At 45.1% G+C, this 72,089-nt stretch overlaps 1 long non-coding RNA gene across 1 annotated transcript; it reads right to left on the minus strand.

Moving 5' to 3' along the window:
• Positions 1-1,924: 1,924 nt before the first annotated feature.
• LOC140709406 (uncharacterized) lies at positions 1,925-48,080 on the minus strand. Its single transcript, XR_012089901.1, has 4 exons — positions 44,336-48,080; positions 41,631-41,773; positions 14,023-14,166; positions 1,925-2,280 (listed from the first exon to the last, which is right to left on the minus strand). It is a non-coding gene; the product is annotated as an uncharacterized lncRNA (long non-coding RNA).
• Positions 48,081-72,089: the final 24,009 nt, after the last annotated feature.

The raw sequence follows: 72,089 nt of genomic DNA on the forward strand, positions 1-72,089 counted from the left end.
GCTGGTTAAGACAAGCAAAAAATTGGGGTCAAAGGCCTTGAACTGCTAAAATAAGCAAGAGTGCAAGCTCCATGACTCTCTGGAACTGCAGACACCCCACAGGGAAGTGGGGATGCCACTGGAGGATCAGAGACTCTACACTGCCTCTTGAAAAGCTGACAAAGTCCATTATATATACATTTTATGCACCTAAACTCAACAATTTAACAATTCATGTTGGTCAACATTTTAAAGAGAAATGCCCAGAAAAAATAGCCATGAAAAAGGGCAGCCAGTGGTACCCAAAAACCCACCTACTGGGTTCATGTGCCCAGAGAGCTTGAGACACACACTCTGCGGTTCTCTGGGTCGCGCTCAGTGGCCCCGCGCTTTCCATGGACGTCGAGAGGAGGTTTTGCTGAGCCATGTCGCTCATGTTTGCAGATTGGTAACCCATGGGCACCACGGCACTGGCATCATGCAGGGCGTGGCACAGGGAACAAAGCAGGGAGCCCTGAACAGCAAGCCGTCATGAGTGACTGGGGGCATCTGCATGGGCTTCAGCCTCCACCCTGTAAGCCAACGGGAGGTCCCAGCTGTAATCCGGACCAACTCTGCTCTGCATGAGAGCAATGCGCTTCCTCAGCATCGTTCACACAGCTCCTTCCTAAGATTCCAGTGCCACACTTGCTGTCTCTTCGTAGCCCTGGTTGCCCTTCTCAGGGAGAGAGCTTACACTGACCTGGGGGCAGTGGTCGAGAGATGATGTATCCACAGCTTGGGTGGGGCAGGGGATCACCATCTTCCTCCAATCGCCACTCTTCCAGCAATGCAGCTCACAATCACCTCAGCCCTAAACCAATCTTACTGAAAGCAAATGCCATCCATGTAAAAGATCAGATGTATACAGTACAAGGTGGCACAAAGCCGTGATTACTAAAACAGAGCATTATCAGGAAATGGCCTGGCATCTTAATTCCTAAGGCACTAATAGAGTTGATCTCATACCTCAAATACATCTGATCTCAAAGCTTTGATAAATCTGAGAACAGAGTTGGGTCTTCGGGAAATAGAGACAGCAGCAGGAAAATCCTGAAATAGCATCAGAGGATCCTTCGAAAAACATAGTAGAGAGAGAGACAGACCCCACCTGTACATGGAAGGCAGCTCAACCAAGACAAGACTCAGGAAGATTCCAGGCTGTGGAAGGTGCATATTGCAGTATCATGCCCCTTCAAGACCCTTTAAGCAATCCATTGTATTTAGCAGAAAACATCAGTCTCATCTGAGGAAAACAAATCCCAGGATAGCCAATCAGTGAATTACAGTCTTAGCAGGCACTCACCAGTGGAGGCTGAGTCCAGTGAAACCCAAGAATCAGCCCACACCAAAATTCTGCAGGGAGTCAAAGGAAAACATACACAAATGCTCACATCAGTGTTAGTCATAATGCCCAGAAAGCAGTCACTGGTGAGCGTATGGAGAAGCCAAATGTGGTCCATCCATAAGGTAATGTGGTCCGTCCATACGGCGGAACACTGTGGAATCCTGAAAGGGAAAGAAGCTGTGATCCCTCCTGCTGCCACACAACAGACCTGAAAACACTGTGCTCGGTGAAAGAAGCCAGACACAAAAGACACACACTATTTGATATAGTTCTGTGAAATGCCCAGTATAGGCTAATCTGCGGAGACAGAAAGCAGATTCCTGATTGCCTGGTGGCAGGGGAGGCGGGACTGGGATGTCACCGCTAGTGGGGTGGGGATTCTTTCTTAAGTTAGACAGTGATGGTCACATAGCATTGTGGATGCACTAAAAGTCACTGTTTCCTACTCTTCAAAATTGTTAAAATAGTGTTACGTTACGTGAATTCTACCTCAACTTTATAAATTCTATTTGGTTAATCCATTTTTTAAAATTCTGCAGTGGCAGCATCTGGCCAGGGCTCCTTTGTCAGCATGCCTTGGGTGAGGTGAGGAAAGTGGCCCCACAACCTGCTTACCGGGGGAGAAAAAATGGCCCACGAGGTGTCAGGAAGCCAGTAGGATCCAGCTAGAATTTACGGATAAACCATAACCTGGTTTTTAAAATATTTCACACAAAGGATCTTAAATCCCAAGAAATAGAAACGTGCTGCCAATTTCTTTCATGGATCCCACCAGAAAGAGGGCATGGAGAGGGCCTGAGATGGGCGAGGGCCTCTCTTGCTCTGTTTTCAGTCAACCTCAACCACGGTTGATGAGTCCTGTGGGGCTCCACACCAGGGAACGGCCTTTCCGATGGCCTTTGTTCTTGAGGCTCCTGTAGGAGAAAAAAAAAAGAAAAAGAAAATCCCGTTCAATCACCATAACCTGTCCCTGCAAGAGCATAAAAATAAGTGATTGTTTATTTGAAACACCTGAACTATCACTGCTGCAGCAACTCAGGAAATCTGATAAGGTGATAATGAAAACTGTGTCATGCATGAATATCCATTTTAAAAACACACTTATGTCAGTCTTTACGTAAAGGTCGAAATTAATGTTATGTTGAAAACATTTTTCAAACCACAATTATCTTGACTCATGAAGCGAACCGAATTCCTATTAGGTTTACAGTCTTGGGTTTAAGCCTCACACATTTCACCAGAAGGGCTTCACCAATTAGAGTAAAAGCTGACTTGAAGAGAGATCACAAGGACTTTCTATCCCTGGAGCTGGCTGCCTTTGTTCAGCCTTCTGGGTCACATCTTGCCCTCCAGGGAGAAGTGGCTGATGAGTCAGAAGGCGCTTGTGAAGCCGTCCTTCTCCCAGTGCATCCCACGGACCCCCAGATGCTCTTTCACACAGGTATGTCTCTTCCCACTGGGTGGCATCTGCGACCTGGAGTCCCTGGCCCAAGAGCCGCCAGTCAGTGCATCACTGGAGCAGCAAGGGACACCCACTGTATCCCCTGCCCACAGGTGAGGAGCAGCCACCAATAGGCTCCAGAGGCTGATGGGGAGCCACTGTGTGGTACATCCCCCCTGCCCAGCAGCCGTTTTGGTGTTTTGGTGGTGCCCGGAAGGTGTACAGTACCATGTGGAAGTGGCTCGATGTATTAGCCATCTGTAGCTGCATAACACCACAAACTTAACAGCTTTAAACAACACCCATTTGCCACCGTGCAGCACGGCAGCTCGGAAGTCCTGACATGCTTGGCTGGGCTCTCTGCCTTTGCTCTCACAAGCTGGAACCAGCGTCAGCTCTGCTGTACTGTAGGTGGAGGCTCCAGGGAAGATCAGCTTATGGTCTCATCCAGGTTGTGGCAAAATTCAGTTCCTTGTGGTTCCAGGACTGAAGTCCCTGTTTTCTTATGTCTATCAGCCAAGGACTAGTCTCAGCCCCTGAAGGCTGCTCTCAGGTCCTGACCCATGACCCCCACCACATCACCATCAGGAAAGGAGCAGCTCCCTGGACAGAGCAGCTCTGTCACCCGAGGGTCCCTCTGACTTCCCCTTCCATCACCAGTTCAAGAATATCCTCTGCTGTAAAGGGTGTGTGGTGAAGCTCAGCCCAGCTGGGTAATCTGCTATTTTAAAGTCAAAGGATTAGGAACTTTCTCCATCCACCTGTGCTGCTGCAACACAATACCTGAGACTGGGGATTCGTAAAGAAGAGAAATTCCTTTCTCACAGTTCTGGAGGCTGGGAAGTCCAAGTCAAGGCACTAGCAGGTTTGGCATCTGAGGAGGGCCTAGTGTCTGCTTCCGAGATGACACCTGTTGCTGTGTCGTCCAGGGGGAATGAATGCTGTGTCCTCACATGGCAGAAGACAAAGGGGTACGAGCCTACGGTGCTCCCCTCAGCCTCTTTTATAAGGATGGGAATCCTATTCATGGGGGTTCTATACTCGTCACTTCATTTCCCCACCTCTTAATACTCTCACTTAGGTAATTAAGTTTCGACATATGAATTTTGGTGGACACACTCAGACCATAGCAGTAACCCTAATTACACTTGCATCAGTGAATCCAATCTTCAAAGTCTTGGGGATTAGAGTAGGAAATCTTGAAGGCCATATTAGAATTTTGCCTCCCACACCTGGTGTGTAAGGAATACTTACCATAAGCTCAAAAGTCAAGCTCTGTTCAAGTATTCTCCACCCTGCATTTGCACACAATTTCCAGGCCTTCTGATTTTACTACTACTAATAATAATAGTGGTGGGTAGCCCTTGATGTTAGCCTCTCTGTTCCACACCTAAAAACTGGTCTCATTTAAAACACACAATCCTCTATGAAGCTAACTCTATTACTAGTTCCATTTTGCAGAGAAGAAGACTGAAGCTCAAAGAGGTGAGGCAATGTGCCCAGGTGACTCAACCAGTGTGTGTGTGGAGCTGTGAAAAGGCAAGACCCAAAGTGACAGCAGGGGCTCCTGAGTCCACACTATGACCCACCATCTCTCCAGCTGTGGGCCCCAAGCCTCACCTCTGTGTCTTCTTCCCTGCCCTCCACTGGCCTATAAGCAAGAATCGTAGAGTTTTTAAATGTTCATCATTTGCTGTTGACTTGTTCCCCTGAGGGCTTGATAGAGCTGACTAGCACACATATGAAAAAGTGTTAATAAAAGATTAAAATGCAAGATCATGGAAGATCCAGATCAGCATAGAAAATCCAGTCTAAGGGTAAGGCTGAAGGCCACACTTTCATGTCTCACCCAGTTCCTAAAGCTGAAACATAAATTTTACTCTGAGCTCCCTAGCAGAAAAAGCAAAAACAAAAACACAGAAAACTAATTGTGCAGAGGTGGAGCTTGCAGTGAGCTGAGATTGCAACACTGCACTCCAGCCTGAGCAACAGACTAAGACTCTGTCTCGAAAAAATTTTAAATAAATAAAAAAGAAAAGAAAATTAACTGTGCAAAAGTAGAATAATCCACCTCCTTTAAAAAAGCAAATTTTTTCCTAACTCACAGAGCAAGACAGCAGTTTGCCTTGTGAACCTCACATAAGGGGCACTGATAATTATGGTAGAAAACCCTTGGCAGCATTTCTAAAGCAAATGCAGGCCTGGGCGGTCTCACAGAATTTCCCTTACAGACCTTACGAGCAATCTGGGCCCGTCATGAGCACCAAGCACAATTCAGAGAGCATAGATTCACAGGTGTCTGGGAAGTGAGACAGATTCCAAATTCCAGAGACTCAGCCCAACACATCCCAAAGAAAGGAGGTTCTGCATGCCCTCCAAAGACCCTGCACAAATGCCTTTCCTCTCAACGAGGGCAAACAACTGATTATTCAGGGTTCTCGTCTCAGATCAGAACCTGGTGGGCAGATATTCCCTCTCTATTGTCAAAAATTAAATAATCTAATCAAACGAGCAAGGTTGAGTGGACAGATTTTTCATGAAAATTTATAAGACTAACCAAGGCCCTTAATAAGACGATCCAACACTGAAGAGAAGTTGGATGGAAGAACTTACATATGAGACAAAGTTTATGCTCACATGCATACACACAGACACAAACATATAATGCATGCATATATATGCACATATATACATATCTATGCAAATGTACACACATATACACAAGTCCATATATGCACACACATACTTATCAACATACACCTACACATATGCACACATGCAATCATATACATGAACACACAAATATATACAAGCATACACATATACACAGGCATATACACATAGGCACAAATATACACTCATATATGCACACATATACACACCTAATAAACACACTCACCCACACATGACAATTCTGATTTCAGCAAACACTCATGCTTATAATTCCTCCAGTTTCTAACATAGCCAAAAAATTTTTAGTCCAGAAACTTTTCAAAGCAAATCGAACCACCACTAATCATGGTTATAGAAAACTCTCAATCATGAAGCAATGCTGATATGTGGTTTAGAGCAACATAGTTTCAGTGACACTATCAGAATAAACTGCTGAAAAAAATCTGATGCTCTCCAAGGGGCCAGGTGAAGTGGCTCACACCTGTAACCCCAGCTACTCAGGAGGCTGAGGCAGGAAGATCTGGACACCAGGACACCAGGAGGCCTGCCTAGACAGCATGGTGAGACCTGCATCTCAAAATAAAATAGAATAAAATAGGGGAACATCACATACCGGGGCCTATCATGGGGAGGGGGGAAGGGGGAGGGATGGCATTGGGAGTTATACCTGATGTAAATGATGAGTTGATGGGTGCTGATGAGTTGATGGGTGCAGCACACCAACATGGCACAAGTATACATATGTAACAAACCTGCACGTTATGCACATGTACCCTAGAACTTAAAGTATAATAATAATAATTTTTTAAAAAATTGTAAAAAAAAAAATAGAATAAAATAAAATATTTTTTTTTAAAAATTCAAAGATCCCAAAGAATTCTGGAGTCCAAGTGAACTGAAGAGGAAAGAGCGAATTGTTCACCTGGGAGAGCTGGAAGGGTGCAGGATGACCTCAGGGCCATCTTGAAGGCCTTGACCTTGTCTTTCTTTTCCTGTACCTCCACATTTTCTTCCCCTCTGTGGGGCCGGAGGAGCACCTTCATCACCTTCCCTCAAAGTGCCTTTGAGTGACCAAGCACCATGTCCCTCCACCTGCACCCTGGTAGCCAATGAGCTTTGCATCACACCTGCCTCGGGCCAGCCATACCTTGGATGATTTCACTGACACTGTTGACTCTCTACTGATTCACCTAAACATTCCCCAACACTAAAGACATTTAATTTGCTTTCACAGTAAAGAATCCACACTTCCATACATTTATAACACTTTTCAGCTGCAACTCTAAACTGAATAATTAAACTGAAGCGACCTTTTCTGTAGACACGTGGTTTTATTTGGTTTTACTCACTTGACAAGTGCTGCTGTGTTGTAAGCATGTGCCTGCATTCACTCTGTTTAACCCTTTAACAACCTGATGAGGTAGACACAGTGATCATGCCTATTTTACCAGTGGGGAAACTGAGCCACAGAGCAGTTAAATAGCTTGTTTGCCCACACGGTCACAAAGCTAGAACATTTTCTCTACAGGGGACCAACAAAATATTTTGAGGAACTGGTAAAATGTAGACTTAGATGTACTATGGAAAGAATTGTGAAACCCAGATTCCACAGAAATGTTCTAAGAGAATTCAAAGAATGTTTAAGATCATCCTTTAAAACACTCCTCATGCCCAGAAAGCTACCTCTGAACTCCACAGTCTTTCTAGTTCTCACTGCTCTCTGCACCCTACCCTGACTGGCACAGAAAACATGCTCTTCTCTCTCCACAGCCATTTCTCTCTGGCCTTCACAGCCAGATTTCAAATTGTGTGGAGGGAAAGAGCCCAGCACTGGGAACTGAAATGGGATGAATTAGAGGACACAGACTGGCCAAGTGGGCAGAACTCTAATGTGACCCCCGACCCAGTGAGCTTCCCCTGGAGATATGAGATGGAGCACCTGTGACCCTGTTAGGTTATATGACAAATAAATTCTCCAACTGGTAGAAGAAATGAAGTCAGCCAGATCCCACACCTTACAGTGCCAACATGGCCTCACCGGCTTTAAAGACACCCTGGCTGAGAGCAGCCCCTGGCTAACACGGGGCCCCGAGTCACCAAGAACTGAGTCCTGCCCAGCACTTAAGTGTGCCTGGGAGGAGAGTCTTCCCCAGGACCCAACAAGAGCCCAGCCCAACTGACACCTTGACTTTCACCTTGTGAGATCAGAGAAGCCCACTGAAGCCACAGACTTCTGTCCTACAGAGCTGTGGGACAGTGAGCAGGTGCTGCTCCAAGCCGCTGTGTCTGTAGCCATTTGTCACGCAGCACAGATGACTGATGAATGCCTGAGGAGTGGGCGTGGGGCCCAGGCGACTCGGGGCCCCAGAGGGAGGAGCAGGGCAGCAGCCTGGCACAGCAAACCTACCTCTGGCAGACTGAGGGGCACGTGCTATGGGGGTGGCTGGGAGGAGGGGCTGGAGCGCGTGGGGCACCGACGGTTAAAACAGACCACGCTGCACCCGCTGAGTCCTGGCTTCACCCCTTGGAACCCATGTAACCTTCGGGAGCTGACCTCCCTAAACCTCAGCTCCATTATCAGTGACCTTCAACCTCGAGGTTGGAGTGTGCCCACCGCGCGGGGTTGCCATAAGGATTAAATCAAAGGCCCCACAGGGAGCCCTGGCCTGTGCTGACACACGGGCAGCATCTGCACACATTGAACACGGAAAGGGATACAGTCTGCCACTTGGTGGCATACAAAACAGTGGCCCCCAAATATACGCACGTCCTAATCCCCAGAACCTGTGAGTATGTTGCCTTACATGGCAAAGAAGGCCTTGCAGATACTGTCAGGTTCAGGATTCTGAGATGGGGACATGATTCAGGTGGGCTCAAGGTCACCACAATGGTCTTCACGAAAGGCAGAGACAGAGGTTGCAGCCTGACCACAGAGGATGCAGAGGGTGCGGACCACACTGCCACGGCAAAGATGGAGGAAGGGGCCAGGAGCTCAGGCATGCAGGAGCCACAGGGGCTGGGACAGGCCAGGACACAGCTTCTCCCCAGAGCCTCCAGAAGGACCAGCCCTGCCAGCACCTTCAGCCCACTGAGGCTGATTTTGAACTTCTGCCCTCCAGAATCGTACAAAAATAAATGTGTTGTTTTAAGTCACTAAATTCGCGGTAATTTGTTACAGCAGCCCCAGGGAAGTAACACACCCTTCCTGAAACCACACCAGACTTAACCTGTGTGTAGGCCCAGGGCAGGGGCAGGGGACACTCAGAGGAACGAAACCTCCCAGCCAGCCTCCATCCTGCTTACTTGCAGGAGGTCACCCAGGGAACCATATTCCCTGCAGCTCCCATGAGGCACAGATTTATGCAAAAAATAAAATTATTAGAAGTAATAGGAGTGCAGTTCTTGGGAATTCCACTTTGAGCATTGCACACAGGAGACTGCCAAGCTTCAGGACCACAAACCAGTGCCAGACACATAAGTGGATATCACAAGTCAAAGACAGCACAGAACCAGAAAGGGGAGAAGAGAGGGAAGGGCCTAGACCACACAAAAACCTTAACGCTGCCCATCGGGATGACGGATGGAATCCTGACAAGCACTGCAAGACCCCCAGATGGTTACACTGGGGCGTGCTGCGTACAATGTGTGTAGATGCATGCATGCACACAGGCACACAGCACACATGTGCTTAGCTGCCAATAAACCATGTAGAGCCTATAGAAGTCATACGGGAGTGCTTGTTCCAGACAAGGCTTTTCGTTACAAGGTGACAGCTCAGAGAAGACTCTCCTGGTGTCCTGACTTCCAGCCTGTGAAGGGTTATCAGAGCCAGACTTCTTGTTTCCCTGAGGAAAGGAGAGGGGACAACACCAGCTTGACTTGTAAGGTCTCAGGGAACTTCATAACCTGTGAAAGACTGTGGAAGTAGATATTACGGTTTAACAAATCCTCATTTGGCACTTACTATTTATTCCAAGGTAGGGTTTTTTTTATCATGTCCATTTTACAGATAGGAAAACTGAGGCCTAGGAAGATCAAGGAACTTGTCTAAGACCCCACTGTCTGCAAGGGGCAGAGGCAGGCTGAACTCAGGCAGTCTAGACCCAGAGGATGTAGAAAATGCATCTGCATCTGCATCAGCATCATGACTGCTATGAACAGAATGGAATGTTTGTGTTCCCCCAGAATTCACATGTTGAAGTCCTAGCCCCTAATGTGATGGTACTGTAGACAGGGCCTTGAGAGGTAATGAGGGTTAGATGAGGTCATGAGGGTGGGGCCCTCGTGGTGGGATTAGTGCCCTCATAAGGAGAGACACCAGAGAACTAACTCTCTCTCTCTCTCCCCTCTACCCCCATCAAGTTCATGTGCAGGTCATGTGAGCAAACTACAAACCAAAGTGAGATGCAGCAGGGACCCCTCTTAGGGACCTGCCAGGCCTCCCAAGCATTGAAATAAAGGAAAATCTTGAGTTCCTTCAAGGAAAATTCCAGGCACCCAGCTAGCCCTGAGAAGTAAACGAGTAACCTGATAAACAAGAAAGTAACAGTGGCTTAAAACAGTGGCCAGGGAAGTCAGGAGATGTTCAGTTCCCCAGAGAAGCTAAAGATAGTATCTTAACAAATGTCTCTCAGCTGTCTTTCAGAAACCCAGACCCCCACCAAGTGGATCTGCTGGTGCTCAGGCCTCAGACAAGGGGGATTTTGGACTGAATCTTGACCTCTGTTCTTTGTTCTAAATTTCTTCCTGAGCAACCTGGGCCCATGGGTCAGACTCTACATTCTTTTCTTCTAATCCTAAATTTCCAAACAAAGCTTTGCCTCTTTAACCAGTTGCAAATCAGAAATTTTTTTAATCCACCTATAACCTGTGGGCCCACTCTTGGAGATGTCCTGCCTCTTTGGGTCAAACCAAAGTACAGCCTCCATGTCTTGATATATAACTTCAGCCATCACCTCTGCGTCCCCTCCTTTCAAAACCCTTACCTTAGGGTAAGCCATGAGAGAAGTCAGGTCTTAAGCATGAGCAGCTGATTCTCCTTGCTTGGTGCCCTGCAATAAATGCCTCACTTTCTCTCACTGCAATAATGATGTCAGTGTTTGGCCACACTCCCAGTTCAGTCTGATAACAAGAGAAGAGCCCTCAGCATAAAACCTACCTTGCTGGCACCTTGATCTTGGACTTCTCAGTGTCTAAAACTGTGAGAAATAAACTTCTGTTGTTTAAGCCACACAGTCTTCTGTATTCTGTTATGGTGGCTTGAACTGACTAACAGGGATTTCAGGTTGCTGAAAACAGGGACCTGGTTTATAGAAGCAAATCTCCACACCATGGTGCATTGTGACTTTCCAGCACACCCCTCTCTGTTCAAAATCGCCGCCTGCAACGAGCAGGGAGGTTTCCGATGAGTTCTTACTGGGTCCTCCCACCTTCGCCACGGCAGGCTGGAGCCCTGGAGCCATGGCATCTGGTTCCTGCACATCAGCACCTGGGAAGCCGAGATGTTCCCAAAAGCTAGACACTGACCACCAGGATCTCCCCTTCTCCTGTCCTGCCCAGCATTCGGGGATAGTGCACCAAAGACAACCTGAACACCGATTGCAAGTAGAGCCTCCAAAATCCTCATCTTTGTTTAGATGAAGACAAAAGAGGCGAGGAAGAAGGACTTGCAGCACAGAGGACATCTGTCATCGTCCACTCGCAATACCCCATCATTCACACCCACTGCCTATTTGTATAGGTGTCAATGTTGCCCTCCGACATGGAATCTCAAGTCCTACACTTCCCAGTCTCCCTTGTTTATGGAGAGCAGACAGGCTGCTGTGGGCTTGGTCACCAGGATGCACCCCTGTGGGACTGTGGCTTGGGACTGCCATGTGGGAAGAGGTTGTCATGGTAACCAGGCACCCTCCCAATGCATTGGGGACCACAGAAGGGGAGGAGTCTGGTCCAAGGCCTGAGGCTCAGGGAGGTGTCCAGGGATGACCTCTCTCCCCTGAACATGAGGCTAACATTTTGATGGCTCCAAGGATGGCCTTGAAAACAGGGTGCCCATTTGTCCTTCGCATCCTCAGGGTGTGCTGGAAACTCTCCTTCAAATCAGTGAGAATGGTGTTGGAACAGGCTCTCCTAAAAGCACATGGCCCAGTCTCAAAAGACAAGTGTAATTTGGTCAAATGAGCCAAAGAACAATGAGAAAGCTACCCAGCACCTAAGATCTAGGAGCCTGAAGATGCAAATCCCAGCTCTGTCTCTGATGCCATGATGCTTACGTGAGGGCACTGAACATTGCTGAGTCTCAGCTTCTCTTCCTTATGGGCCTAAGATCTGGGAGCCTGAAGATGCAAATCCCAGCTCTGTCTCTGATGCCATGATGCTTACGTGAGGGCACTGAACATTGCTGAGTCTCAGCTTCTCTTCCTTATCTGGGGATCCGCCTACTTGCTGGGTGGTTTAGAGGTTTGAATGAAATCATTCAATTCACTTCAGCAAACACCTCTTGAGTACACTGGAGCTCACTGTCTGGACATGACAAGAAAGCAGAATTGTGGCCGAATGCTGTGGTCAGCACCACCAGCAGGCAGAGACGGGGTGCTCTGAGGGGCCCAGAGGGAGCGCTGGCCTCACCTGGAGGAGGGTGGAGCATGAATTCATTGCCAAGCAGGAGAGATAGTGGGAGGACATTCTCAGACTATTGCCGAATAAGTCTGATTCTAAGTTAAGGAAGCAGCAATGAAAAACAGAGAATAAACCCACCTAAGTGAACCAGGGAGAAGTGGGAGACTGAAGAGCTCCTATGATCTTGGAGGCTGCTACACTGATGGCCCCAGGGAGACAAGATTCACCTGGAGATGCCCCAAACCGCATGGGAGACACACATGTGGCCCGGTTCACTGTGGCCTACTGTCAGGGACATTTCTTCACCATCCACGCAAGGAAAATGCCCTGCTCTGCAAAGAACCCAGTTACCTTTCAGCAAAAAGGTAAGTGAGCTCAGAAAGAATGAGCCAGGGTTGTTCCTAACGGTGACGGGTGACTACACAGAGGGGCGGCAAGGCAGAGCACGCAATAACATGTGACTGGGTCAGAGCCTGGCCTTCAATCAGGTCAGCGTGCAGGAAGCAGACAACGGTTCAAAATCCCTGCCTTCTGGCAGGCCTACCACATTTCTTCTGAATGCAGTGATCTAAGCTGTAAAAATGCATAGCGTCTGCTACTTCTGTTCTGTGGATGTGTCTGTTTGAGAATGTGTAAAGGGAAACGTAGCCCGATTGCTCCTGTCACCCTCAGCCCGTGGCCCTGGACTCCAATCTTCCTAACGCAACAAGGGCACTTGGACTCCAATCTTCCTAACGCAACAAGGGCACTTGGCAGCTGCCCTCCCAGATTCTAAAGTCACCATTGCAGACAGTAACATGGTTCAGTTTCACTGGGACCTGGATGGATGGGAAAGGTGCTCTCAGTCCACGTGAAGACCCCGCATGGGCACTGAACTGTGTCACAGTGTATTGGGTCTGCAATGGTGGAGATGGTTAAGAAAAAAAAAATCTGTTTTACCCTGTTAATTTCCAAAATTCAAGTAAAATACAAAAGTAATGGTCCAAAAAACATTTTGGATGGTGAGATTCCCATCCTGAGAGAAGAGCAGCCAGACATAAATTAGGGAGGTGGAAGTGTAAGAGTCCAAATGTGCAGGCCTGGGGACCTTACAACAGAAGGCAAGTGGATTAGAAAAGATGATGCCCAGCACCCTTGGGAGTACTGAGCAATCCAGTCCCAGCTACTCCCCTCACAAGCTGTGTGTCCTTGGATGAGTCACTTAACCTCTCTGTGTGCCAGTTTCCCCATCATGGGGCTGTTGATAAGATTAGATGAGAACACTCAGGTAAATATTCAGTATAATACAAGCCACTTAAATGTTAGTGATGACTGTTCAGCAAAGCCCCACAGAGAGGCAGGGCTCTCACTTTTGAAGCAACATTGTGTACATCAATGTATTCAATAAATATTCCTGAAATGGTGAATACCTGGGTTAGGGAAACCATCACATTTTACTTCAGCTGTGTAATTAAGGTGATTGCGATGAGTCTCTTTTTGAAATCATGAGGTGGCCTTTTGGTACGTGTTTGAATTATAAAATGCATATTTGTACCTGTATTTTATATATACAAAAATGCACCAGATGCATTTGTGTGTCCTTCAGCATTTTTCCAGCTAACACATCTGTTCTGTAGTGAATGTATGGAATTTTCTTCTTCTTGCGATTTCACTAAAATTTACAGGCAGTTCCCCATCCTGTGTCCAAGTGTTCTCATTGTTCAATTCCCACCTATGAGTGAGAACATGCAGTGTTTGGTTTTCTGTCCTTGTGATAGTTCGCTCCTAACGTAAATGACGAGTTAATGGGTACAGCACACCAACATGGCACATGTATACATATGTAACAAACCTGCACATTGTGCACATGTACCATAGAACTTAAAGTATAGTCATAAATAAAAATAAAATTAAATTAAAAATGTACAGGCAGTTACATTCTCACCTAGATGAAAATGTTAGCCTATGAGACTTCTCACGGTAGTTCTAGTTTTAGATGCTTTTCCAGGAGAGACTCTTTTAAGGTAGCTTTTCACTCAGTTTGTGTTTCGGTAGCACCTTCAGAAATCTATGACCAGTGAAGCTTGTCCTTAAGGAAAGAAGAAGATGGAAAATTCATTTACCTTTCTGTTCTTGTTTACCAGTCAGGATCAGATGCACCTGATCAATATCAGAAACCTCACCAGTTCATTTGAGCAGAAAGGGTTTGATACAGGGAATTCAGCAATGGCCAAGTTTCTGGAAGGGCTGGAGGGGCTGGCATAAGCTGGCCACTCCTCCCTCCAGGAATGGCCCAGGAAGATGCACAGAGCTTGCCCAGTGTGAACATCTGCCTCCGCCATGACCAAAGAGTCAAGGAATCCAGAGGCCACTGTCCAAACTGCTGGCTCCGGGACCGGCTCCTTCATCACAATCCAGTGAGACAGGAGAGAGGTTGTGAGGGTTGAACAGAGGTAGGAAAAGGGGCGGGGAGGGCAGGAGATGGGGTTAGGAAGCACTTTTTTGGAAGTGGTATTCCTCCTGGCTGGATTCATTGTAACACACAACATTTTGAAATATTTAGTATTCATTTCCATTGGAGTTGTTCCTCTCTCTCCACTTCTTCACTAAATGTTAAGTTGAACCACGTAAAACTGCCACTTTTGTAAGTCTAAGATGGGATGGGACAATACTGATGATTTTGTGTGGCTCACCTGAAACTATGATCACCTCTAGGCTGGGCAGGGAGGCAGGTAATCATGGCCACACCCAGGCCTCTCCACCGGGGACCTCTGGCTGCTCCCTGAGCGAGATCATGACGTCTCCTGGCTCAGCAGACACATGTTCTCCAGCATTATTCTCCAGAAATGTCCACTGAGTTCCCCTCCAATTAATCTATTCTAAGTTGTCTTAAGATACGGACAAAATGTCCCCTGAGCAGTTTTCCAGGATGATAAATGATTGCATTAACCTTTCCCTGACAGGTGGCTTTCTCTGTGATTGGCTGTTTGTTTTTGTCCAGCTGGGCTCAAATGGCCAACGGGTTAGAACAGGGGCATGTCTTGTCCAGCACAGTGCATGCCACATGCCTATATGCCACATGCCTACCCTCCGCACCTACATACCACACACCTACTCACTATGTGCCTACACCCCGTGTGTCTAACCCCCACATGCCTACCCTCCGCACCTACATACCACGTACCTACTCACTATGTGCCTACACCCCGTGTGTCTAACCCCCACATGTCTACCCTCCGCACCTACATACCACACACCTACTCACTATGTGCCTACACCCCGTGTGTCTAACCCCCACATGTCTACCCTCCGCACCTACATACCACGTACCTACTCACTATGTGCCTACACCCCGTGTGTCTAACCCCCACATGCCTACCCTCCGCACCTACATACCACACACCTACTCACTATGTGCCTACACCCCGTGTGTCTAACCCCCACATGTCTACCCTCCGCACCTACATACCACACACCTACTCACTATGTGCCTACACCCCGTGTGTCTAACCCCCACATGTCTACCCTCCGCACCTACATACCACGTACCTACTCACTATGTGCCTACACCCCGTGTGTCTAACCCCCACATGCCTACCCTCCGCACCTACATACCACACACCTACTCACTATGTGCCTACACCCCGTGTGTCTAACCCCCACATGCCTACCCTCCGCACCTACATACCACACACCTACTCACTATGTGCCTACACCCCGTGTGTCTAACCCCCACATGCCTACCCTCCGCACCTACATACCACACACCTACTCACTATGTGCCTACACCCCGTGTGTCTAACCCCCACATGCCTACCCTCCGCACCTACATACCACACACCTACTCACTATGTGCCTACACCCCGTGTGTCTAACCCCCACATGCCTACCCTCCGCACCTACATACCACACACCTACTCACTATGTGCCTACACCCCGTGTGTCTAACCCCCACATGCCTACCCTCCGCACCTACATACCACACACCTACTCACTATGTGCCTACACCCCGTGTGTCTAACCCCCACATGCCTACCCTCCGCACCTACATACCACGTACCTACTCACTATGTGCCTACACCCCATGTGTCTAACCCCCACATGCCTACCCTCCGCACCTACATACCACGTACCTACTCACTATGTGCCTACACCCCGTGTGTCTAACCCCCACATGTCTACCCTCCGCACCTACATACCACGTACCTACTCACTATGTGCCTACACCCCGTGTGTCTAACCCCCACATGTCTACCCTCCACACCTACATACCACGTACCTACTCACTATGTGCCTACACCCCGTGTGTCTAACCCCCACATGTCTACCCTCCGCACCTACATACCACACACCTACTCACTATGTGCCTACACCCCGTGTGTCTAACCCCCACATGCCTACCCTCCGCACCTACATACCACACACCTACTCACTATGTGCCTACACCCCGTGTGTCTAACCCCCACATGTCTACCCTCCGCACCTACATACCACGTACCTACTCACTATGTGCCTACACCCCGTGTGTCTAACCCCCACATGCCTACCCTCCGCACCTACATACCACACACCTACTCACTATGTGCCTACACCCCGTGTGTCTAACCCCCACATGCCTACCCTCCGCACCTACATACCACACACCTACTCACTATGTGCCTACACCCCGTGTGTCTAACCCCCACATGCCTACCCTCCGCACCTACATACCACGTACCTACTCACTATGTGCCTACACCCCATGTGTCTAACCCCCACATGCCTACCCTCCGCACCTACATACCACGTACCTACTCACTATGTGCCTACACCCCGTGTGTCTAACCCCCACATGTCTACCCTCCGCACCTACATACCACGTACCTACTCACTATGTGCCTACACCCCGTGTGTCTAACCCCCACATGTCTACCCTCCACACCTACATACCACGTACCTACTCACTATGTGCCTACACCCCGTGTGTCTAACCCCCACATGTCTACCCTCCGCACCTACATACCACACACCTACTCACTATGTGCCTACACCCCGTGTGTCTAACCCCCACATGCCTACCCTCCGCACCTACATACCACACACCTACTCACTATGTGCCTACACCCCGTGTGTCTAACCCCCACATGCCTACCCTCCGCACCTACATACCACGTACCTACTCACTATGTGCCTACACCCCGTGTGTCTAACCCCCACATGTCTACCCTCCGCACCTACATACCACACACCTACTCACTATGTGCCTACACCCCGTGTGTCTAACCCCCACATGTCTACCCTCCGCACCTACATACCACGTACCTACTCACTATGTGCCTACACCCCGTGTGTCTAACCCCCACATGCCTACCCTCCGCACCTACATACCACACACCTACTCACTATGTGCCTACACCCCGTGTGTCTAACCCCCACATGTCTACCCTCCGCACCTACATACCACACACCTACTCACTATGTGCCTACACCCCGTGTGTCTAACCCCCACATGCCTACCCTCCGCACCTACATACCACACACCTACTCACTATGTGCCTACACCCCGTGTGTCTAACCCCCACATGCCTACCCTCCGCACCTACATACCACACACCTACTCACTATGTGCCTACACCCCGTGTGTCTAACCCCCACATGCCTACCCTCCGCACCTACATACCACACACCTACTCACTATGTGCCTACACCCCGTGTGTCTAACCCCCACATGCCTACCCTCCGCACCTACATACCACACACCTACTCACTATGTGCCTACACCCCGTGTGTCTAACCCCCACATGCCTACCCTCCGCACCTACATACCACACACCTACTCACTATGTGCCTACACCCCGTGTGTCTAACCCCCACATGCCTACCCTCCGCACCTACATACCACACACCTACTCACTATGTGCCTACACCCCGTGTGTCTAACCCCCACATGCCTACCCTCCGCACCTACATACCACGTACCTACTCACTATGTGCCTACACCCCATGTGTCTAACCCCCACATGCCTACCCTCCGCACCTACATACCACGTACCTACTCACTATGTGCCTACACCCCGTGTGTCTAACCCCCACATGCCTACCCTCCGCACCTACATACCACGTACCTACTCACTATGTGCCTACACCCCGTGTGTCTAACCCCCACATGCCTACCCTCCGCACCTACATACCACACACCTACTCACTATGTGCCTACACCCCGTGTGTCTAACCCCCACATGCCTACCCTCCGCACCTACATACCACGTACCTACTCACTATGTGCCTACACCCCGTGTGTCTAACCCCCACGTCTACCCTCCGCACCTACATACCACACACCTACTCACTATGTGCCTACACCCCGTGTGTCTAACCCCCACATGCCTACCCTCCGCACACCCACCCTCCACGTGCCTACCCTCCACACACCCACCCTCCACGTGCCTACCCTCCGCACACCCACCCTCCACGTGCCTACCCGCCGCACACCCACCCTCCACGTGCCTACCCGCCGCACACCCACCCTCCACGTGCCTACCCGCCGCACACCCACCCTCCACGTGCCTACCCGCCGCATACCTACCCACCGCATGCCTACCCTCCATGTGCCTAAAACCACCTGTCTAAAACCAAGTGCCTACACACCAGGAACCTATACACCACCCACCCACACACCACATGCCAACTTCAGTACTGTAAACTGCAACAAGCACAGGATACTCAGAATCCCTTAGCTCTGCAAGTGACCTTGGAAAGTCCATGCAGCAAAGGAAGCTTCTTCCTTGTTAATAGAGCCATGATTTTATTTGGGTCCCCACTTCATCCTCAGCTGCAGAGGTAACTTCTGATGGACCACATGGATCTTGTGATCCCATTCCCCTCGATTTAGCCTGTTTCTAACTAATGAGACAGAAGAGAAAGTCTGCTGAGAGTCTGGGAATGGTCTCTTGCTCCTAAAATGTTAACACTGGTATATTAATCCGTTTTCACATTGCTATAAAGAAATACCTGAGAGTGGGTAATTTATAAAGATTTAATTGGCTCACATTTCTGCAGGCTGTACAGGGGGCTTCTGGGAGGGCTCAGGAAACTTTCAATCACGTCACAAGGCAAAGGAGAAGCAAGCACGTCTTACATGACCAGAGCAGAAGGTGGGGAGTGGCGGGGTGCCACATACTTTAAACAACCAGATCTCACGAGCACTCACTCACCATCACGAGAAGCAGCACAGAGAGGGAAATCTGCCCACGTGATCCAGTCACCTCCCACCAGACCCACCTCCAACCCTGGGGATGACAATGTGACAGGAGATTTGTGTGGGGACACAGATTCAAGCCCTATCAACTGGGAATGAGCATTCCTTCTCTTTCTCTGGTGTTTGCCATGCACGGACACTGACATCTGCAGCCCAGGAAGGGTCTGCCTGGAGCCAAGAGCCCATCACTCAAGTGCAGGTCAGAGACATTCGGGTCCTTGGCAGCACAGTCAAGCCCCAGGGCAAGGAGAGGTTAATGTAATCACTTCCCTTCCAGACAAAAGACAGAGTGGCTTTTCTTTTGCTTTACCTTAAGAAAAATTAAGATAGTTTTAATTAGGACTAACTGGGAAAAGCAAGAGGAAAGTCAACAGTTTAATGACAATTTCTGGAATCTGGACTACTGACTTCTTTTCATGTGAGACAATAAATTATTTTCCCATTTAAGCCAACTTGAATTAACATTTTTAGTTAATTTGCACCCAAGTCATTCTGATTGAGGGTCAACTAATCTACCTCCTATTGTTAGGCAGAAGTTCCTCATCTCATCCCAGACAATGGAGACCTGCCTTCCCTTTAGAAGTCACTTTAAAATGGAACTACACAGTCGCTTTTTTAAAGTGATTTAAAACTGATTCTAGTATTTAGTAAAACAACAGAAAGGAACTCCTCTTCACACGTAGCCCGTCTGCTGTTTAAAGCTCCCTTATTTCCTAATGTTAAGGTTCCCAGAGACAAGCGTGCGTTCCCTCTTCTGGCAGATTCTCCTACAGCTCGGAAGCCCATTTGGCTCAGCCGTAAAACCCACCCTTGCTGCCAAGAGGATGAGACTTTCCTTTGCTTATCCATCAGGTTTGTGAAATTAAATAATTAAAACCTAAAGTTGTTGGAACTTTAGATTATTCTGATCCCTGACAGGAATGTGGCTTTGTGGCCTGAGTCACGCAGCACGCAGCTGTGACTCTGGCTTTTTCCTGTGAGTGATTTGGAAAGACCTTGTAGCGCCAGAGCTAAGACCTCCTCAGATGGTCAACCCTGCTCATGGAATGTTAAAGCAATATTCCTTAGAATGTAGTAAGCCGCCACTGATCAAATCACTACAACACATGCACAGGCCTTGCATGGAAGATGCTGGAATCCCCTAAACTTCTCTGTCTCTATGTAAGTGAACCCTAACTCCCAACTTGTGGAGCATTGACCCTGTTGCTTTGGAGTCTGTGTTTCCCAGGTGGCTAACCCTAAGCTTCCTGCTCAAATGAACTCAGCACTTAATCATGATTTCTGAATCTCATGATCTAAGGTTGACAGGTTGGTGCATTCTACCATTACGTGCTGTCATTGTTTTCAAGGAAATCTGCCTCTGCAACTATCACGCTTCATTGAATTGAAGACACCGTTGATATAAGACCACTACTTTATATACTGCAAACAACAGAAATCCTCTGGCAGGAGAGCTGTGACATGCCATGAATTCTGCAATGTACTCCAATCTTGGAGAAGTTAAGATGTGTTTTTCTAAATGTGTATGTCTTAGAATCATTGAAAAAATGGTATTTTATTTTTGCACAGCAGTTGCAAAAATATCACAAAGGAAGAACATCAATGTTGGCAGCCTTTCCAATGGGCAAGGAAGCATTTCTCTGTGCAGCATCCCAGGAAACACACAAACATAGCTGAGGGAGATAACTCTGTGCTTGGAACCTCCTAGAATGTCTCCTCTCCTGGATTCCAGAAGGAGGTACAGGGTGATTCATACCACATGGACTCTGGTTGTCTTCCTGAAGAAGGCTGGTTCTGCACAAGGGCACTGCCTTGGGATACGCCCCATCTTTTCATCCACAGTCACATGGACTCCTGCTGTCTTCCTGAAGAAGCCTGGCTCTGCACAAGGGCACTGCCTTGGGTAATGCCCCATCTTTTTCATCCACAGCCACTGCCCCATTGCCAACCATCTGCCTGAGGCCTGGTCAGGTGAATGGGCCCTACTGGGGACCTTTGGCTACTGAAGGTTTTAGAATGCCTCTTTGACATATTCTTCTCTGTGATTCTGTGTGTGAGGACATCCAGGAGCCAAGGTGGAGAACACTGGATGACCTTACAAGATGGCTATCTAGTTGTACGTTCCCCGCACTGGCCTCCCCTGAAACCTTGCCTGTACCACCAACCCGCCCCTCCATCCATGGTGTGTGCATGTGTGCACAGGCCCATGGTGAGCCAACAGCCCTGCCCCAGACATTGTCGGGTTCTTTGGGAGACCGAAGCCACAAGAGGTAACATGTGCAGCATTCAGTGGACAAGTTTCCTGCCACATGGAGAAAACTGGCTTCGGTGAGGCTGAAGAACAGAGCCAACATTAAAATAGAATGAGAAGACACACACAGAGAAAGAGAGCCAATGGCATTTCCGTTTCAGTTTCCAGTTTTGATTCATTTAGTTGAAAGCCTAGCCACATTCTCACACTTGGATTCTGTAATACATTCCAGGATTCTAATAATAAAACCTGTGTTTTATTTCACTGGCTTCAATTAGGATGCCATCTCCCACAGCAAAAACGTCTAATAAGTATATGGACCATATTCCTGACTGAGCAATGTAGAGAGCACACTGATGATAACGATGCCAGCTTTAGGACCACGTGGAAAAAGCAGAGCAGGTATTTCAAGGGTTGGGGATAAATAAAGGCAAAAAGTTCAAAAAGAGAGATATAAAGCAGAATTTGATTTAGGGAAAGTTTAGGAAAAAGACAAAACTCTGTAGTCAGGAAGAGTCTTGAGAGACACAGCCCTGGGCCACGTAACATGGCTAAGCCCCAGGACCCAGGAGCACCAGACTCAGAGCCCACTCAGGCCACTCTTGCAGGTCATCCTGCAGCCAGTACAGGGGTCTGACCTCCCCCTTCAAGGGAACTGACCATGTTTCAATCAAATAATTGGTTTAGTAGAGAAAAGCCAAGACTAGTGTTGATGAGGCCCAGGTTATCGACTCCCTGGAGAACCCACAGTGATCTGGCTGAGCCGCTTTCTGCCCCTGTTCCTGAGCTGTTAAGTGAGAAGATTCAATGAGCTCTAAGGTACTTAACAGAAAAGTGTTTTCAGTCCAACCCAGCACATACAAATGTCAACATAGCTTATCTATTGTAATAGACCTAGAAATCATAAAACAGGAATATTTCCTATGTAAACTGCCTGCAGTGAACGCTCTAGTTGGGACATGCTTGGGGCCCAGTGCAAACCCTCCCCAGACCCACCCCAACCCATCATCCTTGGCCTCTCCTTTGGCACTTCTGTAAAGTATTAGGGCCCAGGGAACATGTAGAAATGCCTGAGCCAGATGATCTTCCTAGCGGTTTCTTTCTGTCACATAAACTCCGGGCATGTGGACTCCATCCATAGCCTCCCCATCTATCATTCTATCCTCACCCCAGACACATTCCTCTTTTTCTTTGGAAATGTGTCTCTCACTGGCCTTGCTGGAATGAGATGACCTGAAACATGTGCAGAATCAAAAGTTAATAATAAAATCCTGCTTGTTAGGCACTCAGCCCTGGTTCCTGGGACCACAGAAACAATTGTTGATTTTTCCCTTTTGAAATCACACAGGAGGCCAAGGTGAGCCACTCACCGACTCACAAGTGATCTCAATCATCTAATGCCGCCTGGCCCCAGAGCTTCCCGGGGTACATGGAGCTCTCTGCATTGTCAAGGTCTTGCCTGAGTCTAGCAGGGAGAAGCAAAAATGAGGCTCCGTGGGAGAAATTGTCCTGCTGGTTTTGTTTACGAGTAAGTGTGCTTGTTAGTTGGGGTTGGCTTAGCGGGCGATGGAGGATCCCCGGTTTTATTAATATTAAAGTTCCATCTACCTAAATTTTTGTGCCTATTGTTTATTTTCTCCAAGTATCAAAATACAAGAATTAATAAATTAAAATCACGGTGAGATACCATCTCACACCAGTGAGAATGGCTATTATTAACAAGTCAAAAAACAAAAGATGCCAGTGAGGTTGTGGAGAAAAGGGAGTGCCTATATGCTGTTGGTGGGAATGTAAATTAGTTCAGCCCCTGTGAAGAGCAATTGGAGATTTCTTAAAGAACATGAAACCCAACTACTGTTCGACTCAGCAATCCCATTACTGAGTATATATCCAAAAGAAAACAAATCATTCTACCAAAAAGACAAATGGATTCACATGTTCATCCCAGCACTATTCACAAAAGCAAAGACATGGAATCCACCCAGATGACCATCAATGGTGAACTGAATAAATAAAATGTGATACATATACACCATAGAATACTACACAGTCATAAAAAATGAACAAAATTTTGTCATTTGCAGCTAGAGGCCATTAGTCCAAGTGAATTAGTGCAAGAACAGAAAACAAATACCACATGTTCTCACTTATAAATGGGAGCTAAACATTGGGTACCCATGGACATAAAGATGGCAACAATAAGCACTGGGGACTGGTAGAGGAGGGAGGGAATTAGGGGAGCAAGAACTGAAAAACTAGCTTTTGGATACTATGCTCAGTACCTGGGTGATGGAATCAATCGTACCCCAAACCTCAGGATCATGCACCATTCCCAGTAACAAACCTGCACACATACCACCTGAATTTAAAAGTTAAAATTATGGTTTTTAAAATATATATATATTTATATATATAATATATATAAATGCATATATATATTTATATATAATATATATAAATGCGTGCATTTATATATAATATATATAAATGCTTATATATATTTACATATATATAAATGCTTTTATATATATATACACACACACACACACACACACATATATATATAAATATTAATCAACTTAGCCTTGAGAACCATTCTTGTGATTGGGCATTAACTTGTGTCAATTAACAAATGAGAAGGAAGGATGATCATTAAAAAAGAGATCATGGCAACCCCTCCTAGGAACCCTTCTCTTTATTCTCTTCCAAATAATCATAAACCTTTACTGTTAACTTACATGCTATGTTGTGACATATTTTACTTCCTCAACTTGATGCTGATGTACTTGACAAGTGACACATTTCTTTCAAATGTAAGTTTTCTACTATGCCGAAAGTAATACCTTGCATACCATAAATATTTTTAAATTTATAAATGAAAAGACTGTGTGTATATGTAACCGTATTCTGTAAATTAACAGAGTTATTACTGATATTGGCTAATTTTGAATAAGAGTAGGGTTTATTTATTAAAAAAAGAAAGAAAAAAGATGCCCATCTGGGCATCTGATCTTGTGGCCCCCACCCAGGAACTGACTCAGCGCAAGACGACAGCTTCAGTTCCCTGTGATTTCATGTCCTACCTGACCAATCAGCACTCGTGGCCCACTGGCTTCTTCACACCCACCAAGGCGTCCTTAAAAACTCTGATCCTCAAATGCTCAGGGGGACTGATTTGAGTAATAATAAAACTCCTGTCTCCCACGTAGACAGCTCTGTGTGAGTTACTCTTTCTCTATTGCAATTCCCCTGTCTTGATAAATCGGCTCTGTCTAGGCAGCAAACAAGGTGAACCCACTGGGCAGTTACAGTGTAAAGTCAGGAGGGACAGCGCTGGGAATCCAACCTCGCCTTCCCTTGTTGCCCGGTGCGTGGCAGGCCCTCTGCTCCTCCTTCCCATGCAGGGAGGGGTCCCTCCTTATTTCAATCACAGGCCTTCAATTTCTTCATCGTTTCCACATCTCCACAAGTTCACACATGACTCTGTGAAGCACAGAAATGTGAAAAGCCTGTTTCTACTGAGCAGCGAAGAAGACACAGCAGGAACAGACACTTCTGCGATAAGAAGAGGAGGTGGAAGGAGTCCCTGTGGCATTCCCGGCAGGGCACGGTCCTGGGACACTAAGCCATTAAACCTAGCCGCAGAATGGAGACCTGTAACAGAGGCAGGGCCAGCTGGCAGCCGCAGCACAGCCTGAGAGATGCGCAGCATCAGTGGCCCTCCGCAAGAGTAGGGGCGGAAACCCAGGTGAGCACAGCCTGCCAGATACGCAGTGTCAGTGGCCCTCCGCCAGAGTAGGGGCGGAAACCCAGGTGAGGTGAGGCACAGGGAGGAAAACAGATTCATAGAGGGTGCTTCTCAGGTCATCCAGACAGGGTCACGTTTTCCTGCCACCACCCTCCCTGCAACTGGCACCTGAGGTGGGGGTGGCATTGTGAAAATGAGCCCTTAACCTGGGGGATCTGCCCTGACTCGGGTTGGTTTCAGAAGTGAGTAAAATTGGAGAATACCAGCTGGTATTGGAGAATTGGTCAAGAAAGCCCACACATCTGGTGTCAGAAGTGAAGAATCGAGAATAATAGTGGAGTACTGCAGAAAGTAGTGTGTTTTTCCTATTCGCTCCCTCATAAGAGAGTGGCAGAGACCACAGACACTATTTATGCTGAGTTTGCCAGACCTCATCACCACCAGCTAATAACAATGTAGCCAGTTCCTCTTTTTGGGACACTGCCTTTCTTTCAAGTGTTCTATAAACAAAGCTGCAATGACAACTACAATAGTCGAGTCATTCTGCTCACCGTTAGGTATTTCCTGAAGGCACATTACTTGAAGTGGAAAACTTTCTCATGCAAGTTGCAAAATTGCCCCCAGGAGGGGTCTTTCAAGTTGTTACATCCAAGAGAGTAGAAAATGCTTCAAATCTGTACAACACTATGTGTGTCTGTGTATGTATGTGCATGTGTGTATATATGTGTGCCTGTATGTATATGTGCATGTGTGTATATGTGTCTGTGTATGCGTATATATATGTATTATGTGTGTCTGTGTATGTGCATGTGTGTATATATGTGTGCCTGTATGTGCATGTGGGCATATGTGTCTGTGTGTGTATGCATGTATATATGTATTATGTGTGTGTGTCTCTGTATGCATATGTTTGTGTATGTGTGTGTGTACTTGTTTATGGAGCTTTGCAATTGTTAATTTTAAAATACTACATTATTGTGGCCTCTACTTTTTTATCAACAATAAATATTTTTCAATATGAACTGACCCTTTGTTTGAATCTGTATGTATGCATTACCTGTGTGTGGCTTTATTGCATTTTCTATCCTGGTTCTCACTTGTTTTAGTTTCAATAGCCTCCTGCCACTCTATATACTACAGTTATTAACAATTTTTAGGATAATAGCGTAATTTATTGTCTAAATCAGGGCATTTGAGAGTAGAAGTGTTACAGTCAATAATTATGCACAAAAACAGGCATAAACCAGGACTCTCTGGAGCAAATCAGAATCACAAGACATGTAATCATCGCCCCCCATTGCAAATGTTTTTTCTGAGTTGCCATTTGCCTTTCAATTTTTCTTAAGATTTGATGGGCAGAGATTTGAATGTTTGTAGAATCAAATCTTCTCTCTTAATAGCTTCTCCTTTTTATATTTTATTTATTTATTTATTTATTTATTTATTTATTTATTTATTTTACTTTAAGTTCTGGGATACATGTGCAGAACGTGCAGGTTTGTTACATAGGTATACATGTGTCATGGTGGTTTGCTGCACCTATCAACCTGTCATCTAGGTTTTAAGTCCTGCATGCATTAGGTATTTGTCCTAATGCTCTCCCTTCCCTTGCCCCCCACCCCAACAAGCTCTGGTGTGTGTTCTTCCCCTCCCTGTGTCCATGTGTTCTCACTGTTCAACTCCCACTTATGAGTGAGAACATGTGGTATTTGGTTTTCTGTTCCTGTGTGTGTTTGCTGAGGACCATGGCTTCCAGCTTCATCCATGTCCCTGCAAAGGACATATTCTCATTCTTTTTTTGTTTTGTTTTATTTTGTTTTTTTGAGACAGAATCTCACTCTGTCACCCAGGCTGGTGTGCAGTGACGTGATCTCCACTCACACAAGCTTCACTTCCAGGGTTCATGCCATTCTCCTGCCTCAGCCTCCCAAGTAGCTGGGACTACAGGCGCCCCCCACCACGCCAGGCTAATTTTTTGTATTTTTAGTAGAGATGGGGTTTCACTGTGTTAGCCAGAATGGTCTTGATCTCCTGACCTCGTGAGCCGCCCGCCTTGGCCTCCCAAGATCTCATTCTTTTTTGTTGGCTAGATAGTATTCCATGATGTATATGTACCACATTTTCTTTATCCAGTCAGTCATTAATGGGCACTTGTATTGGTTCCATGTCTTTGCTATTGTAAATAGTGCTGCAATAAACATATGTGTGCATGTCTCTTTATAGTAGAATGATTTATATTGCTTTGGGTATAAATCCAGTAATGGGATTGCTGAGTCAAATGTTCTTTCTGGTTCTAGATCCCTGAGGAATCGCCACACTGTTTTCCACAATGGTTGAACTAATTTACGTTCCCACCAACAGTGTAAAAGCGTTCCTATTTCTCCATAGCCTCACCAGCATGTATTCTTTCTTGACTTTTTCATAATCACCATTCTGACTGGTGTGAGATGATAGATAGATATCTCATTGTGGTTTTGATTTGCATTTCTCTGATGATTAGTGACGGTTGGAGATTTTTTTCATACGTTTTTTGGCTGCATAAAATGTCTTCTTTTGAAAGTGTCTGTTCATATCCATTGCCCATTTTTGATGGGGTTGTTTTTTTCTTATAAATTTGTTTAAGCTCCTTGTAGATTCCGGATATTAGACCTTTGTCAGATGGGTAGATTGCAAAACTTTTCTCCCATTCTGTAGGCTGTCTGTTCATTTTGATGGCAGTTTCTTTTGCTATGCAGAAGTTCTTTAGTTTATTTAGATCCCATTTGTCAATTTTGGCTTTTGTTGCAGTTGCTTTTGGCATTTTTGTCATGAAGTCTTTCTCCATGCCTATGTCCTGAATAGTATTGCCCAGGTTTTATTCTAGGGTTTTTATGGTTTTGGGTTTTACATTTAAGTCTTTAATCTATCTTGAGTTAATTTTTATATAAAGTATAAGGGAGGGGTCCAGTTTCAGTTTTCGGCATATAACTAGCCAGTTTTCCCAGCATCATTTATTAAATACGGAATCCTTTTCCCCATTGCTTGTTTTCATCAGGTTTGTCAAAGATCAGATGGTTGTAGATGTGTGGTATTATTTCTGAGGTCTTCGTTCTGTTCCATTGGTATATATGTCTGTTTTGGTACCAGTAACACACTGTTTTGGTTACTGTAGCCTTGTAGTATAGTTTGAAGTCAGGTACTGTGATGCCTCCAGCTTTGTTCTTTTTGCTTAGGATTGTCTTGGTTATACAAGCTCTTTTTTTTGTTCCATATGAAATTTAAAGTAGTTTTTATCTAATTCTGCAAATAATGTCAGTGGAAGTTTGATGGATTAGCATTGAATCTATAAATTACTTTGGGCAATATGACAATTTTCACACTGTTGATTCTTCCTATTCATGAGGATGGAATGCTTTTCCATTTGTTTATGTCTTCTCTTATTTCCTTGAGCGGTGGTTTCTAGTTCTTGAAGAGGTCCTTCATGTATCTTGTTAGCTGTATTTCCAGGCATTTTATTCTCTTCGTAGCAATTGTGAATGGAAGTTCATACATGATTTGGCTCTCTGCTTGTCAATTGTTGGTATATAGGAATGCTTGTGATTTTTGCACGTTTATTTTGTATCCTGAGACTTTGCTGAAGTTGCTTATCAGCTTAAAGAGTTTTGGGGCAGAGATGATAGGGTTTTCTAAATGTAGAATCACGTCATCTGCAAACACAGACAATTTGACTTCCTCTCTTCCTATTTGAATACCATTTCTTCTCTTACTTGATTGCCCTGGCCAGAACTTCCAATACTATGTTAAATAGGAGTGGTGAGAGAAGGCATCCTTGCCTTGTGCCAGTTTTCAAAGGGAATGCATACAGCTTTTGCCCATTCAGTAAGATTATGGGTTTGTCATAAATAGCTCTTATTATTTTGAAATATGTTCCATCAAAACCTAGTTTATTGAGAGTTTTTAGCATGAAAGGCTGTTGAATTTTGTCAAAGGCCTTTTCTGCATCTATTGAGGGATTCATGTGGTTTTTGTCAATGGTTCTGTTCATGTGATGGATTACGTTTATTGATTTGCACATATTGAACCAGCCTTGCATCCCAGGGATGAAGCCAACTTGATCGTGATGCATAAGCTTTTTGATGTGCTGCTGGATTTGGTTTGCCAGTATTTTATTGAGGATTTTCACATCGATGTTTATCAGGGATATTGGCCTGAAGTTTTCTTTTTTTGTTCTGTCTCTATCAGGTTTTGGTGTTAGGATGATGCTGGCTTCATAAAATGAGTTAGGGAGGAGTCCCTCCTTTTCAGTTGTTTAGAATCATTTCAGAAGAAATGGTACCAGCTCCTCTTTGTGTCTGTTTGTGTAGAATTTGACTGTGAATTCGTCTGGTCCTGGGCTTTTTGTGGTTAGTAGGCTATTAATTAGTGCCTCAATTTCAGAACTTGTTATTGGTCTATTCAGGGATTCAGCTTCTTCCTGTGTTAGTCTTGGGAGGGTGTTTGTGTCCAGGAATTCATCTATTTCCTCTAGATTTTCTAGTTTATTTGTGTAGAGGTGTTTACAGTATTCTCTGGTGGTAGTTTGTATTTCTGTGGGGTCAGCAGAGACATCCCCTTTATCATTTTTTATTGAATCTATTTGATTCTTCTCTTTTTTCTTCTTTATTAGTTTAGCTAGTGGTCTATTTTGTTAATTTAAAAAAAAACTACTGTATTCATTGACTTTTTGAAGGGTTTTTCTTGTCTCTGTCTCTTTCAGTTCTACTCTGATCTTAGTTATTTGTCTTCTGCTAGCTTTGGGGTTAAACTGTTTGCTCTTGTTTTTCTAGTTCTTTTAATTGTGATGTTAGGATGTCAATTTGAGATCTTTCCAGCTTTCTGATGTGGGCATTTAGTGCTATAAATTTTCCTCTTAATGCTGCTTTAGCTGTGTCCCAGAGATGCTGATACGTTGCCTCTTTGTTCTCATTGGTTTCAAAGAGCTTCTTGATTTCTGCCTTAATTTCATTATTTACCCAGGAGTCTTTCAGGATGAGGTTGTTCAATTTCCATGTAAGTGTGTGGTTTTGAGTGAGTTTCTTAATTCTGAGTTCTAATTTGATTGCACTGTGGTCTGAGAGACTGTTATGATTTCAGTTCTTTTGCACTTGCTGAGGAATGTTTTACTTCCAATTATGTGGTCAATTTTAGAATTAGTGCCATATGGCATTGAGAAGAATGTATATTGTGTTGATTTGGGATGGAAAGTTCTGTAGATGTCTATTAGGTCCACTTGATCCAGAGCTGAGTTCAAGTTCTGAATATCCTTGTTAATTTTCTGTCTCATTGATCTGTCTAATATTGACAGTGGGATGTTAAAGTCTCCCACTATTATTGTGTAGGAGTCTAAGTCTCTTTGTAGGTCTCTAAGAACTTGTTTTATAAATCTGAGTACTCCTGTATTGTGTGCATATATGTTTAGGATAGTTAGCTCTTCTCAAATTGGTCCCTTTAGCATTATGTAATGCCCTTCTTTGTCATTTTTGATCTTTGTTGGCTTAAAGTCTGTTTTATCAGAGACTAGGATTGCAACACCTGCTTTTTTTTTTTTTTTTTTTTTTTATTTGCTTGGTAAATTTTCCTCTATTCCTTTCTTTTTAGCCTGTGTGTGTCTTTGCACTTGAGATGGGTCTCCTGAATACACACACCGATGGATCTTGACTCTTTATCCAATTTGCCACTCTGTGTCTTTTAACTGGGGCATTTAGCCCATTTACATTTAAGGTTAATATTGTTATGCGTGTATTTCATCCTGTCATCATGACGCTAGCTGGTAATTTTGTACATTAGTTGATGCAGTTTCTTCATATGTCATTGGTCTTTATATTTTCTTGTGTTTTTGCAGTGACTGGTACCGGTTTTTCCTTTACATATTTAGTGCTTCCTTCAGGAGCTCTTGCAAGGCAAGGCTGGTGCTGATGAAATCCCTTAGGATTTGCTTGTTTGAAAAGGATTTTATTTCTCCTTTGCTGATGAAGCTTAGTTTGACTGGATATGAAGTTCTGGATTGAAAATTCTTTTCTTTAAGAATGTTGAATGTTGGCCCCCGCTCTCTTCTGGCTTGTAGGGTTTCTGCTGAGAGATCTGGTGTTAGTCTGATGGACTTGCCTTTGTAGGTGACCTGACCTTTCTGTCTGGCTGCCCTTAATATTTTTTCCTTTGTTTCAACCTTGAAGAATCTGACAATTATGTGTCTTGGGGTTGCTCTTCTCCAGGAGAATCTTAGTGGCGGTCTCCATATTTCCTGAATTTGAACGTTGACCTGTCTTGCTAGGTTGGGTAAATTCTGCTGGATAACATCCTGAAGTATGTTTTCCAACTTGGTTCCATTCTCCCTGTCATTTTCATGTACTCCAATCAATTGTAGGTTCGGTCTTTTTACATATTCCCATATTTCTCAGAGGTTTTGTTCATTCCTTTTCATTCTTTTTGCTCTAATCTTGACTGCATGCCTTATTTCAGAGGCCTTCAAACTCTGATATCCTTTCTTCTGTTTGATCAATTTGGCTACTGATACTTGTGTATGCTTCACAAAGTTCTCATGCTGTGTTTTTCAGCTCCATCAGGTCATTAATGTTTCTCTCTACACTGATTATTCTAGTTAGCAACTCCTGTAACTTTTTATCAATATTCTTAGCTTCTTTCTATTGGGTTAGAACATGCTCCTTTAACTCAATGGAGTTTGTTATTACCCACCTTCTGAAGCCTACTTCTGTCAATTCATCCATCTCATTCTATGTCCAATTCTGTGCCCTTGCTGGAGAGGTGCTGCAATCATTTAGAGGAAAAGAGGCATTCTGGCATTTGGAATTTTCTGCATTTTTGTGCTGGTTTTTCCTCATCTTTGTGGATTTATCTACTTTTGATCTTTGAGGCTGATGACCTTTTGACGGGGTTTTTTTCGGGGGGGGGTATTTTTGTTGATGTTGTTGTTGTTTTCTGTTTGTTAGCTTTTTTTTCTAACAGTCAGGCCCTCTTCTGCAGGTCTGCTGCAGTTTGCTCCATGCATCAACCTGCTCCATGAGACATACCTGGATTATTTTCCCAGTACTGACACTGGTGCCCACAATACCACCTGCAAGTCAGCAGAGCAGAGCTCAGTAGGACAAACGTCAGCTTTCCTGTAGGACTGTCTACACCTGGAGTAGAAACCACAGCCATTGACATGCTGGTCCATAGGTCTGGCCAACTGAGCTTGCAGTTGTGCCATTTGCTGACCAGGCTCAGTGCCCCAACGTGCTCTCCCACACAGGAAGCTCTGGATCCTCAGAAAAGGCTTGAAAATAACTGAAAGGTGTTCCTCTGGGATGTCATTCAAGTCAAGTGCATCAGCAGCCCAGAAGGATCTCCTTCCTCACTACAGACCCCTGGCTAATTACACAAGGTTTTAACAAGATGAATTATTGATTTACTGTCCACTGCCTCAAACCAGTGTCTTGGAAATGAACACCAGAGCCTGAGAGCAGGAGGGCTCATTCTATGAATATGTGCAGGTGAAACTCTGCCTTGCAGCTCATGGAAACTCTAATCTCCCACCGATTTTATGGCAGGGAGAAGCACATGGAGCATCTCTTCCCCTTGGTTCAAATCCTGCAGAGACCACAGCTCTCCAGGGTCTTCCCCAGCACCAAGCCCATGGCCACACCAGGAACTGTTCCAAACAGAGCTTCTTGCCATGGGGCAGGGTACCACAGTCCTTCTCCCCCTAGGCTAGGGTACTCCTGGTTTCTGCTCAGGGAGTTGCAGGGGGAGTCAGGCTACAGATTCCCCACTCAAAAGCTTCTCATCTGCTTTGCATTCATCTCTTCTAGTCAGTGATGTCTTCGGTGTGCTTAACATTCAGAGCAGAGCAGTTTTTAAAACCCACCTCTTCTATATGACAAAATTATTTTCAGTAATAAGCAACTACAAATCTACAAAAATAAAAACAGTATAGTATTGGCACAGATCATCATATATATCAGTGGAACAAAATTTTCCAGAAAAAGACTATGCATATACGATTAATTGATTTTTTTTTTTTTTTTGAGATGGAGTTTTGCTCTTGTTGTCCAGGCTAGAGTGCAGTGGCATGATCTCGGCTCACCGCAACTTCCGCCTCCCAGGTTCAAGCGATTCTCCTACCTCAGCCTCCTGAGTAGCTGGGATTACAGGCATGCGCCACCAAGCCCGGCTAATTATTTGTATTTTTAGTAGAGACAGGGTTTCTCCATGATGGTCACACTGTCTCAAACTCCTGACCTCAGGTGGCCCCCCTGCCTCAGCCTCCCAAAGTGCTGGGATTATAGGCATGAGCCACCACATCCAGCGATTAAGTGATTTTTACAAAGGTGCCAAGGTAATCCAGTAGGGAAAAGATAGTCTCTTCAAATGGTGCTGGAACAAGTGAACAATCATACGCATAAAATAACTTCAACCATTACCTTCCACCATACACAAAAATTAACTCAAAATGAATCATAAACTAAATGCAGAAGCTAAAACTACAAAATTTCCAGAAGAAACATGAGGAAAAAATTTTGTGACCTTGGTTTGAAAAGTAAGTTGTTGCTAGAATACCAAAAATGACTCATAAAAGAAAAAAACGATTAACTGAACTTGATAAAAATGAAAACCTTTTGTTTTTCAAAGAGACACTACTATGAAAATCAAAACCCACACACTGAGAGAAAATATTTACTGATAAAGGCCTGCATACCTGATAAAGGAATTGTGTCTGAATGTATATAAAGAACTCTCATAACTCAATAATAAGAAAACAAACAGTCTAACTTAAAAAGATGGGAAAGATTTGAGGAGACACTCCATTGAGGAGAGCTATGGATGGTCAGAGGTTCCACATCACTAGGCAAGAAGGAAATGCAAATGAGCCCTCGTCTCACACTAAAATGATTAAAATTAAGAGTACTGACAACGAGCTGGGGGCAGAGGCTCACGCCTGTAATCCCAACTCTTTGGGAGACTGAGGCAGGATGATTGCTTGAGCACAGAAGTTCAAGACCAGCCTAGGAAACATAGCAAGACTTCATCTCTAACAAAATTTTTAAAATTTAAAAAAATTAGCCAGGTATGGTATTGCATGACTTTAGTCTCAGCTACTCAGGAGGCTGAAGTGGGAGGGTCGCTAAGAGGTTGAGGCTGCAGTGAGCTATATATATATAAAATTTAAACTGAAGAATACGGACAATGACACATGATGGTGAGGTATGAAGCGACTGGAAATTTCATACTTGGCTTGTGGGACTGTAAGTAGCACCACATTTTGAAGAAGAGCTTGGCAGTTTCTAATAAAGTTAAGTATATGTAATTGTCCAATGGGTTCTTCCTGCCCATTACACAGACAAAATCAATTTGCTGAGACCATGCCATTGCAGTAAATAAAGAGTTTAATTAACGCAAGGCCAGCCATGCAGGATAACTCAAGTTATCACTCAATCAGTCTCCTAGAAGGGTCAGAGGTTATGGTTTTTTAAGCACTGTTTGGTGGGCCAGGGTCTAGGGAATGGGTGCTGCTGCCTGGCTGGGGATATAATCATACGGGTGTGGAAAACAGTTCTTGTGTGCTGAGTCCAACTCTTTGGAGTTGGGGGCCTGGGACCAATTGAGTCACAAGCCTCAAGTCTAGGTAGCATCACCTAGTCATCAGAAATGCAGAAGTTTGGGGGAGAAAAAGTCTCAAAAGGCCAATCTTGGGTTCTACAAAAAGAATGCCATCTACAGGAGAAACTGGAGAAGTTGCACATCTTGTGATTTCTGGAAAAATGGCTAGTATTGGTTAACTAGACCTGCATCTTAGCAGAATTCAGTCCCTCTCAAAATCCTAAGCTTGTGGCCTTTCATTAGTTTTACCAACGTGTCTTAGTTTTGGGGAAGAACTATTATCATCTTTGCTTTAAGGTTAAACTGTAAACTAAATTTCTCCCAAAGTTACCTTGGCCTATGCCAAGGAATGATCAAAGAGAGCTTGGAGTTAGAAGCAAGATGGAGTCGACTCTGTCAGATTTCTCTCACTGTCATACTTTTGCAAAGGCAGTTTCACACGTATTTACCATGCAACCCCATAGTCAGACTCACAGGTTGTAACCCAAGAGAAATCATCAAATTGTGCACCTAAAAAGGGTGAGTTTTAATCTGTGCAAATTACACCTCAATAAACTTTAAAAGTAAACAGCCAAGTGATAATCACTAATAATCATTATTTTCTTGGTTCTTTAGATTTAAAATGGTTAACAATTTTAATGGAAGCAGAAATTTCTGCTCATGTTATTAATCAAAGTATTTCCTGCGAGAAAACAAAAGAACTTTTGTCTGAGAAATGCAAGTCCTTTTAAATTGTCAGATCCAGAGAGAGATTAAATGAGACAGCAATCGCATCCTACCCCACTTTGAACTATGTGAACATCTCCTGAAACTGCTTCCTAATGACACAAGTAGCTGTAAATTAACTGAATAATGCCATATCAGACACCATTACCCACACCCTAACAATGTATGGCCCATCACTAATCAATGTTATTTCTGTAAACCAGTGAGAATCCCTGACAAACAACTTTGTATCAGCCCCAGAATCCCTCACAAACAACTTTGCATCAGCCCCTTCCCTGTCCCCTGCTACTTTTTTTTGCCTTTAAAAACCTGCTTGTAACAAATGGAGCTCAGAGCCATGGTTACTTGAGTCTGAGTCTTTCAGGCAGCTCTCCTCACCTTGACTCAAGTACATTCTTTAAATTATATTTTGTGTTTCAGTCTCCTCCTTTTAGCTTGACATAAGAATCAAAATTTGCTCTTACCAAAAAAAAAAAAAAAAGGAAAAGAAACCTCAAAAGTCATTCTCTATTTCACTGTTTTAAATTTTAATCAGAAATTAAAACTGAATGGTCACATAGAATGACAGACTTGATAACTCAAGTTCTCTTCATTGCCTTTACAGACACATTGCAATCATGTTTTATTTAGAACTCAAACCACCTCTGCAAAGATTATGACAGTGACAGAAATCTAGCATGGCCAACTCCATCTTGCTTCTAGCCTCACAGGCTGGCTATCTTCACTCATTCCTGGGTATGGGCCAAGATAACCATGAGAGGAATTTGGTTTATGGTTTAACTTGGAGGCAAGGATAAAAGTCCCTCCCCAAAACTAACTCCATCCTGGCTCAGGGACTGAAACTAATAAAAGGCAGTGAGATGAGCATTACAGGAGAGGCCTGAATTCTGCTCAGATGTCAGCATAGTTCCTATAATCCCTTACTGCTCAGGAGTCATGTGGCCAGAGGTCACAAGATTTGTGATTTCCCCAATTGCTCCTATAGGTAACATTACTATTGTAAAGCCTAAGGTTGGCCTTTTGAGATGTTTTTCAGATATTTTCATTCTGGTCACTGACTGATCCCATCTGAACCCATGACTCAACCTGTCCTGTGGCCCCACCCAGAGGCAGACTCAGTGCATGAAGACCATTTTCCACATCCCTATTAATTAATCCCCAGCTAGTCAGCAGTACTCATTCCCTAGTCCCCTACCTACCAAGTTATCCATAAAAACCCTAGCCTCTGAGTTCTCAGGGAGTCTGAATGGAGTGATGACTCCAGTCCTCCCTCTCAGAGGCTTTGCATCAATTAAACTCTTTCTCTACTGCAATACCATGGCCTCAGTGAATTGGTTTTGTCTGTGCAGTAGGCAGGAAGAACCCATTGGGTGATTACAGAACCAACAGTGTAAACACAGGAATGTGGAGGACCATGGGGTTTGAAGCCATCAACTGCAAAGACACACCGGAGTCAAGCTCAGATAATCCTGCATTGCTGTGAGTGGACCCTCAAAACAAAATCAGATGGCTAAATCTAGGTGTGTGACAGGCTGCCTCTGTAGGTGAGAGTTCTCCAATTAATTGTTCTGTAGAAAATACTTTTTTAAAGAATAAATAATAAATGCCTGCTAATTTGAAGCTTATATATAATATACAAACTGACAACCAAAATGAGTGATTGTGGCATAAGTCTCAAATCATCAAGGCTTTTGAGCCAGCTGGAGGATGTGCCCAGGAGAAAGTCAAGTCACAGAGGCATCTGTGGCTCTTTTATCCAAATAAGTTTCTTTTATCCAAATAGTTTCCAAATAAGGAAGGGAACAGCAGTGAGAGAAATGATTACATATTTGTGAGATTTGAGTTAACACCAAGTAAATCTACATTTTACGTAAGATAAGGTGAACATTTGAAGAAAAAGGGAATGGAGGAAGCAGAGGTCTTGGGGAGGGGTGAAGGAATGATGAGCTTAATCTCATGCTTTGTCTTTGCTCTGTACCTGGGACGGTCAGCTAGCAGTCTTTTGAAAGGCCTAGTTTCTGTTTAACTCTTAGGGAAGAAAACCTAATGGCTGTTCACAAGGGAGGGGTCAGTGAGGTTATATCTGATCTCCCGTCTCATCATGGCCATGAATTCAGCTTCCAGGGTTCCCCTGGGGTTCCATTGGCCAAGAGGGGATCCATTCAGTCAGTTGAGGGAGCTTGGAATTTCTTTATTGCTCAACACAATAAAGGAATTTTTTCAGGAAGCAATATTTTATTACTGACACTGTTTAGTATTGCCAGTGCATAGTCATAATAACAAGCAGAGAGATGTCAGACAGTTTTATTATTGTTGTAAAATTCTCTATAGGCAAGGCCTTCACTGCCTGCACTGGAGATCCCTCCTTGGGGCACCTGTGTCAGTTTCACTGTGACCTACAGCATGGGCACTGACTTTCCCCGCTGCCAAAACCCCAGCCCCCAGCTTGTTGGATGCTCCCTGCTTCTGCCAAGAACCCTCCCCTCTTCCTAGCACTGATGCCCCCATCTCTCTTTGCACCACTTGTTGGGTGAATGTAGCAAGACCAAGTCACAGAGCCCTCAACATCCTTCTGTGGTAACCTGTCAATGAGAGGTACAACACAGACATGTCTGTTGGTTAGTCCAGTAACAGATCTCTCTGATGAAAGGATTTTAGAAGCCAACAGAGCTCCAGTGGGTGGTCTGCCTATGTGGGGGTTCCTCACAGTTTTTCAGTGCCACAAGCACCCACATGTGCATCCACCCTGTAAAACTGATGTGGCGGCTTTCACTTATTAGCTAGGAAGGCACAAGACAGGGAGTCAGAAAGCTGGCCTGGTCACTGTGCCCTTTGAATAAGGCACGGATCCTTTGGACAAATCACATCCCATCTCTGGGTCTCAGTTTCCTCATCTGTAAAATCAGGGGAGCAGACCAGGAGGTCTTTAAGACACTTCCACGCCCCAGGGTTAAATGTCTTGCCATATCTGTTACTCTGAGTTACCTAAGGCAAAATCACTGAGTGAAAATAGGGGAAATTGCCCTGTAGCTAACTTATCTGCTCATTTTTTATCTCAAATGATTGTTTTTACTCAACTGACTGAAGGGACTTGCTGCCTGGTGTTTTTAAATCATGACAATTTTAGAAATAATGAAATTATCTTTGCAAAATTTTGACAGTGAGAGAAATCTGACATAGTTGACACCATCTTGCTTCTAACTCCAAGCTGTCCTTGGTCATTCCTTGGCATAGGCCAAGCTAAGTTTGGAAGGAATTTAGCTTATAGTTTAACCTTAAAACAAGGATGATAATCGTCCTTCCCAAAACTAAACCACCTTTGTAAAACTAATGAAAGGCCACAGTTAGGGTTATAAGGGGGATTAAGATATAGGTGTAGTTAACTAATACCAGTCATTGTTCTAGAGGTCACAAGATTTGCAACTTAATCAATTGCTGCTGCAGATGACATCACTACTGTAGAACTTAAGATTGGTCTTTTGAGATAATTTTCAGATTTTTGCATTCTGGCAACTGACTGACCCCACCCGGAGGTGAACTCATGACTCATGACCCAATCAGTCCTGTGGTCCCCATCCAGAGGCAGACTCCATGAAGGAGGACCATTTTCCACACTCCTGTGATTGCATCCCAGCCAATCAGCAGCACTCATTCCCTAGCCCTCTGCCTCCCAGACTATTCTTGAAAACCCCTGACTCTGAGCCTTCAGAGAGACCTGAGTAAAACCTTCACCTTCCATATGGCTGGCCTGGCATTCATTAAGCTCTTCTTTTCTTCAATACCCTGGTCTCAGTGAGCTGATCTGGTTTGTGCTGTGGCAGGAAGCACCTGTCCGGTGATTACAGTAATACACGAAAGAGGAGAGCCCGGCCTCTGAAGGATGAGATGCTTGAGATTGTTATGCTAATGGATCAAAAATTAAGGAGAATGAGCTCCAGAACAGCTCTGAAGCACCATCCCTGGGCTCTCTGAGCCACCTACTCTATATCCGCTCCCTTCCCACATCTGGTCTTTAAACACCTGCAGGGCAAGTGCCACCCTCTGTGGCCTCCTGAGTTCTGTGAAGACCTCTCCAGAGTCCATCCTTGCCTGCTACCCGGGGCCAGACGTCCCTAAAGAGCCTACTGCCCAGCGCTCAGGGCTGTGAAGATGGTGACCGAGGAGGGGCAGTCCCACCCTGAGGACTGGGAGTGAGTGGGTGTCATCTTCAGGCTTGTCGCGGGTAGCGGGCTGCCATTATCACACCGTCACCTTCGGACGGAAGATAAAGGAGGCGCCCCCAACACAAGGGGTGAGGCAGGCCCTGCAGCCATGGACGCTGAATCCTTCTCCAGGGCACAGAGCAGGATGAGGTGAAGGATGCTGCAGAGGTGCAGAGGTCCCAGGGAAGAAGGCGGAGGAGCAGACGGGGGCGTCTCTCACACTTCCTTCTGTCTGGGTGTGGCCTGAACTCCACATCTCACCTGCCCAGTGACTCGGGGCAGAGGATACGTGGTTTGTGCCCATTTACAGCTTTTCAACCTGCTAATCCTCCATCGGGAAATATTGCTTGTCCACAGAAAGTTGTCTTGCCTCTCGCGAATGTGAAAGACAAGCCACATCAGCTCTGGCACCATTGTGCCACTACAGGTCCCTGCACTGCTCTCTCCTCCGGAGCCCTCAGAGTCAGCTAAGCGCACGCGCGATGCCTGCTCTCCACACCAGGCGGCGCCACCCTCCAACGCAGCCCCGCGCCCCACATGCAGTTCCTCTAAAGATTGACCTACCCGTTTTTGGAAATCTGATGTTTAAGAAATGTGCAATTAAAGATTTCTAACTAGGTACACAATTGTCCATTCTTTCACAAATAACGAAGAGATGACTTTGCGATTTGGGTTTCCACAGCGCCCCACATAGAGAGGGGACTTTCCCGCCCCTCCACGCTCTTGTCCTGAAGGAAATGGGCAGTGCATGTTCTTCTAACTTCCAAATCTGTCAAATGACTGGAAGAGGGACCAAAACCACGAGTTAGATCGGGTGCATGGAGGCTAGCTGGCAGTGCACCAACTAGGGGCTGTTAGGACAAAAGGAAGGCCCTGCTACCAGCATCCTGGTGCCCAAGGGGGAGCGCTAGGAGGTCCCGAGATACCGAAAGGCGGGTTCACAGGGGTATAGACCACTCCCAAAGGAAACTCCCCAGCGCTTAGTCCCTGCACCCCTGAGGGAAGCCGCCCCCAGGCCCTGTTCTAGTCAAAGTTGATCGGCAGCCTATAGGCTGACCCTCGCAGGACGCACCACAGGGAGGGACACAGACAGACCCTCACGGGACCCACCTCGCGGAACCCACCACGCGGGAGGGGCACAGGGCTGGGAGGCAAGGCCCATCTATTGACAGCAAATCAGAGAGGCCCTGGTAGGCTAGCATTGGGCCAAAAATCATCTGATGTGAGATCCTGCATTTGACCTCAAACATCAATTATCCAGAAATGATATGGAAGAGATTCAAATTATCAGCAGTTCCTGTGGAAATGCAGAATACTTTTAACTCCTCAGAAGCTTCCATATGAACCAACATTGACTTGGCTATTAGAACTGTTAGTGGCTATTAGAACTGTTGGCTATTAGAACTGGGGCATCTGCAGAGGCTCCAAGGAATTCTGTGGCTGCCACCAGTCACCTCCCTGCCTCTGCCTCTATCACCTTCACATCGCTAGTATCCATTCCGTCTTCATCTTGCAGTTCATACCTGAGTTTCAAACATGTTTCAACTACCTGCAAGGCCTTTCTGCCTAAGCATCTCACAGACACCTAAAAGTGAACATGGCACCCACTGTCCACCTGCCACAATCATGCCATGACCGTTCCTGTCAAGCCAGCAGCCCAATTCCCATGGCTCCAGATGGCCCCAGCACCAGCACAGCTCCCAGCCTAGATGCTTGAGCGTTGTCTCAAATCTGTCCCTGTTCCTCTTCCTCACTCTCTGCCAACTCCACTTACCATATGGCATCCTCTGCTGACCAGTGACTGCCCGCCCTGGCTCTGGCCTCCAGCATCTCCTGCCATAGCACCCCCTGCCTGGACCACAGCAACAGCCTCCCATTTGGTCTCTTTTCTTCATTTCACTTCCTCTGGTCCATTCACTGAAGAACAAGCAGAATTATTTTTAAAAATGCAATTCCAATTGTTGTCACACCTCTTCTCCACATTCCTCATCTCCTGCAGAGTCAACCCAAATCCTGCAGCAAGGCTTCCACAGACCCTCGCGACCCAGTGCCTGCACTCTCTCCCAACCTGCCTGCCACTCCCAGTCCATGAATGCTGTACATTTGTCCCTACCACGCTGTCAGTAGGCACTATCAATAGGCACTCCCATTTCAGCCCAACCCAGCCCCTTGGTAAGTCTCCACCCCCTCCTAGCAAATGTCAATTCTGTGAGGAGCTCCCCACTCCAAAAGCAATCTTCTCCCCTCCTCTTAAGGTTCTCCAGTGATGGCACTCATCACACTATATATTAATTTCTGCTTACATGTCAGTCTCAGACACAAGACTGAGCAACTTGAGGGCAAGACGATGTCTTGTTTCTGTAACCCCAGCAACAGGCTCAGAGTCTTCAAATGCTTACTAAAGAAGAGTTAGTTAGCTAGTAGTTAGTTAGTTAATGCCTAAATAAATGGTTGGATGGATGGAGGGAGGTTTGGGTAGATGGAGGTTTCAGTGGAGGGAGCTAGGGGAGGGAGTTTTGGGTGGAAGCAGGTTTGCAGGGAGGGAACTGTGGGTGGGTGGGTGGGTGGATGGATGGATGGATGGATGGATGGATGGATGGATGGGTGGATGGATGGATGGGTGGGTGGATGGATGGATGGACGGACGAGTGAGTGGGGTCTACCCTCCATTCCTTTGTATACTACATTGCCCCCTCCTGCTGCACTAACTACGTCTCCATCAGGCATCTTCTCCTGGTGGCTTTTATAGCAGCAGGTGCTGTCTTTCCAAAGCCAGCCCAGGGACCACCAGAGTGCAAACATGCATATGGCAGGCATCTCTAATAAGACCCCAAAGGCAGAGGGAGCTCTGGGGCACAGCAGAGTGCCGCCTCTTGAGCTGCTTATGGGAGCTGTGACCCCAGCTGCTGGAAGAAGAAGGGGGCCTTTCCAGATGGGTATGTGAGCCGCAGAGGAGTCCCTAAAGGAAGTCCTCAGGACCAGAGGAATCATCGTATCACTGTCTCCAGTTGGAAATTACCCTTGGAGGAAATGGGATAGAGGGAATGACACCCAGAAGAGGACAGGCAAAGCAACTTCCCTGAACTTTTCATAGCCTGCAACTGCCAAGCAACCAGTGACACTGGAAGCCATGCTGAATAATGAGCAGGGAGCAGTGACTGTGTGCAGATCTATTATATTGAAAAATGGAAGGGAATTTTATTGACTACTAATTAAAATTTTATCCCCTTTCAGAGCATCTGGCAATACAGCACAAGCACTCATTACACGTACAGGACTCAAAATATATGGACAATCAGTGTATATTTATCCTTTGAGAAATACTCAAAGGACATAATGCCCAGGTCTTGGGAAGCTTCCAGTGATTGGAAGACATTCTAGTGGTGTTTAAATGCCAATATCCAGAACGCCTTCAAAGGTCTGCACTTTTGTAGGTTGTCATTTTGTGCAGTACTATTTACTTATCTCTCATGACTTAAAAGCAAGAGTTACTTGAATTCTGGTTGAAGCTTTATTACAACAGCTATCAAGAGATATTTTTACATTAAGGCCCTTCATTTTGTTGCCTGTTATCTTGAAAAATCAGAAAGGCAATAAGATGCCAGGATAATAGATCTAAAGATGAAATATTTTCTAAGGAACCATTATGATATTATAAGTCAAGTTCCATCTAATTTAATATATGGTTCCGGTTTCTATTGGCCTTGGTTTAATAGTCACTCAAAGTGAAGGAAAATGGATAGAAAGAACAGACAAAGAGAGAAGAAATAGCTGCCATCAGGGTACTAACATGTGGCCATTTTACAGACATAGAAACCAAGATTCGGAGAAATTTTTAAACGGTAGCCCAAGGTCACACAGCTATTGAGTTGTAAGGCCAGAATGCGAGCCTAGACTTACCATATCTCCAAAGTGGGTGAGGAGGAGGATTTGCAAGAAGAAAGCAGTTGCAAAGCCCCCACAGAGCAGCATGGGCCCTGGGGTCTGGCTGAAGCAGAAGGGGTTGTGGGGGCAAGAAGCTTGTCTAACACTACAACCTGCCAGAGAACAAGGCCAGAGGCTCTGCCGTACAGCAGGTGAAACTGACACAGCTCTGACGCTGAAAGGAGACCTTGGAGCTTTGAAAGAGAAAGGCCTCCCTGCCGAGAAGACAACACCTCTGTGGTCTGGGGCTGGAAGTCCCATTGCCTCTGTGGTGGAAAAGTACAAACTGAAAATCCAGGTTAAAGTAGACCTAGATCTGCAGTCTCCAGGCACCTGATAAACACAAACTTACATCCTGCCTGGAGGTATTTTCAACACAAACCACAAAGAATCCCCACAGATAAACTTGAAACACTGGCATCCCAGGTGATGCTGGCACTGCTGGTCAAAGACCACACCAACAGGCACAGCTGACATCACCTCCGAGAGCCTGCTGTGTGCCATACATCATGTGAATTAATTAACAAGTGGGCGTTCACTTAGCCGAGTCCTTACCAGAACTTCAAAGCAGATGATACTCTTCCCACCAGGATATGCTGCCTTAGAGAAGACAGTGTGGTTTGCCATAGCAGGATAAACACAGGCCCTGGAGCCAGAGATCCCAGGGGCGTGTGCAGGCCACTCAGCAGGCAGAGAGTGCTCCACGCCACTCTCTCCAGGTTCTCAAGTGAGCATCTGGCATGAAGGTCATCAGTAAATGTTTAGGGAAGGAAATTAGCCAAATAATTAATGCAAGAATAACATATAACAGACACATATGTAACGTAAGGCTACAGAGACTTGAAACTAAAATGATAAGAAAAACCTATTGTGGCAATGCTAATATCAGACAAGAAGCAGTAATACAGATAAGGGACATTCTAGAATGACAGAAGGTGACAACCAAACAGAAATGCAATGTTCTAAACTTGTGGCATGAAATCACGTGCATCCTAAGCAAAACCTGGCAGAACCAAAAGGAGCAGTAGACAAGTCCATGACCATAGTGGTAGATTCAAACCTCTCTCTATATATAACTGACAGAACAAGAAGGGAAAAATCAGCAGAGATCTAGGAGAAACAACACAATGACTCAGCTTGACCTGAATCCCAACAACTGCAGAGTGTGCATTGCTTCCAAGAGCACTTGGAGCATTCGCAACACTCAACAAAGTTCAAAGGACCAAAGTCATACAGAGGACATACACCATGGAACTAAGCTAGAAATCATTTAAAAATAACTAGAAAATCCCCATATGTTTGGATATTATGCAATACACTTCTAAATAACATGAGTCGATACATCTTTTCAGCCAAATTTCTCTTGTAAGCATTTGTACTAACCTCAACTCTCATGTTTAAGAAATTCCATTTCCCCACATCTCTGTCACTGCTTGATATGGTTTGGCTCAGTGGCCTCACCAAAATGTCATCTCAAATTGTAATCCCTGCTTGTTGAGGGATGGACCTGCTGTTCTGGTGATAGTGAGTGAGTTCTCACAAGATCTGATGGTTTAAAAGTGTGGGATTTTCTCGCTCTCTCTCTTGCCACCTTGTGAAGAAAGTGCCTGCTTCCTCTTTGCCTTCAACTATGACTGTAAGTTTTCTGAGGCTTCCCCAGCCATGCAGAACTGTGAGTCAATTAAACCTCTTTTCTTTATAAATTACCCAGTCTCAGGTATTCCTTATAGCAGTGTGAAAATGGTCTAATACAGGAAATTGGTACCAAAAGTGGGGCACTACTATAAAGATAACCTGAAAATGTGGAAGCAACTTTAGAACTGGGTAATGGGCAGAGGTTGGAATAGTTTGGAGGGCTCAGAAGAAGACAGAATGATGTGGGAAAATTTGGAACTTTCTAGAGACTTGTTTGGACCAAACTGTTGATAGTGATAGGGACAATGAAGTCCAGGCTGAGGTGGTCGCAGGTGGAGATGAGAAACTTATTGGAAACTGGAGCAAAGTTCATTCTTTCTATGCTTTAGTAAAGAGACTGGCAGCATTTTGCTGCTACCCTAGAGATCTGTGGAACTTTGAACTTGAGAGAGAAGATTTAGGGTATATGGCAGAAAACATTTCTAAGCAGCAAAGCATTCAATAAGGGACCTGGCTGATTCTGAAAGCATTTAGTCATACACATTCACACAAAGATGGTTTGAAATTGGAACTTACACTTAAAAGGGAAGCAGAGCCTAAAAGTTTAGAAAATTTGCAGCCTGACCACGTGGTAGAAAAAAAAAAAAAAGAAAAAAAAAAAACATTTTCTGGGTAGAAATTCAAGCTGGCTGCAGAAATTTGCCTAAGTAACAAGGACCTGAATGTTAATAGCCAAGACAATGGGGAAAATGTCTCCAGGGCATTTCAAAGTTCTTCATAGCAGCCCCTCTCATCACAGGCCTGGAGGCCTAGAAGGAAAAAATGGTTTGTGGACAGGCCCCAGGCCCTGCTAATCTGTGCAGCCTTGGGACATGGCATCCCAAGTCCCAGCTGCTCCAGCTCTAGCCATGGCTAAAAGGGGCCAAGGTACACATTGGGCCATGGTTTCAAAAAGTGCAAGCCCGAAGCCTTGGAAACTTCCATGTGGTGTTGGACCTGCAGGTGCACAGAAGACAAGAGTTGAGATTTGGAGCCTCTGCCTATGTTTCAGAGGGTGTACAGAAATGCCTAGATGTCCAGACAGAAGTCTGCTGCAGGGGTGGAGCCCTCATGGAGCACTTCTGCTAGGGCAGTATGGAAGGGAAATTTGGGGTTGGAGCCCCCACAAGGAGTCCCCACTTGAGCACTGCCTAGTGGAGCTGTGAGAAGAGATCTGATGGTTTTATAAGGGGATCCCTACTTCGTTCACTCACTCTTGGCTGTCACCATGTAAGATGTGCCTTTGTTTCTTCTTCAACTTCTGCCATGATTGTAAGTTTCCTGAGGCCTTCCCAGCCATTTGGAACTGTGAGTCAATTAAACCTCTTTTCTTTATAAATGATCTAGTCTTAAGCACACAGTTCTGGAGACTGGGAAGCCATGGCACTGGCATCTTGTGCGGATCTCCCTGCTACAGTTTCACATAGCAGAGGGCATCATGTGGAGACAGTACAAGATTGTGCCAGATCAGGTCTTTCTTCCTTTTCTTATAAAGCCACTGGTCCCATCATGGGGTCCCCACCCAAATGACCTTTTATAACCACAATCACCTCCCAAAGACCCTACCTCCAATAAACATAAGGATTTGGGGACTAAGTTTCCAACACCTGAAGTTTGGGGAACATATTCAAACCATAGCAGTCCCATATCCTGAAAGACTCCTTCTGGCCCAAGTCTCAGGTGTGTGAGTACAGCCAGCCCTGCAGGTGTGAGAAGTTGTTTCCCTGACCCATAATATGGGAAACCCAGGCATGGATGCATGTGTGGTGTCAGGTGAGCTCTACAGGGTCAGATGTAGGAGGGGGTTTTGCTGTGGTGTGTGAGGGCATGTGACATCTCCACAGTGGGATAACCAGATATGGAGTCACAGATGTTCATGTCCCTGGCCCAGCTCCTACCCTCAGGAAACACAGAGTGGGAAGGGAGACAGAAATCACACAGGAAAGGCGATAACAAGGTAGAAGACAGGTGTCCTTAAAGTGTAGGCACAGAGAAGGGTCTAGGGTCATCCATAGGAGAGTTTCTCCCTCTGAAAGAATCAAGGGCATCTGGTAGAGAAGCTGAGCCTCAAAAGGCGTTGGTCAGGAACATGGGGATAGAAGGGAGCAGAAGGCGTGGATGGAGGGAGCATGTGTGCATAGGTGTACAGGTGGGCACACATTAGCATATGTGCTGGTTATCTCCTGCTACAAAATAGATTACCCCAAGCCTATTGGCTTAGCACTCCAAGCATGTACTATCTCACACAGCATCTGAGGGCAGGGGTTGGGTGTGGCTTAGTTGGGTGTTGAGTTTCTGACTTGGGGTCTCTCACAGGTTGGTGGTCAAGGTGCAGCTGGGACTGTGGTCATGGAAGGCTTGACTGAGCAGGAGAACCCACATCCATGGCGACTCACTCACAGAGCTATAGACAGATAATCTCAGCGCCTTGCCTCTTGGACCTCTCTGTACAGTGGTGGATCAGATGGGAACTGATCAGCACATGCTGCAAGGAAGCCTCCTGGCATGGGAAGGAAGGGCTGGAAAGGGAGACAGGGAGTTGTCGTCACTCCCACTCCGAGCCAGAAGTGGTGTCAGCTCCCACCAGCCACACTGGGCACTGAGGAGAGTCCCTGAAGAATCTGGCCCCATTTGTGGAAACATCAGCCCTCAGCTAAAGGCCTCTCTTACTTGTTCCACTAACAATGTTTAAAAGTCAGACCCAAATGGATCCAACCATTTCCAAATAACTTCATTGCATCCCAGAACAAAGCTAAAAAATATTTTAGAAATACATAAGTGCCCAGCACCCAACAAGGTAAAATTCCCAATCTATGACTGCCAATCAAAAATTACCAAGCACATAAAGAAACAGGAAAATATGACCTATAACAAACATCAAAAACTACAAAATACTTAGTGATAAATCTGGGGGAAAAAAGGTGGCGATGACCCATTGATTCTCCTCCCAGGTGTTCTGAGGAAACACACAGGGATGTTCTTCAGGTGTTGTGATAGCATTCAAGACAACCCGCATGCCACCATCTGAAGGAGCGAGTAACTGAATGTCAAAGGCACATAAAAACACTAACAGCTGACTGGGAACAATGGCTCATGCCTGTAATCCCAGCACTTTGGGAAGCTGAGGCAGGTGGATTGCCTGTGCTCAGGAGTTTGAGACCACCCAGGGCAACATGGTGAAACCCCGTCTCTACTAAAAATACAAAAAGATTAACCAGATGTGGTGGCACACACCTGTAGTCCAGCTACTTGGGAGGCTGAGGCAGGAGATCACTTGAGCCCCAAAGGTAAAGGTTGCAGTGAGCCGAGATTGTGCCACTGCACTCCAGCTTGGGTTACAGGAGAAAAAAAGAAAAAAGACTAACAGCTACACAAAGCAATGCCAGAGGCCCAGGAAGGACCGTGGTTAATCCAAAGAGCATCAGGCTGAGAGCAGAGGTAAGAAATAGGAGATGGGTAGTACACTTGCATTCGTTGAAAACACACAGACAGATCCTCACATCTCACAGAGTTTCAGAGTGGAAATGTGTGGGGTGGGCTGGGGATGGTGACGTGGGAGGAGTGGAGCTGGGGGCAGACAGACTCCATGGAGCAATGACACAGAGGCACTGCCAGCTCTGCAATGCCCAGCAGGCTCCACACCCCCGGGGTCCCTCTCCACATGCACAAGGTCACTGACGATCCATCTTGAGGGTCCTCTGACCCTCAAGGGATGAGAAGATGGCAAGAGATACTGACAGGTGAGTTTATAAATGTGTTTTGGTCTGAACAATGAGAACACTAGGACACAGGAAGGGGAACATCACAGGAAGTGCCTGGTGTGGGGTGAGGGGAGGAGTGAGGAGGAATAGCATTAGGAGATATACCTAATGTAAATGATGAGTTAATGGATGCAGCACACCAACATGGCACATGTATACATATGTAACAAACCGGCATGTTGTGCACATCTACCCTAGAACTTAAAGTATAATAAAATAAATAAATAAATAAATGTGTTTTGGTCACAATAGCTAAATTTTAAATAACGCAGAATTATTGACACATAACAGACCTCGGACTCTCTGTGCCTCCCAGGAGGAGACGAAGGTCAGTCTTTATCAGCTCTGTCCTGTGCATGCACACACCACACCTGCCTGCAGAAAAAGCATCTAGAAGAGGTTGAGGCTCTCCACCTTCCACGCTTCTTCATGCCACAAGCATTGCCGGGCACTTCCTGTGTGCACAGCACCCCTTCCAGATCCATCCCCCTTCAGTCTGGCTACAGAGAATGGCTCAGGATCTTGTGAGGGCTATAAGGGATCCACCATGGAAGCCCCGGGGGAAGGCTCCCCTCTCACGCACTCCTCCACGTAGCTGGTTTGAGTCCACGTGTGTCAGACGCTGAGCTTGATGCCCACTCGGTGAGGAACAAGATAACCCAGACATGCTTTATGTCTGGCAGCCTGTGAAGGATGCTTTGGACAACGCTGTAGATTGAGCCACAGTGGGCAAAAACCAGTCAGCTGAGCTCCAAGATGTCCCTTGGGCCATGGGCAGATTAGCACTGCCTGGGAGTACCTTCCCCAGACCCCTCGGGCACAGAGATACCAACTCAGGCTGCTTCTGCTGGTACCCTATTTGCCAGCCTGCCCATGCCAGTGTCACTCATGGAGTCTCTCTCTGAGGCATCAAGTCCTCCCAGTGCCAGAGCCAGGTCTGTCCAGAGCAGGAGGTGGATCAGCTACCTCTGCCCACCAGGCAGGAGCCAGAGGATAGACTTCGAGTGGGAGTTTCAGCTACCCCAAAACTCAGCCACTTAAATTAACGGTCACTTTATTTGCCAGGATTCTGCAAGCAGGGCTGGGCTCTGCTGGGGACATCTCCTGCTGGCCTGGCCAGCAGCCAGGCACATGCTGCATGGAGCCGAAGGGTCAGTGGGGCCAGGCTCAGCTGGGAGGCTGGGGCAGCTGCACCTCACTTTCTCCACAAGTCTTGGGGTTCAGCACACTATGTGGCAGCTCAGGCTCCCCCAGTGCAAAAGCAGAAGCTTAGGCCTCCTCGAGCTTAGGCCTGGAACTGGCACACTTCCCTGTCACTCCCTCTTGCTTCATTGGTTACAGTGAGTCACAGGACAGGGCACCCCGAAGCAGAGATACCAGGAGCCTTGCTTGCTGGTGACCAAAAAGTGACAAACTCCAGCAGAACATGCCCCTAAACTTGGAGCATCCCTGCTCCCTCCTACCTGCCCCTGCTCCCCCACTGTGGCTGCATCCTGGTCCCCCAGCAGAATCCCATTCCCCTTTGGGCAGAACCTCTGCCCTAAACTTCAGGCCACTCCCTAATGGTCCACCAGGTCTTGCCAACCCTCTCCTCCCAGGGGATGGTGGCTGTGGCCAGACTGAGTCTCAGAGCGGCTTGGTTCCTCCCGGCCTGAAAATGCCTGAGTCTCACTACTGCTAAACCCCTGTTCCCCGCCGTGCCCACACACCCTGCCCCCCAACACACACAGAGGAGGAAGTGCTGATGCGGTTGGCCAGGGTCAGGTATTCATGAGGTCCATGTGACTAGTGGGCAGGGCTCCCATGCCTTCAAACTCACCATCCTGTCATGACTCTAAGGTTCCACTTTTGCTTCTCGGTCATCGCGTCTTCATTCCGCCCACCCACCAAGCTGAGAAAACCTGTCCTGAGATTCGCATTGGGTTTGAGGTAGATCCTGCTTGGGCCTCCAGTGTCAGCTACGTTTCCAACTTATCCGCCTCCAGTGGCCCTGCGTGAGGAAACAGTGGGGGTGTCTGCAACCCTTTCTTACCACCATGCCCTGAAGAACCTCTCCTGAAGAAAGGTGCTTGACATTTAATACTCAGAGTTCACAGAAAGTACATATCTCTCAGCTGATTATTTTAAATGCAATCATGCACTGCATGACGACCTTTTGGTCAACAACAGACCACACATAGGATGGTGGTCCCATAGATTATAATATGGTATTTCTACTGTACCTTTTCTATGTTCAGATATGCCTAGATACACAAATACTGACCATTTTGTTACAGTTACCCACAAGAATCAGTACAGGGACATGCTGTACAGATTTGCAGCGTGGGAGCAATAGGTCGTACCATACAGCCTAGGTGTGCAGTAGGCTCTGCCATCCAGGTTTGTGTAAGTAACTTCAATGTTCATACAATAACAAAATCACCTAAGGACACATTTCTCAGAACATATCTGTCATTGAGTGATTTATGTCTGTACTTTTTTTCTGAAACAATTTTTATTAAGACATAATTCACATACTGTGGAATTCACCCTTTCAAAGTATAAAATTCAGTCGGTCTTAGTATATTTACAAGGTTGTACAACTATCTAATTCTAGAACATTTTCATGAAAGAAATCCCATCCTCATTAGCAGTCACTCCTCCGTCTCCAGCCCTGGTGACCAGCAATCCACTGTCGGTATCTATGGATTTGCATATCAGAAGAATTCCACAATAACTAAGCCTTTTGCATCAGGCTTACTTATCTTAGCATCAAGAGTTATTCATGCTGGTGCATAAGTCAGTACTTTGTTCCATTTTATGGCTGGGTATTTCCTCCTATGGCTATTACACATGCTGTTGATCCATTCACCAGATGAACACCTGAGTCGGAGCTGTCCCACCTCTTGGTTACTATGAACAATGCTGCTATGAACGTTCACGTACAAGGTTTTGTGTGAATGCACATTTTCCATTCTCTTAGATGCATACGTAGAAGTGGACTTGCTGGATGGGCTTAACTTCTTGGGGAACCGCCAAACTCTTTTCCAAAGTGGCTGCACCACTCTCATTCCCAGCAGCAGTGTCCAAGGGCCCTGATTGTCCTACATCCTCAGCAATGCTTGTTACCATCCATCTTTCATATCATAGTTCTCCTAGCAGGCCTCACGGAATTACAGGGAACATTTTATTTTTACATCCCAAAAATTCAGTACACAAGTTTTAACAAAATTATGGGCAAAAAAAGTCTAAAGCCACTTTCCAAGTACAATTAGTAGAATATGTGAATCACATGTGATGTTTACTACGACATGATTTCTCTACCCCGCAAACTGTTCTCCAACGCGGCCCTGACACTGCTCCACTGAGAGGGCCCTCCTCCCTGGACCTACCGACCAATGGACAGAGGTGACGTGATGTGACTTTGAGACACATCCTAAGGCGAGGCAGCTCCACCTGTTCTCTGCAGCCCTCACTCCTGGAGCCCTGGCCATGTCAGAAGTCCCGCTGTGATGAGCTGCCACACACAGAGCCCCCGAGAGGGTGCTGGGGGATGACGTGGCCTCCCGCTACCAGACTTGGGCTCTCCCAGCTGAGGCCCCAACACTGTGGAGCAAAGTCCAGCCGGCCCCTGTGCCCTCCCCAGCCCAGACTCACAGAAGCTGTGAGCACAACAAAATGGCCATCCTGGGCCCCTCGGTGTGGAGTCAGCCTTCACACAGTGACACTACGCAGCCGCAGTGCTGATTGCCCTGCACAGGGCTGCTCCAAGGGCAGAGCAGTCACCCCTTGTGGCCCTTGCACAGCTGTGCTGAAGTCATGTGCTGGTGACCACGTGCCAAACATGGGACATCACAGCCCCACAGATTCTCCCTCACCAGGAGGCACAATCTCGCATTTCAGTTACGTTTGGGGGACTTGTTCAGGGATCTTAATTATAAATAAGCACTTTATCGTGTCTTAGATACATTTTGGGGACTTGCATGGAGGGTTTGGGGCAACAAGCAATGCATTATCATTTTTCCCATTTAAAGTAATGGGAGCAGGCTCCCAGTTTGTGCTGTCAGACGGGAAGTCTCATTTTAGAAGCAAATTGTCAGCATCAAGCAAGCCATGCCTGGACTGGCCTCTGCCCAACCTGTGTGAGTGACACCGTCAGGACCCCACATGGAGGCACACCGTCAGCATCGAGCTGTCCTCAGCCCAGGATCTTACGTCCTCTGACCCCATCAGACAACATCAAAAATCCCCTCGAGGCACCACCCTTCTGCTGGAGGGAGCCCCCGCTCCTGCCCCAGGCACAGGGTGCTTCGAGAATCTGCCTGCTAAGCCTGAACATTCCACAGCCATGGGCATGCCCCAGGCCAGTTCCTCCTGCTTCCACCCTCCTCCCTACCCCTCCTGGAGTCCGGGCTCCCCAGCTGCCCCTCATGACCCAAGTGTCCATGAGGAGATGCCAGAGGGTAGGGAGTGTGGCCGGATGTGCAGCAAGGGCAGGTAGACCAGAGGGTGTCAGTGGCTCCTAACTCCCATTCATTGCCTGTCCTTGCCAAGCCCTCCTTCCAGAGGCTCCTGCTGTGAACAGAAGGAGAAGAAGCGGGGTACAGGAGAGGAGCCGGGAGGTGGGATGGGGGAGGCACAGCGAGGCTCTGAGATATTTCTCAGGGGAGCAAGTGCAGCCCTAAGCAAGGCAGGTCATTCTGGGCTGGGGCAGGTCACACTGGAATCAATGAGATAAATGGGAGGCCTTTCACCAGGAGCCCTTGGCACATAGCAGCTACAGGGTTCCTCTCATGATGCAGCAGGGGAGCAGAGTGGGGCTCTCCATCAGCCCCTGCAACTAACGGCTCTCTTGGATACTTAGAGAAGAGCGAGCAGAACCAGGCTGAGCCCATGTAAGTCCACTCCACCCTGAAACACACACACGCACCCCCACAGTGGCCCTGGAAACCACCGACACATTCGTCACCTGGTCACTCACCTACAGCCCTCGTTCCTCCAGCAGGACACAGCAGTCGGGCATTAAGGCCATCTGAGGTCAGGAGAGGCAGCTCGTGTTGGAAGGAAAGGGAGGTGGCCCCTCATTAGGCATGGGCAGTGTGGAGCCAGGACACTTGGTGGGAAGCAAAGCTGGGATATCTCTCCCTGAAGTGCCCAGGCAGCAGTGGGGCTAGGGCCCTTGGGTCTGCTCCCTATGGTCTGGAAACATAATTGCTTTTTCCCCATAGTGACTACCAGCAGCATCCCCAAGAGAAGGGGGAGGGTGGCAATCAGCTCCCACCATGGGGACCAGGAAGAGGAGAGGCTTCTGCTGCCACCTGGTGCCCTCCAGCTTGGCCTGTGCACCCTGTGAGGAGGGATGGGGGGTCCTGACTCCATTTCCTCTCCTACTTCTCACTCTTTAGAGCTAGGGAGCAGCTGGTTGGGGGCCAGGGCACTCAGGCTCTGAGGTCAGGCTGCCCAGGCGGTGCGGGTGCCCAGGGCCTGAGCCTGCTGGGAGGTGGCAGGGGGGTGGTGTATGGGAACAAGGCTCAGCAGAGCCTGTGTTCAGCACACACAGGCTTCCTCCCTCAAAGTGGGGTAAGACAGCAGCTTCTGAGGGAGGCCAAGCACCCTGGTTCCCATGCTGGGGACTGTGTGTAAAACCATCCAGGCTGGAGGTGCTGCTGCACCTGTGCAATGCCTGTGCAACACCAGGACAGTGCTTGTGGGCAAGGGCTGTGCCCAGGGCGTGGAACCGCTGTCCTCGCTGCCCCCACTGACTGACACACGATAGATGAAACAAAAACAGTGCTCACTGGAGCGTGCTGGGCGAGTCACCCCTGAGCGAGGCAAAGCAGACACACAGAGATGGTGACCTGATCACTGGGGTTGCAGGGAGAGCCTCGGCCCCCAGACTCAGGGACCAGACAGCTCCACCGGCTGGGCATGTGAACCCTACAGGCTGTGGGGAAGGAGGCCAGCCTCTGTGGAGGTGCTCCTCCTGGGGTCAGGCTGCCGTGTCTTCTTTGCTGTCCTCTGGAGGGACAGCTGAGCAGGAAGGAAGAGTGCAAGGAGACAGGGACTGCTGGGGCCACCGCCATTGCTGGGTGTCCTGATCCTACTTCTTCCTGACACCCCTGGCCCTGTCTGGTCATGGCAGGAAGGCCTGGTCCAAGGGAGCATATCCCCGACCCCAGGGGTACTAAGGCTGCCTTGCCCTCTGCTCAATGACTTCAGCACACTAGCTCCATCGGAATGTCTCTGTTGGAGGAAGGGACGCCTGACTGTTCAAGTCTCCAAATGAGAAAGAAAACATTGCTGTAGGAGGCCACCACGGCCAATCATTTCCTTTCCAAAGGAAGCCAAAAACACATACAAAGCCACAGCCTCCCCATGCCCACCGTGTCTGGCACCACCCGGACCCCGCCCTCTCTTCAGGGCCCTGTCTCATGCCGCACCCTGGGTCAGCTCCCCCCACTCAAACCTTCGCCTACACCATGTGCCCTCACCCCAGGAGGGGTTACGCAAGGGAGGGCAGAGGGTGGAGAACAGTTACGCACCCCCAATTCCTGAGCCAGGGACTGCCCAGACAGGGGTTCACATGGCCGCTCAGAGACTTTCTCCTCACTACTGCCCAGCATGCCACAGGGAAGAGCAAGACAGCATCGAAGCCTTCACAAGTGGGGGTTCCCGAAAGTTTGCCCAGGCCTTTGAGAAGGATCCTAAGCCTGAGTGTGAGAATGCGGCACGAGAACGGTTTCCTTTTGTGTTCTTGAATAAATGGCTCGGGTGAAAGCTTTCTGTCTGATATCCACCTGTTAGAGTTCAAAACCTCTTGCTTTCTACCTGATAAAATCAGTTTATGCATACGTTTGGGGCCTGGCAGTGAGAAAGGAGAATGTCCTGCTATCTGGGCACAAGGACCCCAGAGCACCCTCTAGACTCCCTGCTGCAGCCTACCCCAAAAGGCCTCACAGAGAAGAAAGCAAGCCTGGGTCTCCAATTCAAGGTCAGTGTGGGGTCACTGCTTTTGCATCTGGTGCCACCCTTGCACCCGCTGCTCTTCCTTCTTCCTGCTCGCCCTGGGCCTCAATACCCTCAATCTCCTAGAAGCCCCCTGGACACAGGTGGAGGCCTCCCATTCAAACATGACAGGCCTTCTCCAGCAACCTGTGCTTCAGACGCCTATTTCAGAGAAAGGCCACTGGCATCATTTGTGCTGGAATGTAAATGACTGACTCGCTCCCTGATGCGTGGCTGCTTTCTAAGAGGAGGGCACTCCAGTCTGTGGCTCAGCACGTACTTGTCTCTCTTCCCTCCCAGGCCAGCAAATGAGTTCTAAAGGGAATGAACCTCTTGCCACAAAAAGGACTGGAAGCAGGTGGTCAGCAAGCCAGCACAAGATTACAATCAATTTCTGGAAGGCAGAATCAGATGGAAACGTGTTGGTAAGGAAACAGGGCGGCAGCTGCATCCCAAAATACAGGCAGGTGGGCAAGTCTGCCTGGAAGGACCCAGAGAGGCCTGGGCTCAACCACAGGGAGGGGACATTTGGGAAGCATCATTGGGAAACAGCAGCAGGACACACCAAGGAAGGCGGACCCACCTCCTGCCCCTTAAGCAGGAAAGTCAAGGAGACTGGCCTGTCTCATCAGGCCCCAACAGACAGCATGTTCCTTCCTGCTCAGAGCAGCTCCTGGACCTGGGGCAACCAAAAGCAAAGTGAGACCTTCCCAAGTCCAGGCGAGGACTCTCTCTCCCTCACCTGGCTCTCCCTCGCTGTGACTGCTGACCAGCAAAACGGGTTACGCCAGAAAGAGCCCCACCCAGCCAAGGCTCAGAGCTCAGGCCTCCTGCTTCACCTGCCCAGGAGGGACCAGCCAGCCTGGCCCAACCTTCAGCTGCCCCATGTCCAGAGCATGCCTGGGATGTGACCAGAACACAACTGATGTCATGGGAAACAAAGAGCACCCCATGCGTAAGGGGTCCCAGCACTGACGGTATGACGCAAGCAAATAAAGTCAATGGATGACACAGCACCCTGCAGGAACATGAGCTTCCTGCATCCTCAGCTCCTCCTCCTCCATCCCCAAGACACACACCTGGGGCCTGGAAATCCTGGTGAGGAGGAATCTCTTAGGTGGGAATTTCTATACCCCAGCCTGATTCAGAGCTGAATCCATTTAATCCTCATTCCAACTCTATGCAGTAGGGATCATCACCCTCCTTTTACAGACGTGGGAACCAAGGCACACAGCTAAGAAGTGAAGGGGCCAGGACTCGAACCCAGGGGTCTTCCCTGAGAGGGAGCACTCACCCTGCTCAGTACTGCCTGGAAACAGCACACTGTTCATGCTTTAGTTATTTCCTAAATGTATAGACAGTAAACATCATTGTTTGGGGTTACAGTTCTAAGGGTTTTGAGGACTGTATGCAGTCACACAACCACCACCACAATCAAGATTCATAACGGTCTCATCACCCCAAAACAATCCCTCATGCCGTTCCTCTGTGGTCCGCCTCACCCCCATCCCAGTGCCTGGCTGCTGCTGTTCTGTTCTGTGTGCAAATATCAACAACACATTTGTTTGGTTGTTTTGTTGTTTGTTTTTTGAGACAGGGTCTTGCTCTGTTACCCAGGCTAGAGTGCAGTGGTGTGATCTTGATTCACTGCAGCCTCAACCTCCCAGGCTCAAATGATCCTCCTACCTCAGCCTCCTGAGGAGCTGGGACTACAGGTGCATGCCACTATCCCTGGCTAATTTGTGTTTTCTATTTTTTGTAGAGACTGAATCTCACTTTGTTGCCCAGGCTGCTCTTGAAATCCTGGCCTCAAGTGATCCTCCCAACTCAGCCTCCCAAAGTACTGGGATTACAGGTGTAAGCAACCACACCCCACCAACAACACATTTTTAAAGACAAGTCTGTTGGTGTCCAGGACTTCACCCCTCTCCCAAAGCCATGCCCCCTAGAATTCAGGGGCAATGTGAATTAAGACTGAAAACATGTGAGTGACCAAACCTTAGAAACATTTATGACATGTCTCCCACATAACTGGAGTCAAAAGGTACCCGGCCAAGCCTGGCTTGAATAGAAAAGCTTCACAAAGATTCAATAAACCCCAAATCACATGACTTTCTGAGTCTTCTCATTCCTAGTTGTAAAAGTTAACAGTAACCACAACCTGACATGGTAGTCACATGTAAAAAATGAAGTTGTGCCCTACCTCACACCATGTACAAAAAATTAACTCAAAGTGGGTCAAAGACCTAAACATAAGAGAGAAAACTATATAGCTCATAGAGGAAAACAGGAAAAGGTTCATGACATTAGACTCAGCAATGATTTCTTGGATATGACAACAAAAGTGTAAGCAACAAAAGGAAAATGCACAACTTGGACTTCATGAGAATTAAAACCTTTTGTGCAACAAAGAATACTATCAACAAAGTAAAAGGGCAACCCATGGAGTGGGAGGAAATATTCGCAAATCACGTATCTGGTAGGGGATTAATATCCAGAACATATAAAGAACTCCTAAGACTCAACAACAATAAAACAAACAATTCCATTTTTAAATGGGCAAAGGACTTAATAGACATTTCTTCAAAGAAGACATAAACATGGTCACTAATTGCATGAGGCCAGGTGTGGTGGCTCATGCCTATAATCCTATCATTGTGGGAAGCCAAGGTGGGCAGATCACTTAAGGCCAGGAGTTCGAGACCAGCGTGGGCAATAGGGAAACACCCCCATGTCTACTAAAAAATTTTTAAATTTTTTAAATAAGTGCATGAAAGCATGCTCGACATGACAGATCATTAGGGAAGTGCAAATCAAAACCACAATGAGATACTACCTCACACCAAGTAGGATATCCAAAATACAGAGAAAGAGAGAGCATAACAAATATTAGTGAGAACGTGGGGAAATTGGAAGACTTGTGCACTGCTGGTGGGAATATAAAATGGTGCAGCTACTGGGAAGCTCCTCAAAAGTATGGTAGCTCCTCAAAAACTTAAACATAGAATTACCTTATGGCCCAGCAATTTCATATCTGGGTATGTAGTCAAAATAATTGAAAGCAAGGTTTCGAAGAGATATTTGTATACCTACATTCATAGCAGCATTATTCACAATAGCCAAAAGATGAAAACAACTCAAGTGCCCATTGACAGATGGGTGGATAAACAAAGCACGGTGTGCACACGCAATGGAATGTTATTCAGCCATAAAAAGGAATGAAGGTGCAATACATCCTACAACGTGGACAAACCTCAAAAGCGTTATGCTAAATGGAATAAGCCAGATATAAAATGATAAATAATGTATGATTACACTTACATGATGTACCTAGAATAGGCAAATTCAGAGACACAGAAAGTAGAATAGTGGTTACCAGCGGCTGGAAGGAGGAAATGCGGGCACTTACTGGTTAATGATTACAAAGTTTCTATTTGGAGTGATGAAAGAGTTTTGGAAATGAATAGCAGTAACCACAACACTATGAATGTAATTAATGCCACTGAATTGTCCACTTAAAAATGGTTAAAATGACAAATTTTATGTTATGTATATTTTACCCAATTTTAAAATTAATAATATAATACAAAAGCCACTGAATTAAATACTTTAAGAGAGTGAATTGCATAATATATGAACTATATCTCAATAAAACTTTAAAAAGAGAAAAAAATATTAGTGGTAGCCACCACCTGGCATGAGGAACTGGGGAAGGCTTGTGCCCTTGGCCTTTGGTGCTGGGACAGTTAGTATTTTGTGGTTGTTAGCGTCTGCCTGTAAGCCACAAGACAGACCAGAAATTTCAAAATTCCAATTCTTTTGTGCCAGATTTAAAAAAAAAAAAAAAAAACACAAAAAAACGGGTAAACCTGGGGACCCAGGGACTGCCCTGGACCTGCCTGGAGCTGCAAAGCCCCCACATGGGACACACTAGGGAAGGTTGTGGCTGGTCTCAAATTCTCTACCCTGCTCCTCACCAGCTCTATTTTATGTTAGACCTCATAAAAATGGTTAGCATTATAATTCAAAGTACACATGCAAACTATTGACTTCATTATGTTGTTATCAATCTACTGGAGACATTATAAATGATTTATTGATTCTTTAAAGAGGAAGAACACCTCATTTCTTTATATGCACATTCTCTTCTGAACATTAGCAGCACTGCATATGCACAGATGTCAAATCAGGTGAGAAATTCAGACTGGAGAGAATAGGCTAGGATCCATTGTGGGCTCTTCATCAGGAGAGTTGCTGGAGGGAAGCAAAAATTGGGGATTACTCTGAAGGCCTGATGCAGTGCTGGACAAGACAGGCTGGCCCAGACCTCACCAACTAGAGTCTGACATGACAAATTGTCATTACCACGTGCAGGACTCTTGTCCACAGTGGGCCCTGGAGCTACCAGGAGCAATAAGAACCATTAACTGGACTGGTTCTCCATGCCAGACACAGCTGCCTCGGGCCATGCCTGAGAAAACTGAGCCTTCGTGAGACTGAGAATCCCTAAGCGACACAGAGTGGAAGCAGCAAAGCCAAGTGCCAAGACGAAGCCACCTCCTTGCCTAAGCCCCACATCCTGATTCCTCAGTGATGGCCAATGGGCTCAAACACCTACAAATAAAGTGAGGAGGAGGCAGCACAGAGACCCCAGGGTATGGAGCACCTGGGTCAGAGCTGAAGTACAGCACCATCTGCTGACATTCTTCTTAACTGCATACAAGTCATGCGACTATTCACAGGGCCCACTGACTGGCAGTATGGTCATCAGAACACTAATTCAATCCACTGCATCGCCTTACTCTGAGTAGCAAGATTACATATCCAGAACCTTGCCATGCACTTTGTGGTTGCCCCACTTAAGAGGCAGGGGGCATTTCCCTGCCCCTAGCCTCTGGGTTTGGTCAATAGGACAGAAAAGGGCAGAAGTAACGGTGCTCCAACCCCAAGCAAAGCCCTGCAGGTTTTGCGTGCTTCCACTTGCCTTGCCATGCTTCTCCCAGGACCACGTGCACACTCCCAGGTCCGCCTGCTGGAGCACTGGAGACAGAGGGAGCAGAGCCCCTGGCCTCCATCAGCAACTCCAAGCCAGCTGGCCCGGCGGCTGGGCCTCAGCACCCTGGGTTACACTGCAAGAATTGGTAGGCTCGATGGTCATTTCTTCACACAAGGTGAGCAGTGTGGGCATCATGCTCTCGTCCTGCTGAAGAGGCTGGGGTGCAGGGGTGCCCGAGATCATTTCAGTTGTATGTGATGATGCTGTGAGTTAAACACAGGTTGTCTGGCTCCCAGGCAGAGCACTCTGCTCTCTTCTTTCCACCCTTCCTGGAACAGAGCCAAAGCTCCTGAAAATACCTTTAACTGGATAGTTGTTTTCCACTGAAGCTTTCTGCTTCTGTTTCTGTTTCTTGGGCTTGGTGCATCAAGTTTCCTGGTTTCCATTAAAATCCAACACCATGATGAGAAAAGAGAAAAGCTCTGGAAATGGCACAGGGCCTTTCTTTAAGGGATGTGGTCGTCAGCTCCGTGCATGAGACTGGTGTGTGACCAGACTCTCTGTTGGCAGCCTTCATGGGAATATACTAACTTGTGGTCTCCAGCTTCCCAGCCAAGCCTTGTTCACAAATGTGTGGAAAATTAAAGCTACCTTTTTTCAAGTTTTAACACCAGCTGTAAACTCATTGCAAGTCTCACGGTTAAGAGGTATGGGACATCTTATTTTTCAGCCTGCTTCAGCTTAGGGGCACAGTCCTTGGTCACTTGTATTCATACATGATAGGTCTAACTTCTATATTACTAACATAAATAAATAGCATCATCTACCTTCGCTCTTGGAAACTGAGGAATTTTTAGGAGTCCAGTTCACAGGCATAAATCAGGTCTTGAAACATGGACCAGTGCTCCCTATAGTCAGTTACCAGCCTACTAAATTTCTAAGACACGAGTGTAGCAAATAAAGTTAGCTGACAGACATTTCTTTGCTGGCCTTTTTCTGGCCAGCAAACCTCACTGGTGTTCACAGAGCCACAGCCTAACTCCAAGGGGGCGAGGGTGCATCATAAATTGGGCCTAGTCAGTCTCAGAAGTCTAATTCCTTTTGAAGTGACATGTTCATATGTGGACATACAATCCAGTACTGGCCAATGAGACATTAAGAGAAATCTTCTGTGGACGTTGAGGAAGACATTTTTCCTCTAACATAAAAAGAAAGGAGAAGCCAAGATGCATTTCTCTGTGTCTCTCCCTCCCTCCCTTCTCACCCCCTCTCTTCTCGGGCAGTCGATTTGCTGATTGCCTGTGATCTTGTCTCTGAACATTATAGTTGGGGGAGATAGTGTGGGAAAACAGAGCCTGGAGCTGAGGCAGCCATCTTGTGAACATGAGACAGCAAGCCCAAAGACAGAAGGCCACAGACCCAGAATGGTGGACAGAAAAGATGGACAGAGCCTGGGCCCTGGATGACAGCAATGAGCCACTGAATCAGCCCTGGCACCAGCTTCCTCTCTACTTGTAATGTGAAATAATTCTGTGACTTTTTTTAAGTAACTTTTAAGTTTGGATGCTCAATTCCTTGCAATTGAAAGCAACAAACACACAGATGCAGCAACTTGTTTTATCAGGCCATCATAACGTTGCTTCCCAAACCTGAAAAGGATACTTTGAGAATAGAAAATTAAACATCGTTCTTTCTCATGAGCATAAATGCAAATATCTTAAAGAAAATATTAGCAAATCAAATTCAGCAGTATACGTGAATGGTAATAGAACGTTCAAGTTGGGCTTATTCCAGAAATGCAAAGTTGACCTATCATTTGTATTCCACCACATTAACATAATAAAGGAGAAAACCTATGGCCATTTCAATAAGTGCAGACAAGCATTTGATAAAACACCCACACATAGGTGGGGACAGGAGGGGCTACAATGGGACTGATCTGGATGATGGTCATATAAGTGTGTTCACTGTAAAAATTCCTGAAGTTGTAACTAATGAACTGGACATTTTTCCATATGTATGTTACAGTCCATTTGAAAAGCTTACCTAAGAATGATGGCTCAAATTTTCTCATAACAATTAAAATTAAATTGAATTAAAAATTAAAATCTTTTCACATAAAAAGCACCTGGTCCAGATGGCTTTACAGGCAATTTCCAGTCAGGAGACATATTGGGCGAAAGTTCTCTGCAATTGCACTTCTCCAGAGCATGTAAGCACTTGAGTTATAAGGATGGTAAAACACTGATACCAAATCTAAATGACTTCTAATGCAAGATCACTCAAAAACATAAATTTGAAATCCTACACAAATTTTAGGAATTTGAATGTAGTACTTAAAAACTGATGACACGGCAAAGTAGGGTTTATCTCAAAAATGCAATGTTGGTTTAAAATTGTTGAATGTAGTTTACCACATAATGGATAAAACAAAAAGTCAAGAGTATCAATAGATGCAAAAAAAGGGGATTTGATAAAATTCAATAGCTCATGAATTAAAAACTCTTAGCAAACATTCTGGGAAGACAGCAGAAAAGGAAGCACCAGAAATCTGTCTCTCCACCAAGATGACAATTGCACTGGCAGAATCTCTCTGAAGTAGCTATTTTGGAACTCTAGAGTCTATTGAAGACTGTAACTTCAAGGAAAAGTCTAGGACATTCAATTGCCATTTACTACAGCAATTCTAACTCTTAGTTACCTTCAAACCAGCTACCCAGCCCCAGTCCCCAGCCCTGGGGCAGGCAGCTGTGCACACGTTCCTGGAACACAACTAGTGGATTCCAGAGTGGACAAAAAGATCCTGTCCTCCATATATCTGAGATTGGTGCTTTGATTGCTGCTTCTGATCACAGAGATGCAGACAGAGGTAGTGGCCACTGTGGCACTCCCAGGCCCTCACCACATTGTTGTATGCCCCACTCCTATGGCCAAAGTGACATCCAGGGCATTTAAAGGGCTGGTGCCCTTCCCACCCTACCCTTTGTTTTATTTTTCTTCCCTGCTTGGGAGCTAGGCATTGAAGACTAAGCTGCTCAAAAGCAACCACGTATAAGAGGAGAAACAGACAGTCCTATACATACCCAACGAAAGGCAGAGACTCAGAAAAGACCTGAGAAGAACTTGAGTTTACACTTTAGGTTGATCCTTGGCACAGAGATGCCTTATAACAATCAAAAAAGAATAACAAAAAAACAGCAAGCCCTAGGGAAGGGAAAATATCTGATTTTATTTTAACATTTAATATATAAATAATATTATTTATAATAATACAACTTTGAGTTATATTATTAGACTCAAAGTTCCAGTTTTCAACAAAAAATTACAAGGCATGTAAATAAATAAGAAGAAGTAACATTCAAAAGAAAAATTTTGACAGCAGAAACTGTCCCTGCAAAACACCTGATGGCAGATGTACTGGATAAATATTTTAAAACAATGGTCTTAAAGATGCTCAAAGAACTACAGGAATATGTGGAGGAAGTTAAGAAAGCAATTTATGAACAAAATGGAAATATCAACAAAGAGATAGAAAATCTAAAACAAAACTCTGGAACTGAAGAGTACAGTAACTGAAATAAAATTCAGTAGAGGGATTCAAAAGCAAATTTGACAAGCAAAAGAAATAATCAGCAAACTTGAAGATAGGAGAATGGAAATTATCAAGTCTGAGGAACAGAAAGAAAAAGGATTGAGAAAAGGTAAACAGAACCAAAAGGACTTGCACCAAGAAGACCAACATACGTGGAAATCCCAGAAGGAAAAGAGAGAAAAAGAGGCAGAGAGAATGTTTAAAGAAATAATAATCTTGGGAGGCTGAGACGGGCAGATCATGTGGTCAGGCGATCGAGACCATCCTGGCTAACATGGTGAAACCCTGTTTCTACTAAAAAAAAAAAAATACAAAAACTAGCCGGGCGAGGTGGCAGGCGCCTGTAGTCCCAGCTACTCGGGAGGCTGAGGCAGGAGAATGGCGTGAACTCGGGAGGCGGAGCTTGCAGTGAGCTGAGATCCAGCCACTGCACTCCAGCCTGGCGACAGAGCCAGATTCCGTCTCAAAAAAGAAAAAAAAAAAAAGAAATAATAATCAAAAAAACTTCCCAAATTTGATGAAATACATGAATATAGACATCCAAGAAGCTCAATGAATTTCAAGTATGATTAATTCAAAGAAACCCACACTGACACACTTTACAATTAAACTGGCAAAAGCCAAAGACAAAAAGAGAGTTTGAAAGCAACAAAAGAGATTGCAGTTTGGCACACACAAAGGATCCTCAATAACATTATTAGCAGATAGCTCATCAGAAACTTTGGAAGCCAGAAGACAGTGGGCTGATATGTTCGAAGTGTTAAAAGAAAATAGCCTGTAAACCAATAATCCTATACCCAGGAAAACTGTCCTATAAAAGTGAGGGAGAAAATTAAGACATTCTCAGATAAACAAATGCTAAGAAAGTTTGTTACCTCTAGGCACTCCCTGCAAGAAATGCTAAAAGGAGTCTTGCATGTTGAAATGGAAGAACACTAGACAGTAATTTGAAGGCATATGAAGAAATTAAAATTTTAATAAAGGAAAATACACAGGAAATTATAAAAGGTAGTATTTCTGAAACAATAGTGTGTAACGTCACTTTTCTTACATGATATAAGAGACTAACACATTGAAAAAAAGACTAAAAGTTAGTATTATTGTAACTTTAGTTTATAACTCCACATTTGTTTTCCACTTAAGAGACTAATACATTAAAAAATTATTAGTTTATGTTTTGGACATGCAATGTACAAAGATGTATAAAGATGTAATTTTGTGACATCAACAACTGAAGGGATGAGGACAGATCTCTTAAAGGAAGATAATTTTTGTATGTTGTTAACGTTAAGCTGTTATAAATTTAAATTAGAATATTATAACTTTAGGATGTTACACATAATCCCTATAGTAATCTCAAAAGACATAGCTAAAGAATATACACAAGTGGAAATGAGAAGGGAATTTAACTGTTTTACTACAACAAAAATATCGACTAAACATGACAGAAGACACTAATGGAGGAAATGAGGGACAAAAGCAATAAGGCACACAGAAAGTAAATAGCCAAATGGCAGAAGTAAGTCCATTTGTGCTGCTATAACAGAATACCACACAGTAGATAATTTACAAACATAAACTTATCTTCTCAAAGTTCTGGAGGCTGGGAAGTCAAAGTCCAAAGCACCTTCTTTTTTGTATCATCAGCAGAAGGGCAAGAGACACAAGGGCATCAAACGCAACTGTTTAAAAGGGCATTAATCCTACCCACAATAAAGAGCCTTCATGACCTAATCACCTCCCAGAGGCCCCACTCCTTAGCACTGTTGCTATGGCAATTAAATTTTAACATGAGTTTTGCCGGAGACTAATATTCAAACCCTAGCACCCGTGTTGTTACTAATTAAGTGTAAAATGGCTTAAGCTTTCCAACCAAAAGACAGAGATTCGCAGAATAGATTTTTAAAATAATGATGCAAATGCATGCTGTCTATGAGAAACTTACTTTAGATCTAAAGAGGTTGAAAGTGAAAGAATGAAAAAGGATATTCCATGTAAATAATGACCAAAAGAGAGCAATCATGGCTCTATGCTAATATGAAACAAAATAGACTTTAAACTTCAAAAGATTGCAAGAGACATAAAGGATATTATATATTAATAAAAGCTTCAATTCACAAGAAGATATAGCACTCATAAACATTTATACATCTAACAACAGACCATCAAAATAAATAAAGCAAAAATTGATACAATTAAAAGTAAAAATAGGCAGTTCTATAATAAAATTTGAAGACATCAATACCCTACTCTCAATAATAGACAAAATAACTAGACAGAAGGTAAGTGAGAAAACAGAGGACTTCAACAACACCAACTAGATCTAACAAACATGTAAAGAACAGTCTACCCAGCAACAACAGAATACATACTCTTCTCAAGTGCACTTGAGAAGTTTCCAGGATAGGCCATATGTTAGGCCACAGATTAAATTTCAATAGGTTTCAAAAGATATATATCGCATGAAGTATCTTCTCCAACCATGACAGGATATAATTAGAAACCAATAACAAGGAAAACTGAAAAATTTGCAAAGCTTTAGAAATTAAACAACACACTCTTAACCAGTGGATCAAAGAAGAATTCAAAAATAAAATTAGAAAATACTTAGAGACAAATGAAAATAAAAACACAACATACCAAAACTTATGGGAGGCAGTGAAAGCAGTTCTAAGGGAGAAATGTATAGCTATGAATGCTTACATTAAAAAAAAAAAAAAAAATCTCTCAAATCAACAACCTAACTTTATATCTTAGGAACAAACTAAACCCAAAACTAACAGAAGGAAGGAAATGGTAAAGACTAGAGACAAGTGAAATCGACAATATAAAAATAAGAGAAAATTAACAAAACCAAAATTTGTTTTTTCAAACCTTTAGCTAGACTAAGATAAAAGAGAAAAGACTCGAGTTACTAAAATCAGAAATGAAAGTGGGGACATCACTATCAATTCTACAGCAATGAAAAGGATTGTAAGATAGTACTATGAGCAACTATACTCCAACAAATTAGATAACTTAGACGAAAGGGATAATGTCTATAAATACAAAATCTACCAAGACTAAACCACAAAAAAATAGAAAATCTGAATAGATCTGTAACTAGTAAGGAAATGGAATTACTACTCAAAAATCTCCTGACACAGAAAAGCCCTGTAGCTGATTGGTTTCACTACTGAATTCTACAAAACATTTAGAGAAGAACTAACACCACTCCTTCTCAAATTTTTCAAAAAAGATTAAAAAGGAGGAGACACTGCCTAACTCATTCTATGAAGCTAGTATACCCCTCACTAAAGTCAGGTAAAGACATAATGAACAAAACATCCTTTCATGATAAAAGCACTACAAAAGTATTAATAGAAGGAAACTACCTCAAGATAATGAAAGCCATATGTTAACACCCTACAGCAAACATCATTATCAATGGTGAAAGACTGAAAGCTTTTCCTCTAAGATTGGGAACAAAGCAAGGATCCCTGCCATCAAAACTTCTATATAACACTGTACTAGAAGTCTTGCCAAAACAATTAAGCATGAAAAAAAATGAAAGGAATCTAAATTGGAAAGAAAGAAGTAAAATTGTCTCTGTTCATAGATAATATTATCTCATATGTAGAAAATCCTGAGGGTTTCACCAAAAAAAACCTGCTAGAACTAAGAAACAAATTCAGTGAAGCAGCAGCAAAGTCCACACACGAAAGTCAATATTTGCATTTCTATACACTAACAACGAAAAAATCCAAAAAGGAAATTAAGATAATGACTCCATTTGCAATACTTAGGAATTAACCTAACCAAGGAAATAAAAGTTTTGTACAAAAAAAGTATAAAATATTTCTGAAAAAAAATCAAATAAGGCAAAAATAAATGGAAGGCACTCATGATTATAGATTGGGAGACCTAATATTGCTGAAATGTCAATATTATGCAAAGAAAATCTATATATTTAATGCAGTCCCTATCAAAATTTCAATGATGCGTTTTCCAGAAATTTTAAAAAACCTATTCTGAAATGTATACTGAATATCAAGAAACCCTAAATTATCAAGAAAATTCTGAAAAAGATTAATGAAATTGGAGAATTCACACTTTGAGTTCAAAACTTACCATAGAGCTACAGTAATCAAAACAGTGTGATATTGTCATAAAGACAGACATCTAGACCAATGAAATAGACTAAACAGTTCAAAAATAAACCCTCACAATAATGTTCAAATAATTCTCAACAAAGGTGCCAAGACCATTCAGTAGAAAAAGATCATCTTTTCAACAAACGAGCTGAGCAAACTGGATTTCCACATGCAAAAGGATGAAGTTAAACCCTTACCTAATACCATATACAAAGATTAACTCAACATGGATCAAAGATCTAAATGTAAGAGGTGAAACTATAAAACTCTTACAAGAAAAATAGGGAGAAATCTTCATGAAAGTGTACTTGGCAATGTTTTCTTAGACATGACACCAAAGGCACAGGCAACAAAAGAAAAAAAATAGACAAATTGGACTTTATTTTGTAAAAATTTTAAAATTTTGTGCACTAAAAGACACTATCAACAAAGTAAGAAGGCAATCCATAGAATGGGATAAATTGTTTGCAAATTATATCTCTCTCATAAGAGATTGTTATCTGGATTGTTATCCAGAATATAGAGAATTCCTAAAACTCAGTGACAAAAAGCAAACAACCCAATTTAAAAATGGGCAAAGAACTGTAATAAACATTTACCTAAAGAAGTTGTAAAAATGACCAATAAGCAGAGGGAAAGATATTCAATATCACTAACTATTAGGGAAATGCAAATCAAAACTCTAATGAGATACCACCTCACATCTATTAGGATGGCTACTATCAAAAGAAAACAGAAATTAACATGTGTTAGTGAGGACGTGGAGCAATTGAAACCCTTGTACACTGTTGATGGGAATGTAAAATGGTGCAGACACTGTGGAAAACAATATGGTGGTTCCTCAAAAAGTTGAGCATAGAATTACCACATGATGCAGCAATTTTACTTCAGGTCATGTAGTCAAAAGAAAGGAGAGTCTCAAAGAGATATTTGTACAATTCACAATATCTAAAACATAGAAGAAATCCAAGTGTCCATCAATGGATGAAAGAATAAGTGAAATTTGGTGCATACAGAAAATGAAATTTGGTGCATACAGAAAATGAAATTTGGTGCATACAAAGAATTTATATGGAATCTCACCTCTGAAAAGGAAAGCAATTCTGACACACCCTACAACATACACAAACCTTGAGGAGCTTATGCTAAATGAAATAAGCCAACCGTAAAAAGACAAATACCATAGGATTCCCTCATATGAGGCACTTATAGTAGTCCAAATCATAGAGACAGTAAGCTGGAATGGTGTTGCCAGGGGCTGGGGCGAGGGTAGAATGAGGAGTTAATGTTTAATGGGCATAGAGCTTCTGTTTTGCAAAATGAAAGAGTTCTGAAGATGGATGGTGGTGATGGTTGCACAATGATATGAATGTACCTATTACCACTGAACTCTACACTTAAAAATGGTTAAGGCCAGGCATGGTGGCTCACACCTGTAATGCCAGCATTTTGAGAGGCCAAGGCAGGTAGATCACTTGCAGCCAGGATTTTGAGACCAGCCTGGCCAACATGGCGAAACCCTGTCTCTATTAAAAATACAAAAATTAGCCTGGCGTGGTGGCAGGCACCTGTAATCCCAGTTACTCGAGTGGCTGAGGCACAAGAATCACTTGATGCAGAGGTTGCAGTGAGCCGAGACCTCCCCACTGCACTCCAGCCTGGGAGACAGAGGAAGACTCTGTCTCAGAAAAAAAAAAAAAAAAAAAAAAAAAAAAAAGGATGATTAAGATGGAAATCTTATGTTTCTTATGTTATGTATGTTTTATTACAATAAAAAAATGGAAAAATATCTTTGATAAAAACATGTGCTAAATCTTAGCAAATTAGGAATACAAAGACATTTGCCCAACCTAACAAGTTAAGCAAAAAGACTCATACACAATTCACAAATGTTGAAAAGCAGTCCCCTTTAAAATCAGGACATAACAAGGACATCTATGTTCACAACTTCTATTCAACATTCACTGGAGGTGCTTAGCCAGCAAAAGAAGACAAGTAAAATCCTTTTTAAGCATGTAAGAATTGGAAAGGAGGAAACAAATGTGTCATTTACAATTGATTTGACTGTCTACATAGAAAACCCAAGGAAAAAGAAGTGACAGGCAAATTACTAGAATTCAAATTTAGCAAGAGCCCTAGATAATGAGATCGTATTCAAAACTCAACTGTATTTCTATAGACCAGAAAAACATAGAAAATTTGAAAAATAACAGTTACAATGCTTTACCATTTAATTAAATCAATTTTAAAGGTGCATAAAATAAGTCTCACAAAAGATACATGAGACTTTGTGAGGGGGAAATGCATAAGACTGATTGAGAGACATTTTAAAAGATCTAAATATTTTAAAATACATTTTATTGTGTATATTTGAGATTTACAACATGATGTTTTAGGATATGTATGGATAGGAAGATGGTTACATGAAAAGCTATGGATAGGAAGACTTGATATCACAATGTTAGTCCTTCACAATCATCAGTGGATTTAATGTAATCCCATTAAAATCTCCATAAGATTTTTGGAAATTGGCATATTGGTTCTAAAATGCACGTGGAGGGTCAAAAGCCTTAGCAAAGCCCACACCCACTTGAGGAAGGAAAGTCCAGGGGAAGACTTGCCCTACTTGAGATTTGCCCTGCAACTCAATGTGAAGCCAAATAATTCACACAGGGATAAAGAGTGGGCAAGAACAGAACAGAATGCAGAGTCCAGAAACAGACCCCTAGTGCAGGCAGCCCAGGACAAAGCAAAGGCAGAGCTTCAGACCAGAGGAGAGGGACATGGGTGAGTATCATGGAAGAGAGTGAAAATGGGTCTCCACCTCTGCCAAACACACAACCGATTCCAGTTGGATGCAGACTAAATGCACATGTAGCACCATGAAGTCTTTAGGAGCTAACACAAGAAAATATCGTCAGGACTCTGTAGAAGAGAACGGTTCATTCAACAAGACATGAGATTCCATACTTGTACATTTGCTGTTGTTATTTAAAACTGTTCGACAGATGCCAATCTACAGAGATTGGAAAGATAAGTTGCACACTAGGAGATTTGCAAGACATATTTTTTTAAAAGAGATTTTGAAGCCACAATATATGCAGATCTCCTTAAAAATATAAAAATTACAAACAATCTGATAGGAAGACACATAGATTTGCATTTCCCT

The sequence above is a fragment of the Chlorocebus sabaeus genome, chromosome 2 (assembly GCF_047675955.1).
Source record: "Chlorocebus sabaeus isolate Y175 chromosome 2, mChlSab1.0.hap1, whole genome shotgun sequence".
Classification (NCBI taxonomy): domain Eukaryota; kingdom Metazoa; phylum Chordata; class Mammalia; order Primates; family Cercopithecidae; genus Chlorocebus; species Chlorocebus sabaeus.